This window comes from Ascaphus truei, chromosome 4 (assembly GCF_040206685.1).
Source record: "Ascaphus truei isolate aAscTru1 chromosome 4, aAscTru1.hap1, whole genome shotgun sequence".
Classification (NCBI taxonomy): Eukaryota; Metazoa; Chordata; class Amphibia; order Anura; family Ascaphidae; genus Ascaphus; species Ascaphus truei.
This window is the reverse complement of record NC_134486.1, coordinates 362,432,117-362,504,205: the sequence shown is the minus strand read 5'-3', so window position 1 is coordinate 362,504,205 and position 72,089 is coordinate 362,432,117. Positions and strand designations below refer to the sequence as shown.

General features: G+C 45.2%; 2 protein-coding genes across 3 annotated transcripts in view; one reads left to right on the top strand and one right to left on the bottom strand.

The window, feature by feature from the left end:
- The window catches only part of CPSF3 (cleavage and polyadenylation specific factor 3), a 41,649-nt gene extending 39,215 nt beyond the window's left edge, over nt 1-2,434 (top strand). The window contains exon 18 of the mRNA XM_075598328.1: nt 1,701-2,434. Within this exon, the coding sequence (XP_075454443.1) occupies nt 1,701-1,805 (105 nt within the window). The 3' untranslated portion in view covers nt 1,806-2,434. The remainder of the gene's footprint in view (nt 1-1,700) is intronic.
- A 26,320-nt stretch (nt 2,435-28,754) lies between these two features.
- On the bottom strand, nt 28,755-53,610 carry LOC142493767 (uncharacterized). 2 transcript variants are annotated; one of them, XM_075598326.1, is made up of 8 exons: nt 52,010-53,610; nt 50,710-50,772; nt 49,704-49,742; nt 45,399-45,461; nt 32,971-33,039; nt 29,971-30,062; nt 28,940-29,001; nt 28,755-28,852 (listed from the first exon to the last, which is right to left on the bottom strand). In XM_075598326.1, exons 1-8 carry the CDS (start codon nt 52,180-52,182, stop codon nt 28,778-28,780), a joined length of 636 nt encoding a protein of 211 aa, XP_075454441.1. In that variant the 5' UTR covers nt 52,183-53,610; the 3' UTR covers nt 28,755-28,777. The 2 variants fall into 2 exon arrangements, with proteins under 2 accessions (XP_075454441.1, XP_075454442.1); XM_075598327.1 differs by lacking the exon at nt 45,399-45,461.
- Nucleotides 53,611-72,089: the final 18,479 nt, after the last annotated feature.

Below are 72,089 nucleotides of genomic sequence, written 5' to 3'. Positions count from 1 at the left end.
GAACCGTGCCTCAGGGCATTAATATAGCACATTTTGTGCTTGCCCTCGTCAGATGTCTACACTATCACGCAAGGAATCTTATCCTCATCTGTAGAGCTACGTTTATAGATTTATTCTTCTATGTGTGGCTATGTGTTTATTATGTGCACTATTCAGTTGTTATTGATTTTGTGTGTTTCACACCGTTTCTATGTTGCATTACATCTTACCTAAGTGTGGGCCATTGATATTATATGGGTCCTACTTATTGGACCGGTTCACTTTAAGTTATTCACCCCTACAGATTCAGTATCAGCAGCCTGCATCTACGTAGGTCTGTTGATTTTTTAGATAAAAGGGCATCCACTATTTGGATGAGTACCTTTTTCTGTAGTTATTAATAGGTGAATCTCGCGGCCATTTGGCCCCCAACGTATTGATGTACTGCTATTTATTATCTTCCGTTTACTTGTGTGTTGGAAGATTCTTTGGTTTGCTGTTAGGGACTGGCCCTGGACTGTTTCTACCATGTCCCTCTTTACAACATTATTTTATATGTGATTAAAGGTTTTTTAATGCATTAATCATATCACATCTACTGATCTATCTGAGTGCATTCAAGGGGGAATCTTTTGTTTGTTTGTTCACATTTATCCTTATCCGCTTTTGCACCAGTATATGGTCTTATTTACTTGCTCAATACTTTTCACGATACCTCTGCTGATGCGGGATCTCTCCTCTGTCCCCTTCCCCTTCCCTTCTTCCCATCCCTGGAATTTCGAGAGGAGGAGATGATCAATATATTGGTCATATCTTTTATTTTAAAGAAGGAAACAAAAATGAATAGAATTTGGAGGCATAAATTAGCCTAAACCTTAAGAATTGCTGAGCCAGTTTCTGGCGTTTTGCTTTATTGGTTATTTTTGATTGGGGGTTTCTTTAAGTGAAAATTCTGTGGCGGTACTTGCACCTACAAAAAACTCATAGGGAAGAAAAAACTCTGAATGGGAACGAAAATGATAACGGAAGTGAGTGACTGCGCTAGTACAGCACTGCAAGGGACGTCATTGTAGTTTGTTGGCTGCCTGCTGGGAGTTGTAGTTCTGGTGTGGATGTCAAGTGTCCAAAGGAAATCGGAAGGGAGGGCCCCAGTGACTACAAGTCCCAGCAACCCCTGGTATAGCTGTCAGGCACTGTACTTCAGTCTCTATACACACACTAATCAGGATTAGTAATTAAAAAAAAGTGTGTGGTGGCAATCACGCGTGTTCTACAGGAAACTTCTTTGTGTTTTGTCACTGAAATTGTAGTTTAAGTTTGATGTTTTTGATTGAATGAAAGCCACCTGTGCCGAAGCAAGGATATCCATACAACCTGACCTGTTAGTGGCCCTTGAGGCTGGAGTTGCGCACCCCTGTATTAGGGCCAGGTCTGCATCCCTTTGTGTTTGCTGGAGGAACATGATGGTTCTCACAGTTGCTGTGACAGGTGGTGCTGGGCCCTGCTGACCTGCCCTCGTATCCTGCTCGTTATAAGAGGGGTTGGGAGGCCTGCTCAGTATTACGGATCTCCTCCCTTTCTAGTCCGCTCCTCACACTAAAGTGATGAATTGTAAATTGGGTAAAGGAAGCCAAGCCTGGGCCTACATGTTATTTTCCCCTCCAGTATGGATAGTGTTTATGTCCTTAATAAGACCCTAACGGTTCTGTTTACTTTCTCAGACTGTTGAATGTGAGGAAGGAATCGATGAAGATGAAACACTGCGGGAGCAAGTGCAGTTAGCAGCTCAAAGATTATATGATGCCCTCGGCCCTGCGAATCTATAAAACATCATTTTGTCAAGAGCGCCTAATCTTGTTTTTGTACAATTTATTAAAAGATGTATTCTCTGTTCTTCATGTTTGTTTGGGAAGGAAAATCTATCGTGTTTGCAACACACAACATTTTAGTTCAGAAAATAGGTTAATTTATCATTAAAAAAAAGAAAAATCCCCTTTTTTGGTTTCTCCTGTAAATATCTGTCCCTCCTGGTTCATTTGTATATGGGGGTATAAACAAAACCGTAAAATATATGTACTGCATGTTTTTTATGGTCATTTCTGAAATACTGTTCTAATATCCCTTTTTGTGCTGTGCAGTATTTTATAAAAAAGCATTTTGTTACAGACTGCAAATCTGTCCCGTTTTATAGTCGGACAAAAGGCCAAACAAATACCAATAATGTTTCTTTGAAAGCGTGAATAAAAATACAAGTTAGGGTTCAATAACAGAATAACGAGTGAGTTTATTTGCAAACAGGTGCACATTGGAGACAGCTTATCGACAAAGCTCTCTGACAGGGTATAAATGTATCGTATGCTGTATACCTAACACTGAAAGCTCACGCCCCCTTTATGAGGTGACTTGTACATCATAAAAATAACTTGAAAATGTATAATAAAAAACAGAATGAGAATGAGTTGGCTAAAATCATTATACAAGCTCAGTAACCTTTCCCCTACATACGCATCTGGGTGTTTTGTTTGTGTATTCTGTAAGGGGGTGAATGTGAGAAATGATTTCTATCTCTGATTCCACCAGACACTTGAATGTTGAGAAGTCAATTCTTCCAACTTAAATTTTTATTGGAAGATACACGTGCAAACATTGTATCACAGCCCATTATGTCAGTTCCATTTTTAGGCAAGTACATTTATGAACCATTCGAACGCACATCTACAGACTAAGACACAGATATGACGGGACTAACCAGACAAGGGAACTAGGGGGGGGGGGGGAAGAGTGCTTCCATCTTCTTTGATCGCATATGACAGTATCGGAATGTCGACCCTTCCGTCGCCGTCTGTAGCCAGACCTTCTATTGTGTCTTTTTTTTCCCAGCCTAAACTCATGGGGCTGTCCGTTAACCGTAAATCTCTACATCCCGTCACCTATCTGACCGTCAAAGGAGAACGCACTTGTGTATATTAGTGCAAAATCGTGGTGGCATCCACCCCTGGGATGTCTAACTGGGCAACCCACGGTGCCCAGACGTTTAGGTAATTTGTGCCGGAGTCATTAACCAAACTCGTTAATTGTTCCATCCTGCAGACATGCCAAATCCTATATCTGATCTTAGGGATTATTGGGATATCTCGCTGCTTCCATAATGCTGCGATCTCGCATCTCGTGGCTGTTGTGAAATGCACGATCAATTTATGCATTGCATTTGACATTCCCCGGATCCGCCTGCCCAGTAGGAAAACCCACGGGTCCAGGGGGATCTCCAAATCGAGGATCCATTGAATCCAGTCGCTAATCTATTCCCAAATAGGGGCCACTTTTGCGCAAGACCACAGCATGTGTCGCAGGTCCGCTTCCTCCCCACATTGTTTAGGGCAGAGTGGGGAGTAGCCTCTCACAAATTTAGCTAAGCGGGTTGGGGTGTAATACCACCGCATCAGGACTTTATATGCGTTCTCCTTTAATGTGGTACAGATTGAACTTTTTGCAGCTGCCTGGATAATTCTGTCCCACTCTTCGTCCTTTAACGTCTCCCCCAAGTCCTCTTCCCAGCGTCTCATGTAGCACAGTCTGTCTTCGTTGGGCTTCGTCGGGCATATTACTTCCCTGTACATTCTAGATGTAAGTCCCCTTGTGTCCGTATCTCTGGAACACAGCTGCTCAAAATTTGTACGTGCCAGTCTAATTGGCATTTTATTATAGAAATCTCTGATCTGGAGGTACCTAAAGAATTCGCTGTTTGGGATATTGTTAGAGGATTTAATTTGATCAAAGGTTTGTATGGTCGTTATGCCCTCCAGATCTTTAAGACGGGTGATCCCCTTTTGAGTCCAAATCAAGACGTTTTTGCTATTCAGGCCTGGAGCGAAGTCTGGATTGCCCACAATTGGCATCATTAATGACGTTCTGGTAGTCAGCTGACATCGAAATTTCGTGGCCTCCCAAACTTTTAATGAGTTGACCATGGTCTGCAACGGTATTTCCATATTGCGTACCCCTCCTTTGGGTAGACAGATTAAATTTCGGATTTCAATTGGTGCACAGCATTTCCTCTCCAACTCTACCCATCTCCGTAAGCTTGGGTCAGTGTGCCATTGGAGAATCTGCCCTAATTGGGCTGCTTTGTAATAAGCCTGCAAGCAAGGTACCGCTAGACCTCCTCTTATGGTGGGACGTTTTAGTATTCCCTTAGAGATTCTTGGGTTTTTCTTATTCCAAATAAATTTAATTATTTGTGACTGTAGGGAGAGGATGTCCGCCTGTGGCAAAGGGATAGGGAGACTCTGGAAAAGATATAACATCTTTGGGAGGAGGTTCATTTTCACGCTGTGTATCGTCCCAATCCAGGAAATACTCCCTTTCATCCAGGTCCTGAGATCTTCTCCCAACGCCTTTATTACCCTGGGAAAGTTAGCCTTATATAATGTTTTGTAATCCCTTGTGAGATAAACCCCTAAATATTTGATAGCGGAGGCTTGCCATTTGAAATTAAAATTGAGGTCAATCAGCTTTTCAATTTCTTTTGGTAGATTGATATTGAGGGCTTCCGATTTAGACTGATTGATCTTAAACCCCGAGATTTGATTGAATTTACCTAGGATATTGAATAGATTTGGGAGAGACGTGAGAGGTTTGGCTAACGTAAGAATTACATCATCCGCATATAACGCGGCTTTGTGCATTTGGTCCCCTATTGGGATACCAGAAATATCTGGGTTATTTCTAATGTGCGCCGCTAAGGGTTCTATGCATAAGGTGAACAGCAAGGGCGACAGAGGGCACCCCTGCCTCGTGCCGCTTTTGATTTCAAATTGTTCTGAGGGGAAACCTTGGTATCTCACCCTTGCTGTGGGGTTCCTATACAGCGCTAAGATGGCCTGCAGGAGGCGTCCCTCAAAGCCAAATGCTCTCAATGTTTCTGTTAGGTAGGGCCAATCTATCCTATCGAAGGCTTTCTCAGCATCCAGACTTAACACCATGGATTGTATGTTTTTCTTTTGGGCCAGATCAATGAGGTCAATAATTCTCCTGGTGTTATCTGCCGCTTGCCTGCCTCCGATAAACCCTACCTGATCCGTGTGGATTAACCCGGGAAGAACACTACCCACCCTGTTGGCTATGAGTTTAGAGTATATTTTAATGTCTGATTAATCAGTGAAATGGGCCGGTAGCTCTTACAGTCTGCCGGGTCCTTTCCGGGTTTGTGGATCACAGAGATTGAGGCTTGTAGCATTTGTGCTGGGAATGAGGCCCCTGCTAGAATTTTGTTGAATAACTTTAACATTTGGGGGGCTAAGATTTTAATATATTTCTTGTAATATAAGTTTGAAAAGCCATCTGGACCCGGGGCTTTAGCAGGTTTTAGCGCCTTTATGACCCCAGAGAGCTCCTCCATCGTGAAATCCGACTGGAGTGCCTCCCTGTCACTTCTCTCCAAAGTTGGTAGATTTGCCTCTCTTAGGAAGGTCTTTAACGACTCGCTTGTTTTCAGATTATGGGCCACCTTATCTCCATTGTAAAGTGTTTCGTAATATTTTTTGAACTCCTCTACAATTTCCCCAGGAATGGAGGTAAGGTCCCCCTTGTGATTACGGATTGCGTGAATGTGATAATTTGGAAGCTTCTTTTTTAGCTTATTGGCAAGTAGTGTGTCAGGCTTGTTTGCTTTCTCATCAAATTTCCGTTGAGACCAGGCCAATTCCTTCTCAGCCTGTGTGGAAAGGAGGAGGTTAAGACTGGTTTTGGTGTCTAATACTTGACTCAGCGTGTGGGCACTCTTGTTTACTTTGTGAAGGGAGGAAAGTTCCGCTAGTTGTGTTTCTAACTTCTGGATTTTTTCCTCTCTTTCTCTTTTCCTTTTAGCGGCCAGATTCATTATGACCCCCCTGAGGGTAGCCTTATAGGCCTCCCACAGCGTGGAGTGTGCTGCCAGACTCCCCTCATTCTCCTCAAAGTATTGTATAGCTTTTCCCCAATTTCCGCTTGAAGGGCTGGGATCTTCAACAGTATCTCATTTAATTTCCAATTCGCTCTAGGTCTGTCTAGTGGGATTAATGTGCATCGCAGCTCTATAGATGCATGGTCAGACCATGAAATATCATTGATCTCGGAGCGAGAGACCCCGGGGACCATTCTGTTAGATACAAGGAAGTAATCAATCCTGCTATAGGTGTTGTGTGGGTGTGAGTAGAATGTATACTCCTTCATTCCCTGATGTTGTTCCCTCCATATGTCGAGTAATTGGCAGTCTCTTAACCCTTTTTTAATTGTTAGTACCGTCGGGTCTGTGTGATATATTAGTAGTCGAGCATCTGTCAAGGTCCTCATGTAGTGCCCTGTTCAGGTCCCCTGCTACGATAATATTTCCTCTGGCCACTTTGCTAAGTTTCCCGAAGAAAATATTAAAGAACGCTGTGGCCTTATCATTAGGGGCGTATATAGTTGCCAGAGTGATAGGGAAACCTTGTATTGTTCCTCGTACTATGAGGAACCTACCGTCCCTGTCCGTAAATGTCTTGTCGATTACAAATGGAATACGCTTATGGATCAAAATGGCCACCCCTCGTTTTTTAACTTTCGCGGAGGACAGAAGGTGTGTCTTATAGTCTTTGTCAAGGAACTTGGGACAGTTGCCCTGTGAGAAATGCGTTTCTTGCAGGAATAACATTTCTGCTCCTTTACGTTTATAGTCACGGAAGGCGACTCTTCGCTTTGCCGGGCTATTAAACCCTTTAATGTTGTGCGATATTAACCTGAGTTCCTTACTCATTGATGCATGTAGGTCGGCGTGTCTGCTGAGAGCTTTTCTTGTCTCGGGCGGCTGGGCCGTTTCCAGAGCCTCCTCTCTGCCTTGTACCGTTGCACCTCTCTCTCTCACCTACGGAGACACAGAAGGGGGTACACACACAAGGGGGTACACACACAAGGGAACACCGGGGGACACACAAACAAAAACAACACACAGCATATTTTATCACATAGTGACTATCGCCGTCTTGGCAAAGTAGCCTTTCCGACGAGGTCCTCGCCTTTGGGTGCCCGAACTCTCCTCCTGCAGTCCGGGAGTATCATGGGGGTGTTGCCGGCATCCCCCAGAGTCTTGCCCCAAAGGACTTCACTAGGGCCTTGGAGAACCACCCTCCTCCTCCCTAGTGCGCGGCCCATGCGGATGTTGAAGCAGGTCGCCTCCCCTCACCCCTGCCTCGCTCAACACTTGTATATAATAAAGAAACCTAACTCTTAACTTGCTGCCAGTGACTGCCCCCAAATTTTAAATGACTCAATTCCCAGCACTCTCCCCTCCCTTTTATCTTCCCATTGTTGTTGTTGTAACCCTTGTTGCTCTCTCTGCTATCCTTCTCTTTCCGTTTCCTGTCTGTCTATTCATCCCACCTGTTGCTCTTACCGTCTTCCTTTGTTCTATCTCTGCTTAACCTTCCTTATCTCCCTTACTCACTTCCTAACTGCACCTGACCCTCCTCTCAACTATTCTCCCTATCCACTTACCTTCCGCCCCCTTTGCTGCCTACCATCACTTCCCCCAATCTCACTTCTGCCAGTCACCACTCTCCCCTCTATCTATTCTCCTTCCCATTCCTTCTATCCTACTTCCTTACCTACTCCTAATCCCCCTCTCTCCTCACCTTCCCCTTCTTTCTCAAACACTTGCTTATATCGTTCCCCTTCCATACTACTTGCTTTTATACCTCCTCCTACGCCTTCTGCTATGCTGTCTTCCTTTTACTGAGCCCACTCAGCTAGTGCCCCTCCTATCCCTTTCCATCTGTCCTTCACCAACTCTATCTTCTTGCCAGACCGCCTGCTTTCGGTGCTCCCTGTGCGCCCCTACCCTCACTAACTGATCGCCTCCGCCGCTATGTCTTATGGCAGGCTCGATATCTAAATCCCATTCAAAAACCCTGCTCCCGCCTGGTGGGTTGTCTTCTTTTCGCCGGTGCGGCTTCTCCGGCGCCTCATAGCCACCTCACAGGGCCTCTGTCCAGCTCCTATCCCGCCAGTGACATCATCCGTCTATGCTGCCGGGACCGTCTCTATGCCCTCTCGAAGATGGCGCCGCTCCTTCCGGTTCCACCTGTGATGCGCTTCCGGGCGGCCGCCATTTTGGATCGCGCATCTCATCAGTGTGGAGGTGTGGGTGCTTGCTCCTGTTTCCCACTCTCAGCTCTCTTCCGGGTCCTGCGCCTCACAGTGGATTCCCGCCAGCACAGGTACCATCGCCATCTTGAGCGTGGGGATCCCTCCATGATGAAGGCAGGCCGAAAGTTTATTAATTGTTTTAACAGCTTTAGCGTCCGGTGACTGCTGTGGCTTGATTCAGGGGACTGGTAACTCCTGAGAAGTGGGGTTCAATTCTCTCTTTTCAGGGTGTGGGAGATTGCTTGGGGCGCTGAACCAGTGAGGTCGGGGGGTGCTTTTTCTGGCAACTTAACTTAGTTTTCCAACGAAAGCCATAACTTTAACTTGATGGTATTTTTTTTTGTGATTAATCTGTGACCCTCTGCTTCCTGGGGGACCTTGACCGCTGCTCCCACGTGGTTTCCGGGAGCGGACTAGCTGGCTCCTCAGCCACCGGGGCTTCTCCCAGGCCTAGTTTTTGTAGGAAGGCTTGCCCCTCATCCGCCTCCCTTAGTGAATATACTTTACCGCCTCTCACTACCTGCAGGCCGAAGGGGAAGGTCCACCTGTACCTAACCCCCTTCTCTCTCAGGATTTTCGTTATTGGCAGCAAGGACCTGCGGCGGGCCAGCGTTGCAGGGGATAGGTCTTGGAAGATGGACATCCTCGTGCCCTCATGTTCCACCAACGGTAGCGGTCTGGTTTTGCGTATGATGGCCTCTTTTGTGCGATAGTGGTGCAACCGGAGCACAATATCCCTGGGCTGTTCATTCAGGAGCGGTTTGGCTCTAAGGGCTCTGTGGCACCTATCCATTACCAGGCGATCTTTGGGGATATCTGGGAGCAGCGCTACCAACCATTGTGAAATGAACTCTTCACAGTCCAGGACAGTTTCGGGGACTCCTCTGATCCGGAGGTTATTGCGCCTATCCCTGTTCTCTGAGTCTTCCTGGCGCTCCCGCAGTTCATTTATTTGCTCTTGCAAACCAGTGTATCTCCTGTCCTGTTTCTTGATTGCTCTAATCGATTGGTCCATTTTAGTTTCCAGGGTGTTTGTCCTTTCCCCCAGGCCGGACACCTCTCTCTTCAGGTCTTTGATCTCGGCCTGGAATAGGGTTTTGAGGTTGGTGTATAGTTTGTCTATATCGCACAGTCTCACTGGCCTCAGTGTCGGGTTGTCCTGCTCCTCTCCATCGCCGTCCGGCTCTGTGTCTGAGCCTGCATTTGAATGTGGCGCCATTTCCCCTCCCGCTCCACTCGTCCCTGCCCGACCGAAATATTCCGGCAATACCTTCTTTTTGGCCACCTTGGGGGCTTTTCGGGACATCCTGGTATCGTGGGTGTTTGATTATCAGAGACTGGTTGTTAATTGAGTACGTTTATTAGGTTTGAGCTGTCTTTATTTGGTAAGCGAGGCACGGAGCTCCTACCCTATGCGACCATGCTCCTTGTCGTCGCGCATGCGCCTCCGAGAAGTCAATTCTAACTCTAATCCCATCTCAAGGCTGTATGCACCCTCCCTTCGTCTGCAGCTGGGCTGGCCAGGGCTGGTATCAACAAACATTGCTGAGAGCGAAAACATCTTTCAAACCCAAGCTGTGCTTTCATGCAGACAAACATCAAAATGGATGACACACAAAGACAGAACACATCAAAATGGATGACAGACAGGAACAATAACATATCAAAATGGCTGTGAACAAAATGGCTGCTTAGATTCTAGTGCTGTTTTCTTGAGACCCCCTATGTCACTTTCTCATTTCCATAAAATACCTGAACAAAATATTACCATTAATATTTTAGAGAAATTAAAGGTTCAACCGAAGCAAGGTAGTAACATGAATAGGGGTTAATTACCTGAACTAATTTCACATTTTTATGCTGGAAGTAATTTGTTGTAGTTTCCATGATGCGGTCTGTAGCACAACCTTCATATTTAGATAGCTGAACAGGTCTTAACATTATTAAATGCTTATAAATGGCATAAACCATTTTCTGGGGTTATTTCAATTTCTATAGCGTACATAACACATACAAGTGTTGTAATGGTGAGGATACAGTAGGTTTAAAGGTTGCACCGAGAAAACGGACAGTGATCATCTCTACTATGTCCCATTAGTATTAATTTTTCTTCCCCAAAATGTACTTTCTATGAAGTATGCGATCAGGTTAATAAAGGCAGAGTCAAGAAAGTGGTGCTGCTTGTAACTAGTAATCTATATTGTTTTAAGGACATTGATTGGCTTGGATGGCTAAGCCAAAATTTGAGCTCGATGTGTCGATTATATATAATGCATAGTGTATCAGATTCATAACTGTCTTAGAAATGTAGTGCTTCACTTTATGCCAATTAAACCTACTTCCATAAAACAGTTGGTATGGTCTTTAAAATCAAATGTTCACTTTTGGTGCTCTCAGGTGGTAGAGGGGCCTTTGAATGGTACCCTGTGCTGCCTGTATGCTGTATTTGTACAGTCCTGATAACATTATTAGAATTTCAGGGCAGCACAGAAGACCCAGGCAGTGGGGCCTCCTGTGGAAGGAGAGGCACAGTTCCATTCGGTACACAATGATACCCCACAAAATAGTGAACCGCCCCTCCCAAGCGCTTGTCTATTGAAGAACCAAGATGTATGGAATTGTTTACTACTTTTGGTAAACAGTGGTGATTTAAAGCAAAAGTGATAAGATAGGAAGGTTGTACTCATTTGTAAAGCAGGCTTGCTTGATATCACAGTGAGACTCGTTTTATAGGCAGACTCACTTGTTGCTGGACGGAGTTTCACTCGTTGACTAGGTGACACCTTTTGGTTATCAAATGGTACATACTTAACCAGACTTGGACTGGGCCATTGTTTTACAGAGGAAATCCCCAGTGGGCCTTTAAAGCAGGTTTAGGTAGAAAACAGCACACTCATCAGTGGGAAAAAGCGATCGAGAGGACACCCATAAACATTTTATTTTTATTGCTGCCACATGAACAAGGTAGAGAAAAGTGATCTCTTCGGGCGATGTTACAATGGATTAAGCCAAAAAACTTACTTTGAAACATGGCAGCCTGGAATGTTATCTGTGGGCGAAGACAACCCCTCCCCCCTGTGCAGTATGACTTAAGGTGTTAAAGTGTGTGTGTGTCTTAATATATAAAGCGCCCACAATGTATACAGCGCTTTACAAAAGGTGTGTGTGGAGGGGGAGTGTGTAACAAAGGTGTGGGTAGGTGTTGAAATGTAAGAGGGTGATGCATTTCTGTTCATGTGTGTGGCTACTATGTTGTCCCTATTGGTGTTAAGGGATGGAATTACATTGTACATTTGTATGTGTAAGACAGGTGTGTGCATTCATATAGCGCAGTATTAATAGACATGGGCCTTAGCACGCAGTGACATGTTTAAGGGGTGACATTTGGGTGACTGATGCCTTTTTACGCAGATCTGACACAAAAACATTTTTAAACCATGTTCTAAAATTAGTTTGTAAACATTGTGAGCTGAGACTCGGGAGGGGTTTGACTTTCTATTTTGTCTCATATAATTGTGTGTTCACCAAAAGCCCCTTACTCCCTCCTGCTCCTCTTATCTTATTGTCTCTCTGATAACGAGTCCCTGTCCCAAGTTAATAACCTGATGTTTTGGGTGACAGAAGCCAAGATTTACTAAGCAAAAACAATGACTGATGTTTAATTCATTAGCATAGGCTTAACGTTAGGTTCAATTAGCACTGTCTTGTGTTAGCTGCAAATAATATGCCTCCGTAACGCCCATCTTACCTAAAGGTGGTATTACTCCCATCCCAACCCTGGATATATGCTAATTTGGATACGTAAGCGTAACCTCCCCCCTTAGATGTTAAGCGCCACCCAGGGGTAACATAGGAAGGTGTAAAGGACAGGAGCAGAGGATTCTGAGAGAGAGTTCCAGCATGGAAGAAAGACGTAGAGGTAGGGAAGACGTTTTCTTAATGTATAGCATAGATTAGGCCCCCCTTTTATTATGTTTCATATAGGGTCAGTAATCCTTCAGATAGGAGCCAATAGTATGGTCAAAAGAGAGAAGAGCATGTCCCAGCAACAGGAATGCAGACATGCCTCAGTGGGCTGAGCAGAAGTGCCCCCGGATGTCTGCCCTACAAGCAGATCCCCACCCACAGTGTTGAGTACCTCTTGAGGAAGTGATGGGAAAGAAATAGGGTGACCAGATTTTCATTTAAAACCAGAGACAGAACATGAAACACAGACAGAGCTCAGTGCTACATCCATTAACACAGATACATACATACATACATACTCACTGTACCGTGTATGTATGTATGTATATATATATATATATATATATATATATATATATATATATATATATATAAATAAATCTTTTGAATGAAATGGTCTTTTAGTTTAACCCTTTGGCCAAAGTGTTGTAAGCCCTTGAGCCCCTCCAAGGCAGACCACATCTCAAGGGTCCTAACACTAAAATAAATTCTTAATAACCTGTACATTACCAGGAATAATGATTTATAATAAATCTATCAAAATTAGTTGCATAGTTCTAAGTCTGATTGAAGCTCTTATTAACCTGTACATTACCTGTAAAAGCACTCTGTATTAGATTTGTCACAATCAAACTGTATGCAGGTTCCCATGAGTGTGGAGGTGGGGGCTGCAGTGTGTATGTGTGTATAGAGGTGGGGGCTGTATTGTGTGGAGAGAGAAGGGAGAGAAGAGAGAGAAGAGAGAGAAGAGAGAGAAGAGAGAGAAGAGAGAGAAGAGAGAGAAGAGAGAGAAGAGAGAGAAGAGAGAGAAGAGAGAGAAGAGAGAGAAGAGAGAGAAGAGAGAGAAGAGAGAGAATATATATATATATATATATATATATATATATATATATATATATATATATATATATATATATATATGCAAATACAACTGTATGCTCACCTGCAGATGAGCATACAGTTGTATTTGCATATTTGCTTTCCTGTGGAGGGTTTTTGTCAATTTTTACTCACCATAACTTAACTCAGTATTATGAGATATATATATATATATATATATATATAGAGGTGGGGGCTGCAGTGTGTGTGTATAGACGTGGGCCCTGCAGTGTGTGTGTTTGTGTGTGCATAGATGTGGGGGCTGCAGTGTGTGTTTGTGTGTATAGAGGATAGAGGATTTCACTATCAGAAATAAATAAATAAAACAAACCACTTTGCAGCCTTAAATTTGAAATGTACTTTCTAATCTCTACCGTACTTAATAAAAAATTAATACATTAATTAAAATTAAATAAAAAATGAAGGCATTAATTAAAATTAAGACATTTTAAAAATGTATCATTCCTCATACCTGACCTTATGGCTTGTGTATATAATATTACAATTTGCAAACTAAATAGTGGAAATAGGGTTGTTTATTATAAATATATGTTACTACTTAAAGTACTTATTAGCTCTGCTAGGAGGTGGATAAAGAAGGTAGACTAGACCAGTGATTCCCAACCTTTTCTGTTTGGAGGAACCCTTGAAGTATTTCGAAAAATCTCGGGGAACCCCTATCTGGCGGACACATATTAGGCCGCATTAATGGTGCTGGCGATGTCGCGTCAAAACAAATGTATTGACACCGTTGCGTGTCCTTTAGTAAGAGCGACAGGACGGCGCGACGGTTTGGTCGCGATCTCTGGAAGTCACTTCAATTTGATTTTTCCAGCAACTACAGCATGACGTCAGCGTCGCCGGCACTATAAGCGCGGCCTTAGGTTCATTTCACACCTCACGAGCCCCCTCTATTTCCCACCCTCTACCCATGAATTTCTCCCCTCCGTCTCACTCACTCTCCTCTCCATTGTATTTATCTCCCGTGTCTTACTCCCTCTTTTCCTCACTCACACCCCCTCTCCTCTCACTCTCCCATACCTTCCGTCAATTACCCCACTCAATCAATCCCCCCACAAAATACATACCAAAAAACCCTACCCCGCAATACTGTACATAATAAAAATTCCCTCCCCCGCCAATACATATTAAAAAGACACCCCCCCCCCCATACATATTTTAATAAATTGGGCAGCACAGGTAAAATCATCATCAATTCATCATCTCCCATGTCTCCCCCCCTGCATCTCCCTCTCTTCCCCATATGCTTACCTCAGGCGGCTGTGGGTTCTGCGGAGACGGGTTTAGGTAGGAGGCTGCGGATTCGGTGGAGGCGGCAGTCTGTGGCACGCGCTCACAAGCAGCAGGCACCGGAAGTGCCACAGTGCTAGCGAGTGGCTGGGGTGCCGGAGGCAGAGCCGGGGACCGGGTGCCGCAGGGATAGCTGGGGACCAGGTGGCAAAGGGAGGGAGAGCCGGGGACCGGGTGCTGGAGGGAGAGCCGGGGGAGGGAAAGCCGGGGTGAGCGGGCGGCCATGCGGTCACCCCTGCAACTGCTTTTTTTTTTTTTTTTACAAAGCCCCGGCATCCTCCTACCTTTATCCAATCCCCTGCAGCATTCTAAAGCCCCGCCCCCGGCATTCTCCATCCAATCCCCTGCAGCCCGGCATGTTCTATTAAGAAGCCCAACCCCTGGAATTCAAAAAATGCCCAATTATATCAGGCATTGGCTCTCTTACGTCCATTTTGAGTCAATTTTTGGACCATATATTACAAAAATATGTGTTAGAAATTCCATCATATTTGAGAGACACCTCCCATGTATTGAATTTAATTCAGGGTTTGAGATGGGATGAACAACTGGTATGGGTCCCATTTATTTATTTATTTATAAAATATTTTACCAGGAAGTAATACATTGAGAGTTACCTCTCGTTTTCAAGTATGTCCTGGGCACAGAGTCAGACAAATAATACATGGTTACAAATACAAGAAAAATGGGTGTAAGTAGCGCTAAAAAAAATATACAGTGACAATAAAAGTGATGTGATGTGACAATACACAAATATTATAAACTAGGCTGCCAGGTAACACCAACGCCAAGACACAGTTGGTAAAACAAGACAAATATTAAACAATACAGACCGGCGCCGGTCTGTATTGTTTAATATATGGTTACAAATAGTTACATAAATGAGCAGGGTATACATTATATACAAGACATTTCGTGCACAGTTAAAGAAAATATATATTATGGGCGTATGAAACAGTTACAGACCAGATTAAAATGTGAGACAGCCTTAAATTTGAAAGTATTGTATTTGTATTGTATGTCTTTATTTAGAAAGAACTTAAACTGGTGGTGGATATGAGTCTCTGGTAGGTTGTTCCAGTTTTGGGGTGCTCGGTAGAAGGAGGAACGGCCGGATACTTTGTTGAGCCTTGGGACCATGAACAGTCTTTTGGAGTCTGATCTCAGGTGATAAGTGCTGCAAGTGGTAGGGGTGAGGAGCTTGTTCAGATAGCTGGGTAGCTTGCCCATAAAGAATTTAAAGGCAAGACAGGAAAGGTGAACTTTGCGCCTAGACTCTAGTGATGACCAATCTAGTTCTTTGAGCATTTCGCAGTGATGTGTGTTGTAGTTGCATTGGAGAACAAAACGACAAATTGAATTGTAGAGGGTGTCAAGTTTGCTAAGGTGGGTTTGAGGTGCCGAGCCATATACTATGTCTCCATAGTCAATAATTGGCATTAGCATCTGCTGTGCGATACGCTTTCTGATGTGATGTCCTTATATACCGCCATCCAACACAGTGTTGGTTTGAGAGCGATTCAGCAAACATTGGAGGGGGATGTTAATGTTGAAGAGAATCTAAAATCTTTCATTCTGGGCGGAATAAACCACATTCTCACGCATAATTATTTCAACTATGATGGAGAATATTTTCTCCAGACATGCGGCACCGCGATGGGAACCAGGTTTGCACCAAGCTGTGCTAATTTGTTCATGGCAATGTGGGAACGAAGCCACATATGGAATAACAACCGATATGGTGCAAACCTGGTGCTCTGGAAAAGTTTCATCGATGTGCTGTGTGTCTGGAGGGGCACAATGGAAGAACTAGATTTGTTCAAATTATATTTGAATGACAATCCCTTTAATATTAGATTTACATTTAGCAGTGACTGTAAGAGTATACATTTCTTTGACCTTACCCTGTATGTGGAAAATGGCTTGGTACACACCAAAACATACCACAAAGAGGTGGATGCAAATACATACCTTTTGGCGTCTAGCCACCACCACCCTAAGTGGATACAAAATATCCCACAGGGACAGGCCCTAAGAATTATAAGAAATTGCTCACAAGATCATGTATGTATTGAACAGTTAAATACCCTCAGAGATAAATTCATTGAGAGAGATTATAACAGGGACAAACTCAATCAAGCCCTTCTCACTATTAGGGACGTCGATAGGTCATCTCTCATTAACCCTCAAAAAACTAAAAAGGACCACAAAGGAGAATTCATCCCGTTCATTACTAAATTTAATAGCATGGCCCCTGAAATAAAGAAAATGATTAATAAACATTGGGGGATTCTCCTTAGAGATCCAATTTTAAACACTTTTCTACCAACTCATCCACAGATTGTATATAAACGTGCTCAGAATTTGAAAAATATGCTAGCGCCCAGTTGTCCTAGACAAAAAAACACGATGTGGCTAGCCAATTTAAAGGGCTATTTCACTTGTGGAAAATGTATAGGATGTTCCTATAGCCTTACGGGTAGCCAATTCCAGTCAGTTGTAACGGGCAATAGGTATGAAATAGATACATTCATAAACTGCAAAAGCAGATTTTATGTATACCAATTGGAATGTCCCTGCGGACTTCAGTACGTGGGGAGAACTGTGAGAGCGCTGCAGCGCAGGCTGGCAGAACATATATACAATATCAAGAGAGGTTTGGAGACACACAGTGTCTCCAACCACTTTAAAATTAAACATAATCAGAACCCGGAGGGGCTTGTTTGTAGGGGAATAGAGTGCCCAAAAGCCAACTGGAGGGGGGGTGACAGACTCCACTAGTTATCCAAAAGGGAGACGTTTTGGATCTATACTTTGAGAACTCTGTCACCCCATGGCCTGAATATAGAATTTGATCTGGCCTCCTTTTTGGTGGATTGAGTGGTCTCCATCCCCATCAGATCGGCCAATCTGAGTTCATTTGCATATTCAATTGCATGTATTTAGTTCAACATCTGTTTATTAATGATTCAATTGAATTATGATCCAATTGTGAGTTGAAATGTAATAATATCACTTCTTTCAAGATAAATTGCCACTTAATCCCAGGGTTTTTTACCCTAGTGGCAGTGATCGTGCTGTAAAATATGGGTGCATTTTTATTGTATTATATGGAATTTATCCAGGGGGGTGTGTGTTGCCCTTTATGGTATAAATAACACTAGTAGTCAGGAACTCCCCCATACCACTGATGAAGTGACCACTTTGAGTCACGAAATGCGTTTGGGGAAGGAGGAGTTGAGAGACTGAGGTGTCCGGTAGCAAGGAGAGTGGAGGGGGCGCCATCGCGTGACGTCAGTTAGTTGCGCGGAGACCGGCGTCAGTCACTGGAACTGAGAGCAGTGAGAGCGCGTTCAGCCCAGTATGCATCACCCCCCTACCTGTAACAAGCTGCGGACGGCACATTGTCAGTTGTTCTGCAACAGCCTGGTTTATGTGAGTAAGCCTTTGGCTGTTTTTTACTGTTATTAAAGTTTTTAACAATCTGTACCATTATCTCCTACTGTATGTCATTTCCTTTCTGGGAACCCACGAAGATTACCATTGAGTGATCAGGCTGTGAGTTAACAGGAGAGTGAGCTGACTAAAGACTGACAACACAGGGGATTCGTGAGGTCCAGGAGAAGACGTTGATTAAAGCACAGATTCTCTCAAATGAACATAGCAACACTACTTTTGTAAGTTGATTACTTTTAAATCCTCTTGAGCTGTTTGTTGGTGCTTGTGGCTGCGCAATGGTTTCTTTCCCCTTGTATATTCCACTGCAGGAGGAATTTTGAAACACCAGCTAGCAATTAATCCAAAACTCCGTTTGCAATTGGAACATTAGGAGAACTTTCCCAATCTATATGGACATTACATTGGATTTGGGGTAGTGTTGTTATCTCTGACGCCGGGTTACTGCATTGTTTTATCATTGTCTGTTAAACGAATTTGTGAGTTATTTGTTAGGCAGGGACCCTACGGCAGCTTTCACTAAATCACACTCGGGTTTAATGTTACCACCTCTATATTAAGTTATATTATTAAGGATTGTAATTATACACTATCAACGGTCACGGCGCTGAGCTTTAGGGTAATAGTTCACCACACATCCAATCCCCTGCAGCATTCTAAAGCCCTGCCCCCGGCATCCTCCATCCAATCCCCTGCAGTCCGGCATGTTCTATTAAGAAGCCAAACCCCTGGAATTCAGAAAATACTCACCGGCCGGGTTGCCGCATCCTCCTCACGGCGCCGACTTCCGCACCCCGCCACCGATATATCAAAAAAACGGGACCAGATAGAAAACCCGGGACATTTCCGGGACAGCACTAGCATGACAAGATTTGTCTCCAGCTTACATGCTCGTGACGGCACTGCGCATGAGAGCCAGCACGCCCGCTCCGCTCTTCCCTTCACCCTGGACGCAGCTTTACAGTGCACCAATTGTATCTAGTGACTACCTGGTCACATGATCTTCCCAACAGAACTTTCCATCTTTGGTCCTCTTCTGGTGCACTGACTGTCATTTAGTGAACCCCCAAGCCGAATCTTCGCCGATTGATCACAGGAGAATGGGTCAATCGGCAACTTGGCTAATTACTTATTGTGTGTGTAATCCCCCTTTCTGCCTGGGGAGTTACAAGGCCAAGTACAGTAGGATAAGGAAATGGTCAAGTCGGTGTGGGGAATGCTAGCCACTCCCCCCTTCCTGTGTGGTGCTGAAGAGAGACAAGGAACAGTTACCCCAGACCTTTGGAGGAGGAGCTGAGGAGAGGACTCACTGTAAATATGTTAAATAGGTTCAGTTAAGGATAAGGTAGTTGTAAATGTAGATAAGTAAGGATATATAAATATATAAATATGAGTAACATTAGGCATATAAAGAAGAGAAGAAGAAGTGGACAACACCTATTGGCCCTGATTCCTGCATTTGAACAACGCAGTAAAGGAGGATATTATCTATCCCAGACTGCACTTCACAGAACTTAACTATTGCTGCGATGCTGCCTTTACCATTTATTTTTGCTGTGGCCTCACTTCTTCTCAAATTATACACTTCCTTCTACCAGGCTCATTATGTCTCAAACTCTATTCATATATCTCCATCTCTCCTTTCTTCACATGAACTCCTTTCTTACCTGCGCCCTCTGACACCGCATAGCTATATTGCCTGCACTAAATCACACCAATACAAATCATCCTCACACATCCTCTTTCTATCCATGCTTCTCCTCCTTGCTTCTGGGGATATCTCTCCCAATACTGGTCCTTGCCTTATTCCTACATGCTCTCGTCCTCGCCTGCCAAATGCAACTTCTACTCCTGGTGTAAACCCCTCCAACCTCATACCCATCCCCTGCCACCTTCCCTCCTCTCTCCCTTTCTCCTGTGCCCTTTGGAATGCTCGCTCCCTTTCTAACAAGTTCCTCTCTGTGCATGACTTCTTTTTCTCTCACTCTCTGCTCCTATTTGCTATAACTGATACCTGGCTCACTCAGTCTGACTCTGCTCTGGAAGCTGCCCTCTCTTATGGTGGCCTTTCTTTCCCCCTCACTCCGCGCTCTGATGGCAGGGGTAGAGGTGTGGGGCTCCTGCTCTCCTCTCTCTGCCGTTACCGAACCCTTCCTATTCCTACCTCTATTGCTTTTCCCTCCTTTGAGGCTCACACTGTCTCTCCTCTCCCTGTCCACATGGCAGTCATCGCCCACCTTCCACTACTCATTACCCATCTGCCTTTCTCTCTGACTTTGAATCCTGGCTCTCTTTCTTTCTTTCCTCAGACTCCCCTGTTCTTCTCCTTGGGGACTTCAATTGCCACATTGATGACCTCTCTCTCCCTTGGGCTTCCCGCTTTCTCTCTAACCTCTTCTTTTGGCCTTCAACAGTGGACTGCAGCCAGCACCCACAAGGATGGCCACTACCTCAACCTGGTTTTCACTAAAAACTTCTCTTTCCGATTTCTCCATTTCACCCTTTCCTCTCTCTGATCATCACCTCATCTCATTCTCTCTATCTCGTTTCTCCAACTCATCTACCCCACGGTTCTGCAGAAACCTGCGCTCTATTCACCTACCTGACTTTGAGTCCACTTTATGCTCCTCCCTCTCCTCTCTCAGCTCTGCAACAGAACCTGACAACCTGGTCAGGAACTATAATTCTGCCTTATCCTCCTCCCTTGATCTACATGCCCCGCTTTCTCTCTGCCGTCCTCGCCCTTCTAACCCCAGACCCTGGCTAAATTCCCACACGTGCATGCTGTGTTCCTCTGAACGCCTCTGGAGGAAATCTCACTCTCGCAGACTTCCTTCACTACAAATTTATGCTATCCTGTCTCAATTCTGCCCTCTCGCAAGCTAAACAAGCCTACTTTTCTTCACTAATCAACACGCACAAGTCTAACCCACGCCTACTGTCTCTGTACGTTATCCCAACCTACCAATTAGACTGTAAGCTCCTCGGAGCAGGGACTCCTCTTCCTTAATGTTACTTTTATGTCTGAAGCACTTATTCCCATGATCTGTTATTTATATTATCTGTTATTTATTTGATTACCATGTGTATTACTACTGTGAAGCGCTATGTACATTAATGGAGCTATATAAATAAATGGATGATGAGACACGCACTCAATAACAATGGTAAAAGAGGTGGGGTACTTAGCTGCCGGTGCACTGGTCCTGGGGAGCTCCTGAAGTCCCAAAATGTTCCAGTACAAAGAAGCAGGCACACGGTCTTAAACAAAAGGAGGTTTAATATGCCATACTATAATATAATATACCATTACCATTACTCAAAAACAGCAAGCTTGACCCTACCTGTCTTTCTAACTATCGACCTGTCTCCCTCCTGCCTTTTGCCTCTAAACTACTTGAACGTCTTGTATTCTCTCGCTTGCTCCATTTTCTCAACACCTATTCTCTCCTAGACCCTCTACAATCTGGCTTCCGCACTGCTCACTCCACCGAAACAGCCCTCACCAAAATAACTGACGACCTCCATGCTGCCAAAGACAGAGGTCATTACACTCTGCTCATATTACTCGACCTCTCTGCAGCATTTGACACCGTGGACCACCCTCTTCTCCTCCACATTCTCCATACTCTAGGTATTCGGAACAAAGCTCTATCCTGGATCTCATCCTACCTCTCCCATCGTACTTTCAGTGTCTCTTCTGCTAACACCTCCTCCTCCTCTATTGATCTCTCTGTGGGGGTACCCCAGGGCTCTGTCCTGGGACCTCTTCTCTTTTCTCTGTACACACTCTCTCTAGGTGACCTAATAACATCTTTTGGGTTTAATTATCACCTCTATGCCGACGACACACAAATATACTTTTCAACACCTGACCTTACACCTGCTGTACAAACCAAAGTTTCTGAATGTCTCTCTGCTATATCATCCTGGATGGCCCTCCGACGCCTTAAACTCAACATGGCTAAAACAGAGCTCCTCATACTTCCTCCCAAACCTGGCCCTACTACCTCCTTCCACATTACTGTTGGAACTACAATCATTCACCCAGTAGCCCAAGCACGCTGCCTAGGGGTCACGTTCGACTCCTCTCTCTCATTCGCCCCTCACATTCAAAACATTTCTAAAACGTGTCGCTTTTTCCTCCGCAATATAACTAAGATACGCCCTTTCCTCTGTTGTTCGACTGCTAAAACTCTGACTCAGGCCCTCATTCTCTCCCGTCTTGATTACTGTAACCTCCTGCTGTCCGGCCTTCCTGCCTCTCACCTGTCTCCCCTACAATCTATCCTAAATGCTGCTGCCAGAATCACTCTACTCTTTCCTAGATCTGTCTCAGCATCTCCCCTCATGAAATCCCTCTCCTGGCTTCCGATCAAATCCCGCATCTCACATTCCATTCTTCTCCTCACTTTTAAAGCTTTACATTCTTCTGCCCCTCCTTACATCTCATCCCTAATTTCTCGGTATGCACCATCCAGACTCTTGCGTTCTTCTCAAGGATGTCTTCTTTCTACCCCCTTTGTATCTAAAGCCCTCTCCCGCCTTAAACCTTTTTCACTGACTGCCCCACACCTCTGGAATGCCCTTCCCCTCAGTACCCGACTAGCACCCTCTCTATCCACCTTTAAGACCCACCTTAAGACACACTTGCTTAAAGAAGCATATGAATAGCACTGTGGATATTCTAAACACGATACATAATGCTTGGCCCCCTGCAGATGCACTTACCAGAACTCCCTCCTACTGTCTCTGTACGTTCTCGCTACCTACCAATTAGACTGTAAGCTCCTCGGGGCAGGGACTCCTCTTCCGAAATGTTACTTTTATGTCTAAAGCACTTATTCCCATGATCTGTTATTTATATTATCTGTTATTTATTTGATTACCACATGTATTACTACTGTGAAGCGCTATGTACACTAATGGCGCTATATAAATAAAGACATACAATACAATACAATACAATAAAGACCAACGTTTCGGCAGTCTAATACTGCCTTTCTCAAGGTGAATGCTACCAAACACTAGGAAACAGTCAAAATATAGATATATATTTTGACTGTTTCCTAGTGTTTGGAAGCCTTCACCTTGAGAAAGGCAGTATTAGACTGCCGGAACGTTGGTCTTTATGGCATATTAAACCTCCTTTTGTTTAAGACCGTGTGCCTGCTTCTTCTTTGTGCTATATAAAGACATACAATACAATATACAGTTAGGTCCGGAAATAATTGGACACTGATACAAGTTTTGTTATTTCGGCTGTGTACCAAAATAAATTCAAGTTACAGTTAAATAATGACTATGGGCTTAAAGTGCAGTCTATCAGCTTTAATTTGAGGGTATTCACATCCAAATTGGAGGAAGGGTTTAGGAATTACATCTCTTTAATATGTAGCTCCATCTTTTTCAAGGGACCAAAAGTAATTGGACAATTGACTCAAAAGCTGTTTCATGGCCAGGTGTGGGCTATTCCTTCGTTATTTCATCACCAATTAAGCAGGTAAAAGGTCTGGAGTTGATTCCAGGTGTGGCATTCACATTTGGAAGCTGTTGCTGTGAACCCACAACATACGGTCAAAGGAGCTCTCAATGCAAGTGAAACAGGGCATCCTTAGGCTGCAAAAAAAAGAAAATCCATCAGAGAGATAGCAGGAACATTAGGAGGGTCAAATCAACAGTTTGGTACATTCGGAGAAAAAAAGAACACACTGGTGAGCTCTGCAACACAAAAAGGCCTGGACATCCACGGAAGACAACAGTGGTGGATGATCATAGGATCCAGCCAAGTGAAGAACACTCTCCAGGAGGTATGTATATCATTATCCAAGTCTACCATAAAGAGAAGACTTCACGAGAGCAAATACAGAGGGTTCACCACAAGGTGCAAGCCATTCATAAGCCTCAAGAATAGAAAGGCCAGATTAGACTTTGCCAAACAATATCTAAAAAAGCCAGCCCAGTTTTGGAACAGCATTCTTTGGACAGATGAAACTAAGATCAACCTGTACCAGAATGATGGGAAGAAAAAAGTATGGAGAAGGCTTGGAACGGCTCATGATTCGAAGCATACCACATCATCTGTAAAACACAGTGGAGGCAGTGTGATGGCATGGGCATGCATGGCTTACAATGGCACTGGGTCACTAGTGTTTATTGATGATGTGACGGAAGACAGAAGCAGCCGGATTAATTCTGAAGTGTATAGGGATATATTGTCTCAAGATTGGCTCCGATTCAGCGAAGTTGATTGGACGGCGCTTCACTTTACAGATGGACAATGACCCAAAACATACTGCGAAAGCAACCCAGGAGTTTTTTTAAGGCAAAGAAGTGGAATATTCTGCAATGGCCGAGTCAATCACCTGATCTCAACCCGATCGAGCATGCATTTCACTTGCTGAAGACAAAACTTAAGGCAGAAAGACCCACGAACAAACAACAACTGAAGACAGCTGCAGTAAAGGCCTGGCAAAGCATCACAAAGGAAGAAACCCAGCGTTTGGTGATGTCCATGCGTTCCAGACTTCAAGCAGTCATTGCCTGCAACGGATTCTCGACAAAGTATCAAAAATATGAACATTTTATTTATGATTGTGTTAATTTGTCCAATTACATTTGAGCCCCTGAAATAAGGAAACTGTGTATGAAAATGGTTGCAATTCCTAAACGTTTCATACAACATTTTTGTTCAACCCATTGAATTAAAGCTGAAAGTCTGCACTTCTATTGCATCTCAGTTGTTTAATTTCAAATCCATTGTGGTGGCGTACAGAGCCAAAATTATGAAAATTGTGTCAGTGTCCAATTATTTCCAGACCTAACTGTAGATACAGTATAGGAGTGTGGTAAGTTGAGTTAATTAGAATAGATCAGGCAATAATAACATTAAAGCTAGAATGTCTTATTCAGTGTAAACATTAGAAGTTAGGTTAATATATCCTGAGGGAGATAGAGGTTTTGAATAAGACAGAGCACAGAGCTTACTGTTATTGGGATATGAAGTACTCAGGGGAGGTTGTCAGGCTTACCTATAAGAGATAGATAGAGGATGCAATTACATCATTAATAAGAAACTGATTAAAGTTATTGTATGAGCCTCCTCAGTCCTTACTGCGAGGAAGAAAGCAAAGTGACGGTGCAGTTCAATAAACTTTATTTTTATTTAAAACTATAAAACTCCTGGCGCGCTTCATTTTCCATCTTGCAAGCCTTCTGGGAGAGCCACGCCCAGCCACCAGAAACAACCGCTGGATTTGAGGTGCGAACCCTGAGAGACTGACATCAAAATTAAACATGTACCCTCCCTTTGAGCCGGGAAGGGAGGGGTAACATGTGGATTATATTGATGCACATATTAAAGGGGAAAAAAATAAAATGTTAAAAAACACCGGCAGCTGGGACTGCTGCTTTAATGCAGGGATTTAATGAGACGTTGGTTAGATTAGGGGCGCATAAGATTTTTTTGGGGGGGCGCGCGGTTGCAGAGACCCTGCACTCTTCCCTAAGGCATTTAAATGAAATGCAGGGGACTGCATGAGGCCTCTGCAATATCAACTTACCGTGACTCCGTCGGCTTCGACAACGCGTCCCATGACCCCGTGGCATCATTTGACGCTTCAGACCAGGTAAGAGGGGCGTGAGCAGGAGGGGGGGGGGGGGGGAAGAGCCAGCAGGGGGGCGCAAGGCAAGAAGTTTGCGCACCCCTGCGGCTTAGCTCACACGTGAAGGTGGAGTTACTCCCTTCCAGACCCTGACATATGGGGTTTGGGAGACATTGTATGAATGTGCATTTGGAAAGGTATATAAATCACTTGGGATTCTAGTCAAATAGTTTCCCCCCCCCCCTCCACTTTTAGGTTACTCAGGCTTAACTCAAGTCATGTTGTTTGAAGCTGACACGGCGCAGTAATCTAAACATGGTGTTATTCCTACAGTATGTTACTGAGATACACAACCACTGCTGTTTTAGGATATGATTAGCAAACATGTAGCTCAGTGGTTGCTGCCTTTGAAGTGGTTTAACACGGTTGAAATCCCAGTGTCCGCACCTTGTGACTTTCTGCAAGTCTCTCACTCTCACTGTGCTGCAGGCACCAGCATTAGAAAGAAAGCTCTTGAGGGAAGACGCATAGTGCCTGCACACTTCTATGGACAGCGCTGTGCATACTGCCAGCACTATATAAGAAGACAAATATTTTATTACCGGTCAACAATTATTTTGTATTAAGAAATACGACACTCGTTTGATGTTCTTTTTTTTTAAAATGATTATATATATATATATATATATATATATATATATATACAGTATATATATATATATATATATATATATATGTGTAACCCATATTCCCCCTTCCCCCCCCCAGACAGATGCCATATCTAGGGTGTAGTGAGGGCTGGCTACATGTATGTTGGTGGTGCATACATGCCGGTAACAGGAGGGCCCGAGTCTCCCGCGGTGATGTCGGGGATACAGGACCAGGTTTCTGGGGTAGTTGCCTCCATTCTCTTAGTGATGCAGCGCCTCCATCCTCTATAACTTCCCAGAGATGTGGGGTAGGACCCTTATAGAGAAGTAACCCTGGTCCCAGGGTGAATGCTCCAAACCACACACAGTCTTTCCGGGTAAAATACAACAGTCTCTTTATTGTCTCTTGGGTTTACACACACAGTTCAACACCAGCAGCAGCCTTATACCCCGTGCACCGGGCTACTCCTCCTCTCCTTCCCTCCAGCAATGTCTCCAGACAGGATGGTCTGGATGGGGCCTCAATACCACGGCCTCCACCTCCACCAGGGTAGGCCCTGTGGGTGAGGCTAGATCTCCCTCCCCTTACCCCCTGAGCAGGGTGAGGGGCATTGGTCCACCTCTATGGCTCTGTCCTTATGGTCCTGAGTCCTACAGCACTTCAGACCCATACACACTCCTCAGCTCCCATCTGATGCATTCCTCCAGCTCTGCACTCAGATGCTCTCTTCTCCAAATGTATGCAGAACTCCAAGCCTGGACACCTTGCAGAGCTGCCACTCCAGATTCCACTCAGACCTCCATGCAGAACTCTCAGGCTGACTAGACGGACTGACTTCCAAAACCCAACTCACTCCCATACACACAGGACAGCCCACTAAATAGACACAGCCCTGCCCCTTATGATGTCAGCAGGACCTCCCCTCTGTCTAGGCTGCACAGAGCTCAGGGGCCTGCCTCTACCACAGAGGCGGGGCTTGGTGAGGGGGAAAAACCCATGGTCACTACTGGCGCCTGCCCTTACCAGGGCTTACTCCAGTAGTAGAAGGATAAGTAGCCCGTTCTGTTTACAGGGGGCTACATATATATATATATATATATATATATATATATATATATATATATATATATATATATATATATATATATATATAAAAAAAAAAATATATATATATATATATATATATATATGTAGCCCCCTGTAAACAGAACGGTACATGTATATGTACATATATATATATATATATATATATATATATATATATATATATACACACATACATATATATATATATATATATACACACATACATATATATATATATATATATATATTAGCTGAGAGACCCGGCATTGCCCGGGAGTACAATTTCCCACTCCCCCTGTCTGTTTCTCCACTCCCCCCTCACTGTTTGTGTTCCCCCCCCTGCGCAGCTCCATCCCCCCCCCCCCTACAGTGTTCTACACACACAGGGTCCCCCACACACACTGTCTCCCCCCACACACACAGTGTCGTCCTTCCCACCACACACACATACACACTGTGTCTCCTCCCCCCACACACACACATATACTGTGTCCCCCCCACACACACTGCCCCCACCCCCACTGCCCCCCCCACACACACACACTGCCCCCCACACACACACACACTGCCCCCCCCACACACACACACTGCCCCCACACACACACACACTGCCCCCCCCACACTGCCCCCCCCACACACACTGCCCCCCCACACACACACTGCCCCCCCCACACACACACTGCCACCCCCACACACACACTGCCCCCCCCCACACACACACTGCCCCCCCCTCACACACACTGCCCCCCCCTCACACACACACACACACACTGCCCCCCCCACACACTGTCCCCCCTTACACACACACTGTCCCCCCCACACACACATTGTCCCCCCCCACACACACTGTCCCCCCCCACACACACTGTCCCCCCCCCACACACACACACTGTCCCCCCCCACACACACTGTCCCCCCCCCCACACACACTGTCCCCCCCCCACACACACTGTCTGTCCCCCCCACACACACTGTCTGTCCCCCCCACACACACTGCCCCTTCCCCCCCACACACACACTGTCTGTCCCCCCCCACATACACTGTCTGTCCCCCCTCCCCACACACACTGTCTGTCCCCCCCCACACACACACTGTCTGTCCCCCCCCCACACACACTGTCTGTCCCCCCCCCCACACATTGTCTGTCCCCCCCCCACACACACACACACACTGTCCGTCCCCCCACACATACACACTGTGTCTCCCCCTCCCCCCCACACACACAAAGCCCCCTCCCCTGTATTCTTCCGCGAGGAGCGGCGGGTGGGAGTGAAGTGACCGGAGGGAGGGGGGTTGGTGGGGGAGAGGTGAGGACGGCGCCGCTCCTCGGCGGGTGGGAGTGAAGTGACCGGAGGGAGGAGGGTTGGTGGTGGGGGAGAGGTGAGGCCTGCGCGGTAGTGGCGTGACCGGAGGGTGGGGGGTTGGTGGTGGGGGAGAGGTGAGGCCTGCGCCAAGGAGCGGCGGGTGTGAGTGGGGGGTGAGGAGTGTGGGTTCGCCAAGTTGTTCTCCTTAGGTTCCAACTGCAAGTGAGATGGTCCATGCAATGTGAGGGGGGGTGGGTGGTGGGGGATGCGCCGTGGCCAATGACACAGTGGGAACACAGGGCCAATCACACAGGGGGAAGACATACACACACAAACATTATTTGAGACTTATAGATATAAGTTTATATATTTTTTTTTATTTAAAGGGAAATAAAAGAGGGAAGTTGGGGACGGAGAAAGGCGGCGGGATGGCGGGATAGCGCACACACGGATTCCTGCAACACAAAGAGATTCTATATCAGCCTTCTGTCCCTCACTTGCCCAAAGAGCTAACAGTTTAAAGCCTCAGACACAGCAGGTACCTGCTCGGCGATGGTATCTCTCTTCCTGCAGTACGTCCGCTCCTGATCATGTGATTCAGGGTCTGAAAGAAACAGCATTCCTTATAATCACTGCGTAAAGTGTTGTTAAAACGTAGTGGTACTGGGCCTGGTTCCAGAAGAGCCCAATTAAATAAGAGAATTTAAACGCCCAATTTGCAAACATTTTGTCCTATACTTTAAAAACAGTGTTGATTTTAAATAAAAAGCATTGGTACAGAACATCTCCAGGAACTTCACCCTTTAACCCAGGGGAGCGCAATCTTTTCCCCCTGCGCCCCCCTGCCAGCTGTACCCCTCTCCTATCGCCCCCCCCTCCTTACCTTGGCTCTAGCGTCATCACATCATGTTGCCATGGCAACGCGACGGCACATGTCCCCACGTTGCTATGGCGATGGATCACTAGAAGCCGTCTGAACCAAGGTAAGGAGAGGTTATAGAGGCCTTCGCTGCTTCCCCAGCATTTAATTTAAATGCTTTTGGGAAGCGCACGGGGCCTCTGTAACCCCCCGCAGAGAATCTCGCGCCCCCAGTTTGCGCACCCCTGCTTTAACCACTGTTTATAATAGGCGTTGCTTTGATTTAACCTGTTTACTCCCAGGGCAGCTCCTGCAGCTAAGTGAGAAGCAGCAGGTGTCTGTATAATGCTTTACAGGACCTTTGGGGTTTGAAGGGTTTAAACATGTTTATGAAATCCAGGTTTAGAGGAGAGAGGGATGTTTGGAATATGAGCTAGTGATATATTTAGTCTAAACTAGTAAATACAGGTGCAGTCCCACTTAAAGGTCTGTATTGAAAACTAATGTGGACGTTTTACTGTGAAATGAAAACCATTAATTTCGAGGTACCGCGAAAATAGAAGTTATTGGGGCTGTTATATGGAGCAGTAGAAGTTGTAAGTGTGTTTGGATAGGGCAGTGCTGATTCACAGCTGGTAAATGTGGGTCTATTTTCAGATGGGACATGAAGGACAAGTCAAAATGTGTAAGTGACTTCCCTCTCCTGACACTGACCTGGTCCTATATAAGGCTCTGCTTCCTGCAGTACTACCTGCCCCGTTCCCGTGATGTGAGGGGAACCGGGACCTGTGCAAGGAATCCGGGACCTGCAGGAAAACAGAGGAAAACTATAATACTTTCACCCAAATCGTTTACAATCTAGTGGTACTTTGTGATCCCAGGGTCCTGCAGAAGGGGGATAATACTGCAGCCAAAATAGCTTATAATCTATTTCTGAGCATCTCGGGCTGTAATGGGAGAAGCTATGACACTTCTACTCATCGAGTCCTCTTTAACACTTATATTTTCTTATATAAACACGGACGATGTACACAGCTCTGTAGATAGAATTTTGCAAGCACAATACCCTGAAGAGCTTACAATTTGGTGCCCGAGTCACGGAGGTAAAATAACTCACCCAATGTTTCCAAGAGCGAACACTTGGATTTCAATCAAGATTTCCCACTTCAGAGGCAGTGACAAGTGACATTACCACAAGCTATTCCTTTAGTACAGTATTTAATAAAATACAAACCTTTCAGTGAAACCCATTATTACATGTGGCAAAGTATAGGTACATATTACATAGTTACATAGTAGAGGAGGCTGAAAAAAGACATATGTCCATCAAATTCAACTGTGTAAAATTTAGACGACAGATACTTATCCGATATTTGTATTTATGATCCCGAGGAAACCCAGTGAAAGGGTAGAGGCATAAGCCCCCAGCGATGCTGACCAGGAAACGTCCATGTATAAATTCACAATATAAAGATATCTTCATTCCTTCCAAACATATCAGCTTAATAAGCCCAGAGATCCATGTTCCACAATCGCATAGGTCAAACAAAGCCACCATATAACAGCCAATAGCCTAATACAGGTATATCTTATATGGTTGTAGGTGGTAACCCAAAGCTTGATTGTAGTAAATCATATATTGTGTACAGCAACTAAAAGTTACTCACTTGTGATCACATGAAGATCCGGAAGCTGTCGGCGTGCTCCTACCACGAAGAAGCAAACAAGAGAAAATGGTAGATGGCGGTGCAGCTGCCTTGGAGGAAAATATGAACCAGAACTGCCGATATACTAAGTACAAAAATGTATTCGTGGTACATTAAAAACAGCAAAGTAACACTCTTACGCGTTTCGCATGGTCACCCACGTCTAAGAGTGTTACTTTGCTGTTTTTAATGTGCCACGAATACATTTTTGTACTTAGTATATCGGCAGTTCTGGTTCATATTTTCCTCCAAGACAGCCGCACCGCCATCTACCATTTTCTCATGATCCCGAGGAAGGCAAATAAAAAAATCTAAGTGAAAAAACCATATGCGGTCTCATAAGGGAAAAAATTAATTCCTTCCTGACTCCAATAATGACAATCAGATTTGTCCCTGGATCAACATCCTTCCCATGTTCACTTATTTGGTATATCCATGTATACAGTAACTTTCCTTTCTAAAAAGATGTCCAACCTTTAATTGTTAAGATATTTATTGTATCTGCCATCACAATCTCCATGGGTAATGAATTCCACATTTTAACTGCCCTTACTGTAAAGAACCCTTTCCTTTATTGCTGGTGAAATAAATCTAATTTAGCTTGCTTTTCCTCAAATAGTAAGTCCGATTTTCCGTCCCCTTTATTAATTTGGTGGCTCTTCGATGCACTTATTCTATTTCCATAATGTCTTTTTTATGGACTGGTGTCCAAAACTGTACTCCATATTCAAGGTGTGGTCTTACTAATGCTTTGTACAGTACAGTGGCATACATATGTTTATTTCCCTTACATCCATAACCTGTTAATGCAAGATACAATCTAATTTGGCTTTGGGCACTATTGCTAAACCTTTTGTCTACAAGTACTCCTAAACCTTTCTCCATCAAGGATTGACATAAATGGGGCAAAATTAAGTTGTAAATTGCCTGTTTGTTCTTGTTTCCCAAATGCATAACCTTACATTTATCTGTATTAAGCCTCATCTGCCATTTACCTGCCCAAATTTCCAGTCTATCCAAGTCCAGCTGGAGAGAAATTACATCCCGTCTGATTTAACTACATTACACAATTTACTTTGCTCTCCATGCTAACCTCAAGGTCCTTAATGAACAAGTCAAAAATCAGTACAGATTGCTGAGGTAGTCCTTTTACAACTTTAGCCCAACCAGAAAAGATTCCATTTATGACAACTCTCTGTTATCCATTCTTCAACCAGTTTTCAATCCAGGTGCAAATAATGTTACCAATTTCCTTTATTTTGTACACTAACCTCGTGTGCTACGATATCAAAACCCTTTGCAAAATCGAAATAGACCACACCAACTACATTACCCTGGTCTAAATTCCTACTTACCTCCTCAATGAAAATAATAAGGTTAAATGATCTGCCCTTTATAAATCTATGCTGACTATTACTAATAATGTTGTTATTCATTAGGTAATCCTGAATATTATCCTGTACTAAACCTTGAAGTAGATTCCCCACTATTGATGTCAGACTTACAGATCTGTAATTCCCCGGTTGTGATCTAGCCCCCATTTTTAAATATAGGCACCATTTCTGCTTTACGCCAATCTTGTGGTACTGAGCCTGTGGAAATGGAGTCCATGAATATTAAATGTAATGGTTTGGCCATTACTAAATTTAGCTCCTTACAAACTCTTGAGTGATGCCATCGGCGCCATGTTCTTGATTCACTTTTATTTTATGAAGCCGTCTATCAACTTCTTCCTCAATGAACAAATATGTTATATCTACTGCTCTTCAATTAAACTCTAACATCTCCTTCCCAGTGAATACTGAGTTTGTTCTTTGCCTCTGTCCTCCTCTTTCTTTTAGCTGTAGGAAACTTAGAAGCCTGATCAGTGCTGAGAATCACTGTGTAAGCCCGTGTGTAACTCCAGTGGTACATGTACTACAGGTTGGGAATCCCTGCTTTATCCCACAGATATTACAGTCTACTTCTGACAATGACTCCCTCCCCTGCAATCACATTGCAGACGTACCTTCTACATGATGACATGTGGCTTCCTGCAGTACTGACCGTCCTGTCCTGGGCTGACAAGGAACAGGATCTGTATGATGGGGAAAAAATGACACTATTTACTGTGGTGTTTATCTCTGTAATATGCAATCCATCAATGAGGTAAACTCATAATATGAGAGAGTGACCAACAATGCACTACACAAAGTGTATCCCCAAAACTATTGACTTGTAAACAATCTTATTTATTTTTTTCAACTTCATTTTTTTTTGTTTTTTTCACAAGGCATACAGACAGTTATACACTTTATTACATGAGCTCCCCTACCCAATTGTCTGGACCATGCCTCATGACACAGAAAACACTTAACACACATAACCAGGGAGGGTGGGGGAAGGAGGGAGTGAATTGCAATTTTTTTCTCTTCCTTTTGATCACAGATGAGCTGTGACATCTCCAGTCACCTTCCAGAGTCCCTGCCAACGTGTCTCCGGGTTCCCCAATTTCCCTTGCATGTATCCTAGAAGGGACAGTTTAATACTATGCCCTCCCTCTGGCCTTGAGCAAAGGAGAATGCACCTGATTCTATTATAGCCACGCGGTGGCATTGCTCACCCCTTGAATGTCTGTCTGTGCCAGCCATGGCAACCAAACCTTTTGGAAATATATGCCAGTGTCGTTAACCAAACTTGTTAACTTTTCCACCTGGCAGACAAACCAAATTCTGTTCCGAATCTTGTCGATAGATGGGATTGTATTTTGTTTCCACAGCGCCGTGATTTCACACCTCGTGGCCGTCGCAAAATGAGCAACTAATTTGTTTTCCGCTCTGGCTAGATCTTGTTCAGGTTTGTTAAACAGAAAGAGCATGGGGTTCATCTGAATTTCTAGGCCCAAAATACTCTGTAGCCAATTACGAATTTGCTCCCATAGTGGGGATATTTGAGAGCATTATTGAGGATATTCGAGAGAATTCAGGGCATTATTGAAAACCCTGCTCTCTGATTGGATAATGCCCGGAATTTTAACCAATCAGTAATGCCTGGAATTTTAGCAGCTTGCCAAGTGCAGTTTTCAATGTGTTTATTTCCAGTCAATCAGCTTTCAGAACAGCTGAGACAGGGCAGGGGATTGGTTAGAATGAAGTAACAGCTCTGAGACAGGGCAGGGGATTGGTCAGGAAGTATCAGCCACGGGTCGATTCCTCCCCCTCCCGAGCTGACTGAGATTTGCTGAGCAGATTCAGTTGAATTGGGGGGGGGGGGGGGGGGAGGGGGGGAGGAGTCTGCAAAGAAGTAAGTGGCTGTCTGCAGTTTTTTTGTGGCTGCAGTTTGTGTGTGAATGTGTCAGTAGCAGTGTGTGTGTGTGTGCTGTTCAGTTGTATATCTATGTAGAGGTGCTGTGTGTGTGTGTATAGAGCTCCAGTGTGTGTGTCAGTAGCAGTGTTTATGGGTGTAGCATGTGTGTGTAGCAGCAGTTTGTGTGTGTGTAGAGGTGCAGTGTTCTGTGTGTTTGTTGTGTGTGTAGAGGTGCTGTGTTGTGTATAGAGGTGCAGTGTTGTGTGTGTGTTTGTGTGTGTAGAGGTGCTGTGTTGTGAGTGTTGAGGAGATGCTGTGTTGTGTGTCTAGAGCTCCAGTGCGTGGGTGCTTGTGTGTGTAGAGCTGCTGTGTGTGTAGAGGTGCTGTGTTGTGTGTGTGTGTAGCAGCAGATTGTGTGTTTTGAGCTGCTGTGTGTGTCTGTAGAGGTGCTGTGTGTGTCTGTAGTGGTGCTGTGTGTGTGTGTGTGTGTGTGTGTATACACAGAGGGGGCGGCAGTGTGTGGATATAGATATCTGCAGTGTAAGAGTATATAGAGGTGGATTCATGTATTTACCATTTTATTTTAATAAAAAAATCTATTTAACTATACAAAAGTGTCTATTATTTATTAAATAAGCCTACATTTAGCCTATAATAGTAATAATCCCCGAAGAAGAGGGCAGTACTGGCCAATAATACCCTGCCTGGGTTAAAGTCTCTCGGCTTCGCCTCGGGCCTTCAACTCTTTCAGCCAGGGCATTATTGGCCAGTAATGCCCTCTTCTTCGGGGATTATTACTGTACTTAAATATAAGAGACAGATGCGAACAAGCCAACCAGAGGGCAAAAGTACTACATAGGGTTAGGCAAAAAGAGGGGGAAGGGGAACACAAAATGAATGAGTCCCCTAAAGAATTCACTAACTGCACACCTACATATTATAAAATCTAACTTTTAATAAATTTACTTAAAACATGTATTACCAAACGTAATGTACTATGTGTTTTTAAAAAATGAATTAAATATTCAATAACGTGCAACCCTGTCAAATGAATGTATGATTGTACAAACCCAAATGTAATATTCCTGGGTTTGTCAGGACAGTGGATGCTGAAAGTCAGGGTGTTAACCCCTCTGGAGTATATATGCAGACTGTAGGTAACCGTATCCTACTCAGTGAGCCTTTAACTGGTCAAAGACTCAGCAATCCTGCAATGATATATCTAGCAGCGAACACCTATGTGTTAAGTGCATATGCTTGAGAAGTGACGCTGACACAGACACAATCAATCCACAATACCCTCAGTATAGTTAGGCTGGAACTCGCAGTGCCATTGACATAGAGTTTCCCAGCAGAGAGGCTCAGATTGTGTATATATCATGTATTGTGTATAGCAGGAAGGCAGACTCACTGCCTGTTGTAATATTTATCAAGCTAATGCCGTCTGCATAGATAAAACCAGGAAACTTAAGACACTACATTAAAACAGCTCCAAGTAGGAGACTGACACAACTGCGCGTCCAACGCGCGTTTCCCTCCAGCAAAGGAGCTTCTTCAGGGACAAATTATTATTACTGGGGGAAAGGGGACTGAAACCTTTTATACCCCAGCAGTACCTTAATTGGTCATTAATGATTAACAGCTGTTGCACATACACAGTGCATCATAAACCTAAGTACATCTCCTAAACACACATATAGCCATAGTCAGCAATAAAGACAATTAACTACAAATTCTGATGATAAAGTGTCTTTTTATTATGTTTGTACAGTTGTTTTTAGTTCTTATAACTCACCTATATAATCGGTGTGTAGAGCGGCACTGCGCATGTGCAGGGTGTTAGTAAACGAAGCCAATCCCTCCTAGTCCTAGTGCGCATGCGTGGGCACTTTGAAAATATTTGCCAAGGTCCTAGTAGCGTAATGGAGGCATGCGCAGGGACTTAGAAGCTGCTGATCATCAGCCTTTCAGCTGCGCATGCCTGGGGACATAGTATTATACTTCTGCACTCACACTATCATCCTGCGCATGCGTGGGCAGTTAGAATTCCCCCTTCCTTGACACAGCGCCCCGCGCACGCGCAGGAACTGGGCAACTTTCCAATGGACCCGCTGGAACTCACTGAGCATGCGCCGGGACTCTGAAAGTTTCTCATCTTAAACAGCCAATCTCGCCTCGCATAGCGCATGCGTGAGGACTCTGAAATAAAAACAAATGTCCTATACTGCTAGCGGGTGTACGCTGAGGCAGTTGAGATTGTCAGATCGCCTTTGCATCGCGCATGCGCAGACAGGAGGAGAAGGTTACTTTTGTATACTGATTTAAGTGACATGATATTTATACCATGCCACAAGAATATAGGTACTGTATTTAACAGGGATAGAGAAGGAATGGCAGGACCTTAGTCCACTGTATGTTAAGAAGTGATTACTAGTGTATAGTTCTTTTTTTATATATATATATATATATATGGTCCCCCAGTGTTATTTCCTCCACAGTGTGTCACAATGTAATGTAGTGATAAAAATGAAAATAAAACAAATTTTAAGAAACAAATAAGTGTATATATGCGTGAAGTTATTTTCTGAACCAAGTTAGTTATACGCATATACACATGTACACAACGACCAAACACCACTATTGGGTGTTTAGAACTCTGGTATTAGTCAATAATATAATAAATGATATTAATAATCCTATAGTTTATATCAATACCTACAGCTGGGAACCAACAACATGAGCATGGAAACTAGCCTGGCTGTTGATGAAGTTATCGCATATGTAAATTGTATATTCACATCTAACCTACAGAAAAGATGATGAAGGATAAATATGAATATCAAGGTCCAAACAGGAAGCGCTCTCGGGTCAAATAAAGGGTGTGAAAGTAAACCCCTCATTGAGTCCATTGGGGCTCCTAGTCTTAAGTTTGTAGATCCATTCTGCTTCGATACGAAGCAGAGATTGGTCAATATTACCCCCTCTCATGGGACATTTCAACTGATAAATGCCCATGAACTTGATTACACTGATATCGCCGTTGTGATATTGTGTGACGTGTCTAGCGACCGAAGTCTCGGCAGAGTGCTTGATGGAATTAATGTGTTCTAGAACACGTCTGCGGAGTTGTCTTGTCGTTTTTCCAACGTATCTCTTGCCACAATTACATGTGACAAGATAGATAACGTTGGGAGTCCGACAGTTGATAAAGCTGTCCACACAGAATTGAGATGTACTGTCATGGTTTGGGAACACTTTGCCGACGTCAATATGTCTGCATGCTTAACACCCTTGACAGCGATACATGCCCTTCACAGGGCTCAGCCAAGTTGTAATTCTTGGACGCTGAAAGTGACTATTCACGAGTGAGTCTCGTAGATTCTTAGACCGTCTGCTGGTAATAGTGGGTTTAGAGCCTATAACCTTCACCAAGTCATCATCCGCTTGAAGGAGATGCCAATGTCTAGCGAAAATCTTTTTAATGGCCCTCCATCTTTTATTGTAGGTGCCTATGACTAATAATTTTGTCCTTAGATTTAACCTTGTTATTGGACAAAAGTGAACACCTATCACTATGTAGTGCCCGATGGTAAGCCTTATTCAGTGTCTTGATGTTATAGCCACGATTAAGAAACCTAGATCTAAGTTCTTTAGATTGATTTATGAATTCTTCAATGGTAGAGCAGTTCCGCCGAAGTCGGAGATATTGCCCTATAGGGATGCCTGTAATGAGGCTACTGGGGTGCTGGCTTTGAGCAAGCAGCAGACTGTTAGTCGCTGTGCTTTTTCTATAGACCTTGGTTTGAATATTACAATCAGAGTCCACATAGATGTTAAGGTCTAGAAATGTTATTGACGTGGTACTCAGCACAGTCGTGAGCCTCAAGTTGAGAGTATTGGTGTTTAGTTTCTCAACAAATTCATATAGAAGTTGGATAGGACCTTCCCATAGGAGCAAAATGTCATCTATGTACCTGATCCACATGGAAACGTGGTCAGTGTACATAGAGAGAGCCTCATTGAAAACATAGCTATGCTCCCACCAGCCCAGGTACAAGTTGGCATACGTGGGGGCGCAAGCTGTGCCCATAGCGGTACCCTGGGTCTGGTGGTAATACAGCCCATCAAAGACAAAGTAGTTATGTGTTAGAACATAATTAAGCAGTTCCAACACAAATGAGTTATGTCTGTTAAACCTACAGTCCCTGGTCGATAAAAAGTATTTTACAGCAGTGAGACCATTCTTGTGAACTATGGAGGTATATAATGACTCAACGTCTAAACTTACAAGAATGGTCTGTGATGTAACATGGATCCCATCAAGTCTCTTCAGTGTGTCTTTCGTATCTTGAACATACGATGGGAGACTAATAACGAAATCCCTTAGGACCTTGTCCAAGTAAATACTGCTGCCTTCGGACAAACAATTGTTGCCCGAAACTATTGGACGATCTGGAGGTGACTGTAACTTTTTACCACCAATAGTGGTGTTTGGTCGTTGTGTACATGTGTATATGCGTATAACTAACTTGGTTCAGAAAATAACTTCACGCATATATACACTTATTTGTTTCTTAAAATTTGTTTTATTTTCATTTTTATCACTACATTACATTGTGACACACTGTGGAGGAAATAACACTGGGGGACCATATATATATATATATATATATAAAAAAAGAACTATACACTAGTAATCACTTCTTAACATACAGTGGACTAAGGTCCTGCCATTCCTTCTCTATCCCTGTTAAATACAGTACCTATATTCTTGTGGCATGGTATAAATATCATGTCACTTAAATCAGTATACAAAAGTAACCTTCTCCTCCTGTCTGCGCATGCGCGATGCAAAGGCGATCTGACAATCTCAACTGCCTCAGCGTACACCCGCTAGCAGTATAGGACATTTGTTTTTATTTCAGAGTCCTCACGCATGCGCTATGCGAGGCGAGATTGGCTGTTTAAGATGAGAAACTTTCAGAGTCCCGGCGCATGCTCAGTGAGTTCCAGCGGGTCCATTGGAAAGTTGCCCAGTTCCTGCGCGTGCGCGGGGCGCTGTGTCAAGGAAGGGGGAATTCTAACTGCCCACGCATGCGCAGGACGATAGTGTGAGTGCAGAAGTATAATACTATGTCCCCAGGCATGCGCAGCTGAAAGGCTGATGATCAGCAGCTTCTAAGTCCCTGCGCATGCCTCCATTACGCTACTAGGACCTTGGCAAATATTTTCAAAGTGCCCACGCATGCGCACCAGGACTAGGAGGGATTGGCTTCGTTTACTAACACCCTGCACATGCGCAGTGCCGCTCTACACACCGATTATATAGGTGAGTTATAAGAACTAAAAACAACTGTACAAACATAATAAAAAGACACTTTATCATCAGAATTTGTAGTTAATTGTCTTTATTGCTGACTATGGCTATATGTGTGTTTAGGAGATGTACTTAGGTTTATGATGCACTGTGTATGTGCAACAGCTGTTAATCATTAATGACCAATTAAGGTACTGCTGGGGTATAAAAGGTTTCAGTCCCCTTTCCCCCAGTAATAATAATTTGTCCCTGAAGAAGCTCCTTTGCTGGAAGGAAACGCGCGTTGGACGCGCAGTTGTGTCAGTCTCCTGCTTGGAGCTGTTTTAATGTAGTGTCTTAAGTTTCCTGGTTTTATCTATGCAGACGGCATTAGTTTGATACATATTACAACAGGCAGTGAGTCTGCCTTCCTGCTATACACAATACATGATATATACACAATCTGAGCCTCTCTGCTGGGAAACTCTATGTCAATGGCACTGCGAGTTCCAGCCTAACTATACTGAGGGTATTGTGGATTGATTGTGTCTGTGTCAGCGACACTTCTCAAGCATATGCACTTACAGTAACACATAGGTGTTCGCTGCTAGATATATCATTGCAGGATTGCTGAGTCTTTGACCAGTTAAAGGCTCACTGAGTAGGATACGGTTACCTACAGTCTGCATATATACTCCAGAGGGGTTAACACCCTGACTTTCAGCATCCACTGTCCTGACAAACCCAGGAATATTGCATTTGGGTTTGTACAATCATACATTCATTTGACAGGGTTGCACGTTATTGAATATTTAATTCATTTTTTAAAAACACATAGTACATTACGTTTGGTAATACATGTTTTAAGTAAATTTATTAAAAGTTAGATTTTATAATATGTAGGTGTGCAGTTAGTGAATTCTTTAGGGGCCTCATTCATTTTGTTTTCCCCTTCCCCCTCTTTTTGCCTGATTCACTTTTCAGTTCACAGTTTGCACCCACATTTACAATTACCATTATTATTATATACCTTCTCACTTTACTCAATTAGTGTGGCCCTGTGATCACTCCCCAACCCTCCCCTTGTTTTCTACATAGGGTTATCCTACTTTTCCTCAGCAGCTCTTGTTTTGGGAGCCCACGATTCTGCAGTCAGCTGGGAAGCTTTCAATCAGTTTTAGACCTAAACCGGCTTTCTCGCTGCTCTATTCCCGCGAGATTTGAGATGTAGCAGTGAGCAGCATATCGTGAGCAGAAGCACAGAGGGACTGCACTGAGGCGTGCACTGTGCGCACAAACACCGGCCCCCCAGTCACTCAGGGCCGAGTACATGCGTTGGCGCACATTCAGCAGCCGCGCTGTACTGCAAGATTCCACACACTCAAAAACATTGTGTGTGGAACTTGTGACAGAGCCGTGGCCACGCCCCCCACCGGCGGTTCAGCCAATGAGGGCGAACCAGCTGCGTGAGGTCATGGCCACACCCCCGCAAAAACACGAACATGCTCCCTCCTGTCGCAACCTCTCCCTCTCTCCTGAGACCGCAGATCGCGGTTAGCGCTGTGCACGCGCCGCCCCCCCCCCCCCCGCCGGGCGCACGTGTCATAGTCATGACTAGGACCGCAGCCTTTGGCTTGTGAAGACAACCGCTCCAGCCTGAGAGGGGAGACGATCGATCCGGTAGCCCATTGAGGGTAACACCAGCCTGGGATTTGCAGACCGTCTGACGAGGCCAATCATCCTGCAGTAGACGCGCCATGAACGAGAGGGGATGCTCTCAAACACTATCCACTGCCTTCTACCACTTCCTATCTACTATCAGCTAAATATCACCTGTTTTGTCTGTGAAGCTTCCACTTAGTTTATTTTTTTCCCGTATTTTTGTTTCGCCATATGGTTGCTATTATCTTCTCATTAACATGGGGTTGTCTTTGCTAGCAGTATTGCACTATGTATGCTTTTTCTTAGTTTTTCATGCACATGTTGAATTAATATCATCAACACCATCGGATTCCACAAGGACCCTGTGCCATACATCAATTTATGGTTGTAAATTTATTATTACTCGTTAGGAATTTTTGTTGAATCTATTTTAATTCAAGTACACTTAGGCGCCACATTTATTTGTGTTTTATATGTTGGAATAATATACATAACAGAACTCAACTTTTACTAGTAGTGAGCAGGATCCGGTTTTCTTACCAGCCCTCCTTTACCATATATGACTTGGACCTATAATTGCAGAAACTTCCAGCAATGCAATCCCTTAACTATAGACTGCTACTAACTTCAGGGGACATACGCACCCCTATACCTAAGCATAATGACTGTGGCAGGGGAAAGCAATGCTCCTCTCAAGAGTCTTGATAGTGATCTACCTCACGTCCCTAAATCAGAGTGTCATTCTCTTGCTCTTCTGTGAGCTTGCCCGTTTCCCATCAGTTCAAGACAGGCAAAATCTCTCTGGGGTTGTCAGGGGAAACGGGTCAAGAATTACAGCCAGGAGCACTATAGTTACTGGGCCAGTCCCGGTCAGGACGGCCACCTTCTACTGAAGCCCAACCCGGAGAAAATTACTCGGTGCGACGTGGTGCAGCGGCGCCTCCTGGCACCCTGCTGGAAAACCCCTTCCAACTGCAGTGAACATGGCTGGAGGCGCCAAATGACACCGCGTTGCCAAGACAACGGGACATCATGGCGCTACGTCACGTCGCCACAAAATGTCGCATAAACGGCATAATATAATAAAAAGGAGTGAGACAGGTTTTAAAGAAGTGATGCACATTATTTATCACGTGCAAATATGGCAAATGACATTTTATATCGCTACAGTTATGAGCTATATATGTAATATTGCTAAACAAAGATCAAGGTGTCATTTTTCTAACTCCCAGTGGCATGATCGGTAAGAAGATTACTAGAGTAAATTATAGTACATTATGTGGCGCATATATAGTCTTCGTGCACTGAAATGTTGACATGGTAATATGCAGCGGTGTTATATATCAGTATGAAGCAGTAGCACCTGTATGCAGAAATTAATCTGTCTTGAAAAAGATTTACACAAAATGGCTGCTGTGACAATCTCCTCACCAACTGTCATTTTGGCTCCACCCCTTATTTTCATTTGACCAATCAGGTTTAGCTGAATCAGTGTGGAGTTGGGCTACATTTATTACTCGGGCATTGCAGTTGTGGTCTTGTTTTAAAGCACATGGATTAATGCAACTTCATGCCTGACAGGGTGAGGAAGGGACACAGCAGGGATTGCATACACAAGCTTTGTTTAATCTCATTACAATATGGTCAGGCCAGGGTCCCATGGTTTAAGCTGTGCAGCAGGAGTTGTAGCTGGCAGGATTGCAGCACAATGCTGCCATAAACTGATGTACACAGATGCCACGGGTGTTAAAATGTCTGTGTGATCTGTGGGATCATCTTTTGTGTTTCAATTTGAGGTCCTGCATATTCCATCCCTCAATGAGCAGACACTTAACTTTTTCGTTTCAACATCTCCGCAGTCCAAGCTGCCGTTTAACATAAAAAAATAAATCAAAAAGTATATATTTCCCCCGTTAATATGTGCATCAATACAATCCACACCATGATAAATAATTAGCTAAGTTTACGATCGATCCGTTCTCCTGTGATCGTTTGGCGAGGATGTGGCTCAGGGGTTCACTAAATGGCTGTCGGTACAATTATGTGACTAGGTAGTCACTAGATACAATTGATACACTGTTAGAGACATGGCAGGGCTCAAAAAGGGAAGTGCCAGAGCCTGTTTCAGAAGAAGGGGATGTGACTTTGTAAATGGTCGCTATAGAAAAAAAAATGCTTGTTACATTAGAATACATTCAAAATGTCATTTAGAGTTATTTGAAAAAAATGCTACAAGTATTTTCCCATAGTACAAAACTGATTTAAAAAAACACACATGCAAAATATTGCTTGGTCTGTAGCTTTAATAAGGTCGCTCACAGAAAAAGCAGCGGCAGTGTTATAGCGCTAAATTGCTCAGAATGTATTGCTTATGACTTTTTATGCATATGTAACACCCCTATCCCCCCAAGGGAGATCAGTTTGGTAATGGGGGTTACTGGTTCTGTGGTGCTAACCTGTGTGGGGACACAGGAGGCCTAAGCATCCACTCATAGGGGGCTTGGGGTGCAATGTGCAGCGCCTCCACCTGTGAGGATCCCGCCACAGACGAGATGACCCATCACAGGAACCTATATATCTATACCGTGAATAAGCACTCTCACAGCAGTGTAACCAATAGAAGACTTTACCAGCAGGGTCCCACATAAGGCCTCGCTCAGACAGGCTGCTACACGGACGTGCGTCCGCGAGCCTCTGTCTGCTGAGCGATGTGTGAACATCCCCAGCAGACAGAATGACGCGATTAGGGGTGTAACTTGAGAGAGAAAAAAAAGTGTGTGAGTTTCTGATTGGCTGGAGAAGTGCACGTGACGCGGCTGTCGCTTGAAATTTCAACTTCAGTTGAAAGCTTGAGCTACAGCCGCGAAAACGCAGCACTTCCCCGCCGGGGGTCGTTTTCTGTTTGAAAACTCCAACAGAACACAGCGAATGAGCGGGGAACGTGCGCGCGCACGTCGCATCGCGTTCTGTCTGAGCTCAGCCTTACACATATGCATAATAACAGCAGTAATACCAACACAGCAACAATAACAGCAGTAATACAAACACAGCATTAAAAACAGCAGTAATACCAACACCCTCCCCTCTTACAGTTGTGTGCAGCTCTATCCCCAATATCCCTGGGGTTGTATATGTCCGCCCAAGGTCACAGGGGGTTGTGTGTGAGGTAGCGCTACCCCCCTGATGTCGTTAGTGCAGTGTGGGTACCGTCCTTTTAAATACTTAACCAGCAATAGCCTCCCCCTTAGGAGACTGGCATCCGTGGTGTCCCACGATGTGGGGCCTCCAAATAAACTCCCCTCGCTCCTTAACACCGGCAGCCACTCACGTGATCTCTGGGCCTGAGGAGTTCCTTCCTGAAGTCTGCTCCGCTCTGCAGCTGCTATCACTACAGTGAAGGGTCCCTAATTTATGGGCAGCCCTACAACACTCAAGACTACCATGGCTGGGGTCTAACTGGGCCCTCTGGGGAAACCACTAATCTAATCCCAGGCGGCCTCACTGGCTCCCAGGACACTCCTAGCACCTCACGTGCTCTGGCAGCACGGACTGCACATGTCACAGTCCCAGTGTATCATCCCCTGCCTCCTCAGTCAGCCTGAGGAGCTGTGTAACGCCCCTAGTGGTGAGAAGGAATACCCTGCTCCACATAATATACAAATACAATTTTATTGAATAAAAGGTTCTTGGTGAACAAAGGGACTTGGTAAATCTATTCTTGAGGGGAAGCCCTATGCTAAGAGCTTGTGATATAATTACAAGAAGGTGTGTATATTAAAGTGCTTAAAGTGATGGTGTTGCGACTACCTATTTGCCCAAGATTTGGCAGCCATTTTGTTTACCCTAGAGGGAGATTTAAAGCCGGTAACTTAACCAGTAATTATCTCAAGAAGCAAGGGGTCCCCAGAATTGAAAATAGAGGGGTTCAGCCGTGGATTATCTTGCTTCTCACCATATTAAACAGCAGTCCAATCTTAAAATATGTATTATACATGCGTCTCCCAGGGCATTAGTCAGGGTATGTGATCTGAGACACTAACAGAGCATCTGTGTCACCATCTTTAATGACTCCTTCCTCCTCTCTTCCCTCACATACTGCTATCACTTTTAGATCTCATAAATTCTGCACTATTTTATCATCTGATTCCATTTATCATCAGGAGGATGAGAGGTTAGAGCAGGTAGATACTCACGCTTCATATTCCTCTATTGTGGCCAGAGGTGTTTTTTTAATGATTCTCTTGCCTCTTGGAACGCTGTAACAAGATATACAGAAGCTCAGAATGAGATTAGTGCCACCTTTATATGATAAGAGCGGTCCTCACTTACAGAATCCTGGGAGTCAGAACAAGCTCAGATTCACTTCCAGGATTTCCATGCTTAAGACATTTTATCACACAAAAGCAACGTGACACTAAGGTGACTATTAATGTATAGATACCAACAGGACTGGCTGTTTCTGAATGGTAACTGTTGGGAAAAGGTGACAAAGTGAGAGATATAACTGGGGAAGGGGTCACTCTGTGTTAGTCTGCTCTGTGTTAGTCTGACCATGGGGGGGGTCTCTCTGTGACAGCCTGTACAGGGGGAGGGGTCTCTCTGTAACATTTGTGCAGGGGGAGGGGTCTCTATGTAACATCCTGTGCAGGGGGAGGGGTCTCTATGTAACAGTCGGTGCAGGGGGAGGGGTCTCTATGTAACAGTCTGTGCAGGGGGAGGGGTCTCTATGTAACAGTCTGTGCAGGGGGAGGGGTCTCTATGTAACAGTCTGTGCAGGGGGAGGGGTCTCTATGTAACAATCTGTGCGGGGGAAACAGTCTGTGCAGGGGGAGGGGTCTCTCTGTAACAGTCGGTGCAGGGGGAGGGGTCTCTATGTAACAGTCTCTACAGGGGGAGGGGTCTCTATGTAACAGCCTGTGCAGGGGGTGGGGTCTCTATGTAACAGTCTCTACAGGGGGAGGGGTCTCTCTGTAACAGTCGGTGCAGGGGGAGGGGTCTCTATGTAACAGCCTGTGCAGGGGGAGGGGTCTCTATGTAACAGCCTGTGCAGGGGGAGGGGTCTCTATGTAACAGTCTGTGCAGGGGGAGGGGTCTCTCTGTAACAGTCGGTGCAGGGGGAGGGGTCTCTATGTAACAGTCTCTACGGGGGGAGGGGTCTCTCTGTAACAGTCGGTGCAGGGGGAGGGGTCTCTATGTAACAGTCTCTACAGGGGGAGGGGTCTCTATGTAACAGTCTGTGCAGGGGGAGGGGTCTCTATGTAACAGCCTGTGCAGGGGGAGGGGTCTCTATGTAACAGCCTGTGCAGGGGGAGGGGTCTCTATGTAACAGCCTGTGCAGGGGGAGGGGTCTCTATGTAACAGTCTGTGCAGGGGGAGGGGTCTCTCTGTAACAGTCGGTGCAGGGGGAGGGGTCTCTATGTAACAGTCTGTGCAGGGGGAGGGGTCTCTATGTAACAGTCAGTGTAGGGGGAGGGGTCTCTATGTAACAGTGTGTGAAGGGGAAAGTGTTGCTGTAACAGTCCGTTCAGTCTCTTATGTTTAGGGTCTGTCTACGTGTCACTTTAACGGTCACTCTCCCCCCTCTCAATCACATTGGCTGCTGGATTATAACTGAAAAGATGAAAGAAAATACATTTGTAGGAATTATAATGAAATAAAACACACTTCCTTTAACCCTTACGTAGGTCAATTTACAGAGTTTCTCGTATATTTCAATAGAGACACTATGTCGAACTGTAGACATGAACCAATCCATATAACTCCTCCTATTAATTAATATAACTGCACTCTATAACTCCTCCTATTGCACCATATAACCACTCACTATACTGTAACTCGTATTGCTCCATATAACCGCTTTCTATAGCTCCTCCTATTGCTTCATATAACCACTTCCTATCATTTCTACTATTGCTCTATATAACCGCTTCCTATTACTCCTCATATTGCTTCATATAACAAGATCCCTATGATTTTTTGTCCTATTGCTCAATATAACTGCCCCCATTAACTTCCCTATTGCTCCAGAGAACCACTACCTATAACTTCTTCTATTGCTCCTCCTATTGCTTCATATACCCCCTCCCTAAAACTTCCCCTATGGCTCCATATAGCCACAAAGAGTGTAACATTGCAAGATTATGTAGTCAAGATCAACACCGTACCAAGTATTCTACCCCGCACAGATTTGCCATCTCCATGCAAGGTTGTTACAGGCGATCGTACACTAAATAAATACATTTTAAATATAGTGTACGTGAGCAGGGGGTCTCCTGTGCTGAACCACATTGGTTTCAGGTCCGAGGACCCCCTACTTCAGGAGATACAGGCCGCGTTATGGGGTGCCGGTATCCCAGCAGTTCCCTCTCTTCTCTGGATTGATATTAGTCACATCACTTTCAGCTCTGGCAAGAAATCAGCCCCATAATTTATATTAGTAATTCTAATATTCTGGCTCTACTTTGTCATTTTTATGGCCTTATTTTAGTAGCTTAATCAATTCTATTATGTGCTTTTTGTTACACAATTATCTGTTTACTTGTGCCAGTGACTATTTTATTTACTTAGTATGGGACTTTTAGTTTCAGCTAGAACTTAATAGGTTAACATTTCTCTTGTCAATTACGGGTTGCCAGGCAACCCACTGGCTATAAGTACACAGATCCTTTGTCCGTTTATTATCAGCCCTTTGAGAAAGTCGCCCTCTGGTGACGAAACGCGTCAGGGAATCCGATTGCGCCACATTAGATTCTTTAAATGCTACATAGATGATTTACTTTTTATCTGGGAGGGTGACACATATTCTTTGCAGCAATTAATCACTACCCTTAATATCAATGATTATAATCTGTTTTTTACACATGAACACAATATTAATCACATTTTCTATTTAGACCTCATGCTATATGTAGATTTGGATGGCAATATTCAAACTGATGTGTACAGAAAGCCGAACTCCAGAAACTCGTTGCTTATGGCATCAAGTAATCATGCAACATCTTTAAAAAGGGGGATACCCAAGGGCCAACTTCTTTGCCTGCGGAGACTATGTTCAACGGAAGAAAGTTTCCAAAGACAGGCAAAAGAACTATTAAAAAGATTTAGGGCCAGAGGATATAATGAGCTTGTTCTCCAAGAATCATTGGAAACAGTTAAATCAATGAACTTGTGTCTAAAATCACAAAGGGGAGACAGCAAAATATGGACAAAAACTATTTAAGGCACATTCAGGCACCCATGTTTATTACACAGTAAAGTAGACAGTCACAGGCAGTGAGATCAATTGTTACTAAGCATTGGGACACACTCAAATTGGACATAGATCTGAGGTCAATAGTTCAAGAATCACCCAAATTTGTTTTTAGGAAGGCCAAATCTTTGACCTCTTCTCTTTCCCCAAGTTTATATAGCTCCCAAACACAACAGGGGGGCATAAGAAGTATACCTAAGGAATTCTATAAGTGTGGATTTTGTACCATGTGTTCATATGCCATACCCATTAAAATGGTTAACTGTATTAAACCTAATCGACAGAGGAGAATTAAAACATTCATCAACTGCAAAACCAGTTATGTGATATACATCTTACACTGTGGCTGCAGCCAATCATATATAGGCAGGACCATCAGGCCCCTCAAAAAGAGAATTAGCGAGCATGTTCGCCTTATCAAGAAGGGAGACCTTCTACATCTGGTCTCGCAACATTTTTCCAAATGTCCATTAGGGGGGCATCCAGAATTTGTCATTCTCAGGAGTTGAGCATGTTTCAGCACTGATCCGTGGTGGGGACAGGCTGAGCATGCTCAACCAACAAGAAATGTTCTGGATTTACAGCATGGATTCTTTATACCCAACTGGCTTAAATGTAGATTTGGAGTTAAAACATTTTCTTTAGTGGTATAGGTTTTTAAGCTATGATTATGACTCTGCATTCTTCATCCATATACACGCATACTAGCCGGGTGGGCACTGACATGTACATTATTTGTATAGTCTTGGTTAACTCAGCCTTTATATAAATGATAATGAGCATGTCTCAATTATTGTATGTATACATTCTATGGGGGCTATGCACTAAGCTCCGAGCTTTCGCGCTGGCCTGAAAAAAATTAGCACGTCCGATAAAAAATGAAGCCAGCGGCGCGATTCACTAAGGCCCTCAGTCCATTTTCTATCGGACGTGCCCAAAACTGGCTTATCGTGCGTGCTATGTATTTCCCCCCTACTAGCGCACCGAAACTTCCCGTACGCTAGCTGATAGAAAAAAAAGCCGCATGTAACATTTGCATGGAGATTTGCCATCTACATGAATGGCTGTTACAGGCGATCGTAAACTAAATAAATACATTTTAATTATAGTGTACATGAGCAGGGGGTCTCCTGAGCTGAACCGCATTGGTTTCAGGTCCGAGGACCCCCTACTTCAGGAGATACAGGCCGCGTTATGGGGTGCCGGTATCCCAGCAGTTCCCTCTCTTCTCTGGATTGATATTACTCACGGCACTTTCAGCTCAGGCTGTAATTCTTCCTCTTCAGACCTGGAAAGAAATCAGCCCCATAATTTATATTAGTAATTCTAATTTTCTGGTTCTACTTTGTCATTTTTATGGCCTTATTTTAGTAGCTTAATCAATTCTATTATGTGCTTTTTGTTACACAATTATCTGTTTACTTGTGCCAGTGACTATTTTATTTACTTAGTATGGGACTTTTAGTTTCAGCTAGAACTTAATAGGTTAACATTTCTCTTGTCAATTACGGGTTGCCAGGCAACCCACTGGCTATAAGTACACAGATCCTTTGTCCATTTATTATCAGCCCTTTGAGAAAGTCGCCCTCTGGTGACGAAACGCGTCAGGGAATCCGATTGCGCCATTACGTCATCGCGACGCTGCGCACCCGCACGAGGCTGCACTGAGCGCGAGACTACATTGCGGCCATTCAAGTTTGAGAGGCGATCTCTGGGACTTTCATAGACGGATTTTCTGTCGGCGAATTACACCTCTGGCCTCCTGCGAGCAGTACCATCTCCACGCAGCCCTCGGGGAGCTTTCATTTGCGGACGTTTGCAGTTCAGAGACCGGATGGTGGTGATTTATTCACAAATTGCTTTATTGATTGTTACTCTTGTGAGTGCATTTCTTCCCCCCCCCTCCCTTCCCCTCCTTTTTAACATCAAATGTACCATTTTACGCTATGGGGCGTGCGCTCTCTCTTCTTTTTCTCATAAATAAATATATATATATATACATACACATACACACACACACACACACACACACACATATATTATATATACTTCTCTCTCCCAGGGCATTACAGAGTCAGGTTGTGTGATCTGGGACACTAACAGGGCATCTGTGTCACCATCTTTAATGACTCCTTCCTCCTCTCTTTCCTCACATACTGCTATCAACTTTTAGATCTCATATTCTCTGCACTATTTTATCATCTGATCCCATTTATCATCAGGAGGATGAGAGGTTAGAGCAGGTAGATACTCACTCTTCATTTTCCCCTACTGTGGCTAAAGCAGTTTTCTTTGCCACTCTTCTCCCTATTATAACCCTGTAACAAGATACACAGAAGCTCAGAATGAGATTAGTGCCACCTTTACAGTATATGATAAGAGCGGTCCTCACTTACAGAATCCTGGAAGTCAGAACAAGCTCAGATTCACCCCCAGGATTTCCATGCTTAAGACACTTTATCAAACAAAAGCAACGTGACACTAAGGTGACTATTAATGTATATGTAGCGGTCATGTAAAATGGCTACAGTCATCTCTCCTGCTGACAGTAAGGACTGGTAAGTTGTGGGCATGCCAGCAGTAATCATGGAGGTTTGCCCTCACACCCTGGTGAGGTGCCCTGTGTAAGGATGGGAGTGGTCACAGACTCTGACTCCCTGGTTGGTGATGTCAGAGTTGTGTCAGCCCCCAGAGTGTACATAAGGCACGGCACTGTGTCTAAAAGTTAGTTCTGCTAAGTGGAGGAGGAGTTCTAGTCAGATAAGAGTTCTAGTTCAAATACAAGTTCAGTTATGATCTAGTAGCTGAAGCAGGAGTCTGTGTCCAGGGACCTGGCACAGAATAAAGACATCCCGGCTGGGATAGGGAATCCCTAATCAAGGAGACAATACCTTTTAAAGGGAAGTACGGGCACAATGGAAGGCTAGTTACACCCCATTGTGGAGGGCAGCATGGCCCACCGTACAATAAAGATGATGCTGATAACAGAAACCCTCGTGTGTAAGAGTGAAGTGATTGCACAAGGGGCTGCACCACTGAGGAGTTCCTCACCAGGACTATCCCCAAGTGACCGAAGGGACCCTGATGAGGTGGAGGCGCTGCACTGGACCTAGGTAGGACTCAAGCACACTACCTCAGCTGTCTGTCTGGACGGGTCCTCCCCACACACCATCATGCGGGAGATTCAGGAGTCCTGTAGCCAACAGGTGCACCACCAGACACTACACACTGTAATGGGGGACTGGTTAGACCACAGGGGGCCAATGTGAGATTGGGTGGGTCAGGCCGGTTCACAAAACCCGTTACATATAGATACCAACAGGACTGGCTGTTTTTGAATGGTAACTGTTGGGAAAATGTGACAAAGTGAGAGATATAACAGGGGAAGGGGTCTCTCTGTATTAGTCTGCTCTGTGATAGTTTGGCCATGGGGTGGGGTCTCTGTGACAGCCTGTGCAGGGGGAGGGGGTATCTCTGTAACAGTCAGAGGGCCTCTCAATGTTTAGGGTCTGTCTCTGTGTCACTTTCTCGGTCACTCTCCCCCCTCTCAATCACCTTATTCCTTGTGGCCATGGGGTTATCACTGAAAAGATGAAAGAAAATACATTTGTAGGAATTATAATGAAATAAAACACACTTCCTTTAACCCTTACGTAGGTCAATTTACAGAGTTTCTCGTATGTTTCTATAGAGACACTATGTCGAACTGTAGACATGAACCAATCCATATAGCTCCTCCTATTAATTAATATAACTGCACCATATAACCACTCCCTATACTGTAACTCCTATTGCTTTATAGAACCGCTTCCTATAGCTTCTCCTATTGCTCCATATAACGGCTTCCTATAGCTCCTCCTATTGCTTCATATAACCGTTTCCTATAATTTCTACTATTGCTCCATATAACATCTGCCTATTACTCCTCATATTGCTTCATATATCAGGATCCCTATAATTTTTTGTCCTTTTGCTCAATACATCTGCCCCCATTAACTTCCCCTATTGCTCCAGAGAACCACTACCTATAACTTCTTCTATTGCTCCATATACCCCCCTTCCTAAAACTTCCCCTATGGCTCCATATAGCCACAAAGAGTGTAACATTACAAGATTATGGAGTCAAGATCAACAACGTACCAAGTATTCTACCCCGCACCCCAGTTTGCCTTAATGATATATACCAGGTGACTGTTTGCCCTGTTTTATGGAGATGCCAAAGTTTCCCCAAAAGTACCATTATTAATCCCAATTCTGGTTCAGAAGTTATACATTTCTAATCCTGGTGTTAATGAATTTCCAACTTGTTCCATAACTATATCTGCATGTAAGAGCTGCCACCCTCTCTCTTCTCCCCTTTGCCTCCAAGCTACTTGAGCGACTGGTACACAGACTCACTTTCTCTCCTCCAACGCCTTGCTTGACTCTTTACAATCTAGTTTCCGTCCTCTACACTCAGACAGCACTAACAAAAGTGACCAATGACCTACTCCCAGCTAAATGTAAGGGTCATTTCTCCATACTTATTCTCCTGGATCTGTCTACTGCCTTCCACACTGTCGCTCACCCCTTCTCTTAAACATTCTCCACTCCATTGGCCTCCGTGACGCAGCCTTCTCCTGGCTCACGTTCTACCTTTCCAATGCTCCTTCTGTGTTTCCTTCTCTGGATTCTCCTCCTCTACACTCCCTCTTTTTATTGGAGTCCCACAAGGCTCTGACCTTGGCCCTCTGCTCTTCTCACTCTAAACCTCTTTTATTGGTGAACTAATACAATCTTTTTGCTATCAGTATTATCTTTATGCCAATGACAACCAAATCTATCTCTCCTCCCCTGACGAATCCCCCTATCTTCTGTCCCGTGCCACCAACTGTCTCTCTGCCATCTCCTCCTGGATTTCTCACCCCGACCTGAATCTTAACATGTCAAACAGTATTAATATTCTTTCCCCCTTCCACTGCCACCACTACACCAACACTCTCCCTCACTGTCAACAACACCCCAAGCCCACTGTTTAGGGGTCATCTTTGGCTCTGATCTCTCCATCATTCTTCACATTCAGTCCCTCACGGAGTCCTCCTGTCTCCACCTCCGAAATATCGCTAAAATACGCCCTTTTCTAACTCATGATGCAACTACAATCCTAATCCACCCTCTCATCCTGTCCCACCTCGATTACTGCCACCTTCTCGTAGTTGGCATTCCCCTTGTCCGCCTCTCAACTCCAATCCATCCAAAATGCTGATGCTAGACTCACCGAACACCACAAAGAACCTTTGCATAGCAATCGTGAATATATGTAAATGTATGTTGGGAGGCGCTCAATAGGGATATGCTCAAAGGACAGAAACCTTAGGAAGAGAGAGAAATCCCTAGAGTTGGCACAGGGCTCCCAGGCTGATTAGGGAGTTATCTTATCACTTAAGTTGTAATATGTAGTTTAAATGAATTGATCAATGAATGCATCAGTTTTTTAACATGTATATCACAATTTGCTGCCTTATTGTCTATTTTGAACGACATATTAAAAGTTAAGTGATAAACTAACCCACTAATCACCCTGCTGCCTGGGAGCCCTGTGCCAATTCTAGGGATTTCTCACTATTCCTAAAGTTTTCGCTAGACTCATCTACCTCACTCGCCGCTCCACTACGCATATCCCTACACTGACTTCCCATACCGTAGCCTCTAGAATTACATGTAAAACCCTAGTAATGACTTACAAAAGGTCTCAACGATACCAACCCCCTAACATCTCCGGCCTCATCCACAAATACGTATCTAAATGCCCCCTACATCCACCTTTCTTCAAATATTAGCACCTTCTCTCACTCCCTCCTGCAAGACTTCTCCTATGCTGCCCCCTCTCTCTGGAATTCCCTGCCACGTACCCAGGGCCACCAACAGAAATCGTGGGGCCCGGGACAAACATTTTAAGCAGGCCCCCCCCCCCCCATGTCGGCGGTATTGCCAGCCACCCCCCATTTCACACCTCACGGGCCCCCTCTCTTTCTCCTCCCCCTTCCCATGTATTTCTCTCCCTTTACGTCTCACCCATCTCTCTCCCGCCTCGCATGTATTTCTCTCCCCTGCTTCTCACTCTTACTCCCTCTTTTCCTCACTCACCCCCTCTCCTTTCCCTCTGTCAACTACCCCATGCTCACTCATTCCGTCTGTCCCCCCACATAATTCCCCCCACAAGATATATACCAAAAAACTTCCCACCCCCAATACATATAAAAAATACCCCAACACGTATAAAAAATACCCCCATACATATATATAAAAATCAGAGTTACCTTAGGGGGGGGGGGGGGGCGGCGTGGTGGCAGTGCTTCAATAATGTGCGGGGGGTGGCGGGACGTCCCGGTCCTTGCGGGGGTGGGGGGTGGGTGGCAGTGGGGGTGGCGGTGCCCCGATGCTGCTGCTGCTTGGGGTGGATGCCCGATGCTGAGGGGGGAGGTGGCGGTGCTGCGGGGGCCCCAGCAGCTGGTTACAGTAGTTGCCACCGGCCCCGCTGCAGACACCTGCCTCCCGATGCTGCTCCCGCGCGCTGTGAATACTGCCAGCACTATATAAGAAGAAAAATATTTTATTATCGGTCAACAATTATTTTGTATTAAGAAATACGACATTCGTTTGATTTTCTTTTTTTTAATTACTTATTTTAAAAATAAAAGAGGGAAGTTGGGGACGGAGAAAGGCGGCGGGATGGCGGGATAGCGCACACACGGATTCCTGCAACACAAAGAGATTCTATATCAGCCTTCTATCCCTCACTTGCCCAAAGAGCTAACAGTTTAAAGCCTCAGACACAGCAGGTACCTGCTCGTCGATGGTATCTCTCTTCCTGCAGTAGGTCCGCTCCTGATCATATGATTCAGGGTCTGAAAGAAACAGCATTCCTTATAATCACTGCGTAAAGTGTTGTTAAACGTAGTGGTACTGGGCCTGGTTCCAGAAGAGCCCAATTAAATAAGGGAATTTAAACGCCCAATTTGCAAACATTTTGTCCTATACTTTAAAAACAGTGTTGATTTGTAAATAAAAAGCAGTGGTACTGAACACCTCCAGAAACTTCACCATTTAACCCAGGGGAGCGCAATCTTTTTCCACTGCGCCCCCCTGACGGCTGTCCCCCTCTCCTCGCGCGCGCCCCCACCCCCCTCCTCCTCCTCCTCACCTTGGCTCTGGCGTCATGCTATCAGGTTGCCATGGCAACGTGACGTCACGTCCCCGCATTGCTATGGCGGTGCATCAGTAGCAGCTGTCTGAACCAAGGTAAGGAGAGGTTATAGAGGCCTTCGCTGCTTCCCCGGCATTTAATTTAAATGCTTTCGGGAAGCGCACGGGGCCTCTGTAACCCCCCGCAGAGAATCTCGCGCCCCCAGTTTGCGCACCCCTGCTTTAACCACTGCTTATAATAGGCGTTGCCTTGATTTAACCCGTTTACTCCCAGGGCAGCTCCTGCAGCTAAGTGAGAAGCAGCAGGTGTCTGTATAATGCTTTACAGGACCTTTGGGGTTTGTAGGGTTTAAACATGTTTATGAAATCCAGATTTAGAGGAGAGAGGGATGTTTGGAATATGAGCTAGTGATATATTTAGTCTAAACTAGTAAATACAGGTGCAGTCCCACTTAAAGGTCTGTATTGAAAACTAATGTAGACGTTTTACTGTGAAATGAAAACCATTAATTTCAAGGTACCTTGCTCTGGTATGGCCTGATGAAGTGATGTAGGAAGGAATAGTTATATGGAGTGAAAATAGAAGTTATTGGGGCTGTTATATGGAGCAGTAGAAGTTGTAAGTGTGTTTGGATAGGGCAGTGCTGATTCACAGCTGGTAAATGTGGGTCTATTTTCAGATGGGACATGAAGTACAAGTCAAAATGTGTAAGTGACTTCCCTCTCCAGACACTGACCTGGTCCTATATAAGGCTCTGCTTCCTGCAGTTCTACCTGCCCCGTTCCCGTGATGTGAGGGGAACAGGGACTTGTGCAAGGAATCCGGGACCTGCAGGAAAACAGAGGAAAACTATAATACTTTCACCCAAATCGTTTACAATTTAGTGGTACTTTGTGATCCCAGGGTCCTGCAGAAGGGGGATAATACTGCAGCCAAAATAGCTTCTAATCTATTTCTGAGCATCTCGGGCTGTAAAGGGAGAAGCTACGACACTTCTACTCATCGAGTCCTCTTTAACACTTATATTTTCTTATATAAACACGGACGATGTACACAGCTCTGTAGATAGAATTTTGCAGGCACAATACCCTGAAGAGCTTACAATTTGGTGCCCGAGTCACGGAGGTAAAATAACTCACCCAATGTTTCCAAGAGCGAACACTTGGATTTGAATCAAGATTTCCCACTTCAGAGGCAGTGACAAGTGACATTACCACGAGCTATTCCTTTAGTACAGTATTTAATAAAATACAAACCTTTCAGTGAAACCCATTATTACATGTGGCAAAGTATAGGTACATATTACATAGTTACATAGAAGAGGAGGCTGAAAAAAGACATATGTCCATCAAGTTCAACTGTGTAAAATTTAGACAACAGATACTTATCCGATATTTGTATTTATGATCCCAAGGAAGGCAAATAAAAAAATCCAAGTGAAAAAACCCTATGCTGTCTCATAAGGGAAAAAAATTAATTCCTTCCTGACTCCAATAATGACAATCAGATTTCTCCCTGGATCAACATATAAGGAGTTCATATTCCCATGTTCACTTATTTGGTATATCCCTGTATAACTTTCCTTTCTAAAAAGATGTCCAACCTTTAATTTTTAAGATATTTATTGTATCTGCCATCACAATCTCCATGGGTAATGAATTCCACATTTTAACTGCCCTTACTGTAAAGAACACTTTCCTTTATTGCTGGTGAAATCTTCACTTCTCCAACCATAAGGGGTGTCCCTGTGTCATTTGTACTGTCCTTTGGATGTAAATAAATCTAATTTAGCTTGCTTTTCCTCAAATAGTAAGTCAGATTTTCCATCTCCTTTATTAATTTGGTGGCTCTTCGATGCACTTATTCTATTTCCATCATGTCTTTTTTATGGACTGGTGTCCAAAACTGTACTCCATATTCAAGGTGTGGTCTTACTAATGCTTTATACAGTACAGTGGCATACTTATGTTTACTTCCCTTACATCCATACCCTGTTAATGCAAGATACAATCTCATTTGGCTTTGCAACTACAGCCTGACATTGGGCACTATTGCTAAACCTTTTGTCTACAAGCACTCCTAAACCTTTCTCCATCAAGGATTGACATAAATGGGGCAAAATTAAGTTGTAAATTGCCTGTTTATTCTTGTTTCCCAAATGCATAACCTTACATTTATCTGTATTAAACCTCATCTGCCATTTACCTGCCCAAATTTCCAGTCTATCCAAGTCCAGCTAGAGAGAAATTACATCCCGTCTGATTTAACTACATTACACAATTTACCTCCATGCTAACCTTAAGGTCCTTAATGAACAAGTTAAAAATCAGTACAGATCGCTGAGGTAGTCCTTTTACAACTTTAGCCCATTTATGACAACTCTCTGTTGTCCATTCTTCAACCAGTTTTCAATCCAGGTGCAAATAATGTTACCAATTTCCTTTATTTTGTACACTAACCTCGTGTGCTACGATATCAAAACCCTTTGCAAAATCGAAATAGACCACACCAACTACATTACCCTGGTCTAAATTCCTACTTACCTCCTCAATGAAAATAATAAGGTTAAATGATCTGCCCTTTATAAATCTATGCTGACTATTACTAATAATGTTGTTATTCATTAGGTAATCCTGAATATTATCCTGAACTAAAGCTTGAAGTAGATTCCCCAATATTGATATCAGACTTACAGGTCTGTAATTCCCCGGTTGTGATCTAGCCCCCATTTTTAAATATAGGCACAATGTCTGTTTTACGCCAATCTTGTGGTACTGAGCCTGTGGAAATGGAGTCCATGAATATTAAATGTAATGGTTTGGCCATTACTAAATTTAGCTCCTTAAGAACTCTTGAGTGATGCCATCTGCGCCATGTTCTTGATTCACTTTTATTTTATGAAGCCGTCTATCAACTTCTTCCTCAGTGAACCAATATGTTATATCTACTGCTCTTCAATTAAACTCTAACATCTCCTTCCCAGTGAATACTGAGTTTGTTCTTTGCCTCTGTCCTCCTCTTTCTTTTAGCTGTAGGAAACTTAGAAGCCTGATCAGTGCTGAGAATCACTGTGTAAGCCCGTGTGTAACTCCAGTGGTACATGTACTACAGGTTGGGAATCCCTGCTTTATCCCACAGATATTACAGTCTACTTCTGACAATGACTCCCTCCCCTGCAATCACATTGCAGACGTACCTTCTACATGATGACATGTGGCTTCCTGCAGTACTGACCGTCCTGTCCTGGGCTGACAAGGAACAGGATCTGTATGATGGGGAAAAAATGACACTATTTACTGTGGTGTTTATCTCTGTAATATGCAATCCATCAATGAGGTAAACTCATAATATGAGAGAGTGACCAACAATGCACTACACAAAGTGTATCCCCAAAACTATTGACTTGTAAACAATCTTATTTATTTTTTTCAACTTCATTTTTTTTTGTTTTTTTCACAAGGCATACAGACAGTTATACACTTTATTACATGAGCTCCCCTACCCAATTGTCTGGACCATGCCTCATGACACAGAAAACACTTAACACACATAACCAGGGAGGGTGGGGGAAGGAGGGAGTGAATTGCAATTTTTTTCTCTTCCTTTTGATCACAGATGAGCTGTGACATCTCCAGTCACCTTCCAGAGTCCCTGCCAACGTGTCTCCGGGTTCCCCAATTTCCCTTGCATGTATCCTAGAAGGGACAGTTTAATACTATGCCCTCCCTCTGGCCTTGAGCAAAGGAGAATGCACCTGATTCTATTATAGCCACGCGGTGGCATTGCTCACCCCTTGAATGTCTGTCTGTGCCAGCCTTGGCAACCAAACCTTTTGGAAATATATGCCAGTGTCGTTAACCAAACTTGTTAACTTTTCCACCTGGCAGACAAACCAAATTCTGTTCCGAATCTTGTCGATAGATGGGATTGTATTTTGTTTCCACAGCGCTGCGATTTCACACCTCGTGGATGTCGCAAAATGAGCAACTAATTTGTTTTCCGCTCTGGCTAGATCTTGTTCAGGTTTGTTTAACAGAAAGAACCAAGGGTTCATCTGAATTTGTAGGCCCAAAATACTCTGTAGCCAATAACGAATTTGCTCCCATAGTGGGGATATTTGAGAGCATTATTGAGGGTATTCGAGAGAATTCAGGGCATTATTGAAAACCCTGCTCTCTGATTGGATAATGCCCGGAATTTTAACCAATTAGTAATGTCCGGAATTTTAGCAGCTTGCAAAGTGCAGTTTTCAATGTGTTTATTTCCAGTCAATCAGCTTTCAGAACAGCTGAGACAGGGCAGGGGATTGGTTAGAATGAAGACACAGCTCTGAGACAGGGCAGGGGATTGGTCAGGAAGTATCAGCCACGGGTTGACTCCTCCCCCTCCCGAGCTGACTGAGATTTTCTGAGCAGATTCAGTTGAATTGGGGGGGGGGGGGGAGGGGGAGGAGTTTGCAAAGAAGTAAGTGGCTGTCTGTCTGCAGTTTCTTTGTGGCTGCAGTTTGTGTGTGAGTGTGTCAGTAGCAGTGTGTGTGTGCTGTGCTGTTCAGTTGTATATCTATGTAGAGGTGCTGTGTGTGTGTGTATAGAGCTCCAGTGTGTGTGTCAGTAGCAGTGTTTATGGGTGTAGCATGTGTGTGTAGCAGCAGTTTGTGTGTGTGTGTGTAGAGGTGCAGTGTTGTGTGTGTATGTTGTGTGTGTGGAGGTGCTGTGTTGTGTATAGAGGTGCAGTATTGTGTGTGTGTGTGTGTAGAAGTGCTGTGTTGTGCGTAGAGGTGCGGGGGGGGGGAGAGTGCAAAGTTTAGTACGTGGCTGCATTTTTTATTGTGGCTGCAGTGTGTGTGTGTCTGTTGTGCTGTTCTATGTGTAGCAGCAGTTTGTGTGTGTGTGTAGAGCTACTGTGTGTGTGTGTGTGTGTATAGAGCTCCAGTGTGTGTGTCAGCAGCAGTGTTTATGGGTGTAGCATGTGTGTGTAGCAGCAGAGTTTGTGTGTGTAGAGCTGCTGTGGTGCGTGTGTGTGTTTGTGTGTAGAGGTGCTGTGTTGTGAGTGTTGAGGAGATTCTGTGTTGTGTGTCTAGAGCTCCAGTGCATGGGTGTGGGTGTTTGGTGTGCTTGTGTGTAGAGCTGTTGTGTGTGTGTGTGTGTGTGTGTGTGTGTGTGGCAGGAGTTTGTGTGTGTTGAGCTGCTGTGTGTGTCTGTAGAGGTGCTGTGTGTGTGTGTGTATACACAGAGGGGGCGGCAGTGTGTGGATATAGATATCTGCAGTGTAAGAGTATATAGAGGTGGATTCATGTATATACCATTTTATTTTAATAAAAAAAACTATTTAACTATACAAAAGTGTCTATTATTTATGAAATAAGCCTACATTTAGCCTATAATAGTAATAATCCCCGAAGAAGAGGGCAGTACTGGCCAATAATACCCTGCCTGGGTTAAAGTCTCTCGGCTTCGCCTCGGGCCTTCAACTCTTTCAGCCAGGGCATTATTGGCCAGTAATGCCCTCTTCTTCGGGGATTATTACTGTACTTAAATATAAGAGACAGATGCGAACAAGCCAACCAGAGGGCAAAAGTACTACATAGGGTTATCCTACTTTTCCTCGGCAGCTCTTGTTTTGGGAGCCCACGATTCTGCACTCAGCTGGGAAGCTTTCAATCAGTTTTAGACCTAAACCGGCTTTCTCGCTGCTCTATTCCCGCGAGATTTGAGATGTATCAGTGAGCAGCATATCGTGAGCAGAAGCACAGAGGGACTGCACTGAGGCGTGCACTGTGCGCACAAACACCGGCCCCCCAGTCACTCAGGGACGAGTACATGCGTCGTTGCACATTCAGCAGCCGCGCTGTACTGCAAGATTCCACACACTCAAAAAAATGGTGTGTGGAACTTGCGACAGAGCCGTGGCCACGCCCCCCGCCGGCGGTTCAGCCAATGAGGGCGAACCAGCCGCGTGAGGTCATGGCCACGCCCCCGCAAAAACCCGAACATGCTCCCTCCCGTCGCAACCTCTCCCCCTCTCCTGAGACCGCAGATCGCGGTTAGCGCTGTGCACGCGCCGCCCCCCTGCCGGGTGCGCATGTCACAGTCATGACTGGGATCGCGCCATGAACGAGAGGGGATGCTCTCAAACACTATCCACTGCCTTCCACCACTTCCTATCTAGTATGTGGGAATTTCATCTAATGTAGCCAAGGATTAGTAGGACTCTCGGAACAAATACAGTTGCCATTGATCAAATTGATGATTATTTTAATACATTTGTTATTTTTTATATTCAGCTAAATATCACCTGTTTTGTCTGTGAAGCTTCCACTTAGTTTATTTTTTTCCCGTATTTTTGTTTCGCCATATGGTTGCTATTATCTTCTCATTAACATGGGGTTGTCTTTGCTAGCAGTATTGCACTATGTATGCTTTTTCTTTATTTTTCATGCACATGTTGAATTAATATCATCAACACCATCGGATTCCACAAGGACCCTGTGCCATACATCAATTTATGGTTGTACATTTATTATACTCGTTAGTAATTTTTGTTGAATTTACTTTAATTCAAGTACACTTAGGCGCCACATTTATTTGTGTTTTATATGCTGGAATAATATACATAACAGAACGTAACTTTTACTAGTAGTGAGCAGGATCTGGTTTCCTTACCAGCCCTCCTTTACCATATATGACTTGGACCTATAATTGCAGAAACTTCCAGCAATGCAATCCCTTAACTATAGACTGCTACTAACTTCAGGGGACATACGCACCCCTATACCTAATCATAATGACTGTGGCAGGGGAAAGCAATGCTCCTCTCAAGAGTCTTGATAGTGATCTACCTCACGTCCCTAAATCAGAGTGTCATTCTCTTGCTCTTCTGTGAGCTTGCCCGTTTCCCATCAGTTCAAGACAGGCAAAATCTCTCTGGGGTTGTCAGGGGAAACGGGTCAAGAATTACAGCCAGGAGCACTATAGTTACTGGGCCAGTCCCGGTCAGGACGGCCACCTTCTACTGAAGCCCAACCCGGAGAAAATTACTCGGTGCGACGTGGTGCAGCGGCGCCTCCTGGCACCCTGCTGGAACTGCCCTTCCAACTGCAGTGAACATGGCTGCGTGGCAACAAATGACACCGCGTTGCCAAGACAACGGGACATCATGGCGCTACGTCACGTCGCCACAACATGTCGCATAAACGGCATAATATAATAAAAAGGGAGTGAGACAGGTTTTAAAGAAGTGATGCACATTATTTATCACGTGCAAATATGGCATATGACATTTTATATCGCTAGTTATGGGCTATATATGTAATATTGCTAAACAAAGATCAAGGTGTCATTTTTCTAACTCCCAGTGGCATGATCGGTGAGAAGATTACTAGAGTAAATTATAGTACATTATGTGGTGCATATACTGTATAGTCTTCATGCACTGAAATGTTGACATGGTCATATGCAGCGGTGTTATATATCAGTATGAAGCAGTAGCACCTGTATGCAGGTATTAATCTGTCTTGAAAAAGATTTACACAAAATGGCTGCTGTGACAATCTCCTCACCAACTGTCAGTTTAGCCCAACTGTCATTTTGGCTCCACCCCTTATTTACATTTGACCAATCAGAAGTTTAGCTGAGTCAGTGTGCAGTTGGGCTACATTTATTACTCGGGCATTGCAGTTGTGGTCTTGTTTTAAAGCACATGGATTAATGCAACTTCATGCCTGACAGGGTGAGGAAGGGACACAGCAGGGATTGCATACACAAGCTTTGTTTAATCTCATTACAATATGGTCAGGCACAGGTCCCATGGTTTAAGCTGTGCAGCAGGAGTTGTAGCTGGCAGGATTGCAGCACAATGCTGCCATAAACTGATGTACACAGATGCCACGGGTGTTAAAATGTCTGTGTGATCTGTGGGATCATCTTTTGAGTTTCAATTTGAGGTCCTGCATATTCCATCCCTCAATGAGCAGACACTTAACTTTTTCGTTTCAACATCTCCGCAATCCAAGCTGCCGTTTAACATAAAAAAATAAATCAAAAAGTATATATTTCCCCCTTTAATATGTGCATCAATACAATCCACACAATGATAAATAATTAGCTAAGTTTACGATCGATCCGTTCTCCTGTGATCGTTTGGCGAGGATGTGGCTCAGGGGTTCACTAAATGGCTGTCGGTACAATTATGTGACTAGGTAGTCACTAGATACAATTGGTGCACTGTTAGAGACATGGCAGGGCTCAAAAAGGGAAGTGCCAGAGCCTGTTTCAGAAGAAGGGGATGCGACTTTGTAAATGGTCACTATAGAAAAAAAAAATGCTTGTTACATTAGAATACATTCAAAATGTCATTTAGAGTTATTTGGAAAAAAAATGCTACAAGTATTTTCTCATAGTACAAAACTGATTTAAAAAACACACATGCAAGATATTGCTTGGTCTGTAGCTTTAATAAGGTCGCTCACAGAAAAAGCAGCGGCAGTGTTATAGCGCTAAATTGCTCAGAATGTATTGCTTATGACTTTTTATGCATATGTAACACCCCTATCCCCCCAAGGGAGATCAGTTTGGTAATGGGGGTTACTGGTTCTGTGGTGCTAACCTGTTTGGGGACACAGGAGGCCTAAGCATCCACTCATAGGGGGCTTGGGGTGCAATGTGCAGCGCCTCCACCTGTGAGGATCCCGCCACAGACGAGATGACCCATCACAGGAACCTATATATCTATACCGTGAATAAGCACTCTCACAGCAGTGTAACCAATAGAAGACTTTACCAGCAGGGTCCCACATAAGGCCTCGCTCAGACAGGCTGCTACACGGACGTGCGTCCGCGAGCCTCTGTCTGCTGAGCGATGTGTGATTGGCTGGAGAAGTGCACGTGACGCGGCTGTCGCTTGAAATTTCAACTTCAGTTGAAAGCTTGAGCTACAGCCGCGAAAACGCAGCACTTCCCCGCCTGGGGTCGTTTTCTGTTTGAAAACTCCCACAGAACACAGCGAATGAGCGGGGAACGTGCGCGCGCACGTCGCATCGCGTTCTGTCTGAGCTCAGCCTTACACATATGCATAATAACAGCAGTAATACCAACACAGCAACAATAACAGCAGTAATACAAACACAGCATTAAAAACAGCAGTAATACCAACACCCTCCCCTCTTACAGTTGTGTGCAGCTCTATCCCCAATATCCCTGGGGTTGTATATGTCCGCCCAAGGTCACAGGGGGTTGTGTGTGAGGTAGCGCTACCCCCCTGATGTCGTTAGTGCAGTGTGGGTACCGTCCTTTTAAATACTCAACCAGCAATAGCCTCCCCCTTAGGAGACTGGCATCCGTGGTGTCCCACGATGTGGGGCCTCCAAATAAACTCCCCTCGCTCCTTAACACCGGCAGCCACTCACGTGATCTCTGGGCCTGAGGAGTTCCTTCCTGAAGTCTGCTCCGCTCTGCAGCTGCTATCACTACAGTGAAGGGTCCCTAATTTATGGGCAGCCCTACAACACTCAAGACTACCATGGCTGGGGTCTAACTGGGCCCTCTGGGGAAACCACTAATCTAATCCCAGGCGGCCTCACTGGCTCCCAGGACACTCCTAGCACCTCACGTGCTCTGGCAGCACGGACTGCACATGTCACAGTCCCAGTGTATCATCCCCTGCCTCCTCAGTCAGCCTGAGGAGCTGTGTAACGCCCCTAGTGGTGAGAAGGAATACCCTGCTCCACATAATATACAAATACAATTTTATTGAATAAAAGGTTCTTGGTGAACAAAGGGACTTGGTAAATCTATTCTTGAGGGGATAGTCTGGCCATGGGGAGGGTGGGGGGTGTCTCTGTGACAGCCTGTGATGGGCAAGGATCACTGTGATAGTCTGTGCAGGGGGAGGGGGTGCAGGGGGAGGGGGTATCTCTGTAACAGTCTGTTCAGAGGGCCTCTTAATGTTTAGGGTCTGTCTCTGTGTCACTTTCTCGGTCACTCTCCCCCCTCTCAATCACCTTATATCTCGTGGCCACGGGGTTATAACTGAAAAGATGAAAGAAAATAAATTTGTAGAAATTATAATGAAATAAAACGCACTTCGTTTAACCCTTACGATCGTCAATTTACAGAGTTTCTCGTATGTTTCTATAGAGACACTATGTCGAACTGTAGTCATGAACCAATCCATATATCTCCTCCTATTAATTAATATAACTGCACTCTATAACTCCTCCTATTGCACCATATAACCACTCCCTATACTGTAACTCCTATTGCTTTATAGAACCGCTTCCTATCGCTCCTCCTATTGCTTCATATAACTGCTTCCTATCATTTCTACTATTGCTCCATATAACATCTGCCTATTACTCCTCATATTGCTTCATACATACATACTTATTCTCCTGGATCTGTCTACTGCCTTCCACACTGTCGCTCACCCCTTCTCATAAACATTCTCCACTCCATTGGCCTCCGTGACGCAGCCTTCTCCTGGCTCACGTTCTACCTTTCCAATGCTCCTTCTGTGTTTCCTTCTCTGGATTCTCCTCCTCTACACTCCCTCTTTTTATTGGACTCCCACACGGCTCTGACCTTGGCCCTCTGCTCTTCTCACTCTAAACCTCTTTTATTGGTGAACTAATACAATCTTTTTGCTTTCAGTATTATCTTTATGCCAATGAAAACCAAATCTATCTCTCCTCCCCTGACGAATCCCCCTTTCTTCTGTCCCGTGTCACCAACTGTCTCTCTGCCATCTCCTCCTGGATTTCTCACCCCGACCTGAATCTTAACATGTCAAACAGTATTAATATTCTTTCCCCCTTCCACTGCCACCACTACACCAACCCTCTCCCTCACTGTCAACAACACCCCAAGCCCGCTGTTTAGGGGTCATCTTTGGCTCTAATCTCTCCATCTTTCCTCACATTCAGTCCCTCAGTCCTGCTGTCTCCACCTCCGAAATATCGCTAAAATACGCCCTTTTCTAACTCATGATGCAACTAAAATCCTAATCCACCCACTCATCATGTTCCACCTCGATTAGTGCAACCTTCTCGTAGTTGGCATTCCCCTTGTCCGCCTCTCAACTCCAATCCATCCAAAATGCTGATGCTAGACTCACCGAACACCACAAAGAATCTTTGCTTAGCAATCGTGAATATATGTGTAAGGATGTGCATATATATAAAGGTTCCGCGCTGTTATTTACAAAGGAAGCGCCATATTGTCCTTTTTGCCAGCAAGGTCACTGTGTACAAGTTAGGCTGCGCATGCGCGAGAGAAGCTCGCGAAGGGCAACCCATCTGTAGAGACTCTGAACTCTGAACTGTGAGAGAGTCAGCTGAGGCTGAGGACCAATTAGGTGTGAGACTCTGGATAGAGGAACCGGATGCGTGTGGGCGGTGGGTGAGACACGAGAGGGAGGAGAAGGAGAAGGTTGGCGGAACCTCGTGTGCGCGAGCGGAGGGTCAGTGACCTTCCCGCTTAGGTGAGAGACATTCCCCAGGCCCGAGGAGCATTCCCCTGTCATCGTAGGGTGCCGTTTTGTAGGGACGGCCATAGCTGTTAGGGACGTTTCCCTTTAGTGCGGTTTGAGCTGCGGAGCTGCGGTCGCCATCTTGGATTGGATACAGACGGCGCGACATAACGGAGTGTCGGCGGAAGGCTGGAACAACGCTAAGGACCCTATGTGGAGTGTGACGGTCACCGCAGTGACCGGAAGGTATCATTGTCTACAAGTGCACCTACACCGGTCAACAGGCGCTGATCCCGCCTCCCACTAACTAATTGGAGCATCAGTGTGATACCATATGGTACAATACAGATACTGGTTACAGGACATACTCCTAGGGAGAGAGAGTGGCAGAGCCACCTGTGTGTACAGAACATTATCCCTGATAAGGTGTGGCCGAGCCACTGTGTGTGTGTGAAACGTTAATATATATACTCTGCAGTTAGTCTGTTCATTATGCAAATTACATAAAAGGTTGCTGTTGCACAATACGGTTGTTATGTTCTTGCTTAGGGTATATTCTCTATCATGGGGATCCTGGGAAGTGGAGGCGCTGCACCACGATAAGTAAGGGTATGACCCCAGGCTCCCACCTAGCGGAGGCTCAGAGCTCCTGAAGCCACAGGTATATGCAACACCCGTAGTTCCTTAATGCAGGCAGTCACAAAAAGGGCTACATTTGGAGGCGCTGCTGAGATCTTAGACCTGGGGTACCCCCACATTTTTTTTTGTCTCTATTGTGCAACCAACCCACATCATGTCGGTGCCCTCGGCGCTCGAGGTGCGCAAGTGGGCCCAGCGGCGCGGGATTCCCCTGAACTGTGCTTTCGCGCTGGGCCATGTCCCCGCCACGATCTCGTTAGGCACAGTGACCGAGCAGGTCCGAAAGCTTCCGCTCCTGGACAATGCCCAAGTACAAGACCATTTTTATGACCGCGACCAGGCCTGGCGCCGGATCTTGTATGCCACTGAACAAGATATATGCCCCGAGGCGTTACCCCGTATACTGCTACTGCCCGAGGCCCCGGGGGTGCGCTGCCCCATAGTCCAGGCGGACACCCATGCGCCCCTGGCCACCTCCACCCCACAGAGAGAGTATACACCCGCCGTAGGTGCCGCGACCGGAGGCCCCGACCACTCCCCTGACCGTGGCCTGCACCCTCGCTGGCCGGCAGCCCTGAACCTAGGCTCCTCACCCACCCCGTCCGGCCTGCGGTCTGGCCTCAACCGACTTAGCTTATCAAGATTGGACATTTACCCCGCAGTCGGGGATAGCTTACCGGGAGACACCTCTATTCCCGCCATAGCCGCCGCTCTCCACAACACCACCCAGTCGCTCCAGTACAGGAAGTTAAAGGCCTTCTCCGGTGAGAAACCCACGCCCCAAGGGGAAGTAGGGATAGAGGACTGGTTGGATCATACCGAACAGGTACTGCCTGAATGAACCTGCACGGACGCGGTCCGCAGACAGCGCATCGTTGAGTGCTTACGGCCCCCCGCGTCCCACATGGTGCACTACTACCGAGATGACAATCCGGAAGCTGATGCGGCAGATCTCATCTACTGCCTGACAAAGGCGTATGGAGCTCCGGTGGACACGTATGCTTTGATGGCCAAATTCCATGCGTTAGCCCAGAAGAAAGGGGAAATGGTGTCCGATTTTCTCAGGCGACTACACCTGGACCTTTGGAATCTGGTGAGGAAAGGCGTGTTGCCGAGGATACAAGCCAACGGACTACGCACCACTCAGCTGTTGAGGGGGCTCCTACCCCTACACCCCGTGTCGGTGCGGGTCAGTAGCTGCCTAACGCCAGGACAAGCATTGTCGTTTCACGACCTAATGGATCGGGTCCAAGCGCACGAGACGGTGTTGTTAGGGCGTGACCTGGCCACCGGGAAGAAGCCACAGCCCGGGAGTAAGGAAGTCAAGAAAGTGGAACCCAAGCCTGACGTGCCCGAATCTGGGGATCCCGACCCCGAGGATGTCATCCCCCCAGTGACACCCAGACCTCGTCCCCCGACCGGGCGAAGTTCACCAACCAGGAGAGGCGAGGATTACCTCAGCCAAATGCAGTGCTACGCATGTGGAAAGATGGGACATTTACGGGCCCGCTGCCCCACCTTGCGGAGGACGTCGTCCCGACCGGCGCAGTCAATGCCGTGCCAAACTCTGGAGGATGAAAAGGCATCACCGCCCTCTCAGAGCCACCGAATTGGCCCCGCCTCCTTTATTCGGGTAGTTATCGAGGGCATCTACGCCGCCGCATTGTTGGATACGGGCTCCCAAGTGACCATCGTATACCGGCCCTTCTACGACCAACACCTACACCAATTGCCGTTACTATCTGCGGATGCCTTGCGACTACGGGGATTGAGTCATGAGGATTACCCCATAGACGGAGTAGTAAAGGTGCAGTTAGATATTCTCCAGCTGAACACGGGTAAACATCACCCCATGGAAGTGGAGGCCTTAGTGTGCCCTGAACCTCAGGACCACCCCAGCGCCCCAATCATCTTGGGGACCAACGCTGACATTGTGCGCGCGGTATTCCGCCAGTTTTTGCAGGAAGCGGGAGAAGCCCCGCTGCTGGCCCTAGCGGCCTGCCCCGCCCTCCAAGAGGTCTGCGGTAAAATTGCGACTGAAGAGGAGTATGGCGTCCTTTACAGCCAAGAATGGGGGCTGACTCAAATTCTCCCGGGGGAAGGACGAATGATGGTCGCTGCTTGTCACTACCCCCGACGACGGTCGGAGGATCAACTCTTCACCGTGGAAAGTGTGGCCCAAGACGAACAACGGTTGGGCTACAAAGTACTGGCCTCTGTTAAGGAATGGCCCGGGAAGATTCCGAGTCGCACCTGGGTGTACGTGCAGAATATATCCCCGTACACCATGACTATTGACCGGCGGCAGACGCTGGGAAGGATATACCCCGTGACTCCCGAGGAGAAGATTTCGACGAGACAATCTAGGTGCTCACCTACTACCTTTTATTCAGTGTTGGAATTTGACTTCGGCGACTCGCCACTCCCGGATGAATGGAGGAAGAGACTGCAGAACGAGCTACACGACCGAAGGAGTGTGTTCTCCACCAGTGATATGGATGTGGGGTGCAGTCGCAGTGCCCACCATACCATCCGAATGAGCGACGCTACCCCCTTCCGGGAGCGCTCCCGGCGGCTTGCCCCCAGGGATGTGGAAGAAGTGAGGAGATTACTCGCCAAGATGGAAACGGCTGGCATCGTGCAGGAATCTCGGAGCCCTTACGCCTCACCCATCGTGGTAGTCCGCAAGAAGAACGGGACGGTCCGTCTATGTGTGGATTACAGAACTCTGAATACCCGTACTATCCCCGATCAGTATACACTGCCCCGGATCGAGGACCTCCTGAACGCTCTGACGGGAAGCAAATGGTTCAGTGTGCTCGACCTCAGGTCCGGATATTACCAATTGCCCATGGGCCAGGAAGACCAAGAAAAAACGGCCTTCATCTGTCCATTAGGGTTTTACCAATTTACCCGCATGCCTCAAGGGATCTGCGGGGCCCCGGCCACGTTCCAGAGACTAATGGAAAAAACCCTCGGAGACCTTAACCCGCGAGAGTGCTTAGTGTACCTGGACGATATTATCGTGTTCGGGCGAACTCTAGAGGAGCACTCCGAGAGACTGATGAAGGTGCTGGATAGACTTCAGGGGGAGGGTCTAAAACTGTCCCTGGACAAATGCAAGTTCTGTCGATCCTCTGTGACGTATGTGGGTCATATTGTATCGGCTGATGGAGTATCCACCGACCCAGGGAAGATAGAGGCGGTGGTGAATTGGCCTAGACCTCAAAATGTCCAAGAGTTGCGGTCCTTCTTGGGGTTTTGTGGCTATTATCGGCGGTTCGTTGAGAGCTATTCCAGCAAGGCCAAGCGATTGAATGATCTTCTAAAAGTATACCCGGGAGAAACCGGGAGGAAAGGCATCACGGCGCAGACGCCCTTTGGGGAGACCTGGACTCCAGAATGTGAACAGGCCTTCAAGAACTTAAAGGCCAGCCTCACTCAGGCTCCCGTCTTGGCCTATGCGGACCCAGAACGAGAATATGTCCTACATGTCGATGCTAGCCTTAGCGGATTAGGAGCGGTCTTGCATCAGAAGTATGAGACCGGGCTACGTCCGGTGGCCTATGCGAGCCGAAGCTTGACCCCTAGCGAACAGAATTACCCGGTCCATAAACTGGAATTTTTGGCGCTAAAATGGGCTGTGGTGGATAAGCTGCATGACTACCTATATGGGGTGCAGTTCGAAGTACGTACGGACAACAATCCCATGACCTATATAAATACGTCTGCCAAATTAGACGCCACGGAACACCGTTGGTTAGCTGCTCTAGCCAACTACAGGTTCAACCTTAAATACAAACCCGGACCCACCAACATAGGTGCCGACGCCCTGTCTCGTCGACCGGGCCTTCAATCCACCCCTGATGAGGAAGTTTGGGAAGAGATACCGGGTCCCGGGATTCGTACCCTTTGCTCCGTGGCTGCGGTAGTCGACGACCACGTAGCATTCTCGGAATTACGGGTTGTTGACTCGTTGGGATGTCATTCGCGGGCTATTCCTCGGGCCTATCAAGGTCGAGAAGGGATGAACATCACTGAAGATAATATCATCTCGTGGAGGGATCTAGTGCATTATCAAACACAAGACCCCATAGTGGAGCTAGCCCGTCAAGCGGTACAACAAGACAACCCTTCTATACTGAAGCGAGCCCCCAAAGATTTGGTGAAACTCCTGTCAAATGAGTTTGGGAAGTTCGAAATGGACAATTGTTTGTTATATCGGGTGATACCCTATCATAACCATCCCGATCGGCGTCAGCTGTTTTTGCCGGAACGTTTGAGAACCCTAGTCCTCCGGGCCCTTCACGATGACCATGGTCACCTGGGCATTGACAAGACATTTGG

Bases quoted from the DNA above. Each gene is read 5' to 3' on its own strand.
- LOC142493767 (XM_075598326.1), bottom strand. From the start codon at position 52,182: ATGGATTGGTTCATGTCTACAGTTCGACATAGTGTCTCTATAGAAACA. The intron at 50,773-52,009 runs GTGATTGAGAGG...ATCTTGTTACAG, and splicing joins CCATGGCCACAAGGAATAAG to GGTTATAATAGGGAGAAGAG. The intron at 30,063-32,970 runs GTACGTCTGCAA...GTTTTCCTGCAG, and splicing joins CACATGTCATCATGTAGAAG to GTCCCGGATTCCTTGCACAG.